Source organism: Rhamphochromis sp. 'chilingali' (genome assembly GCF_963969265.1).
Source record: "Rhamphochromis sp. 'chilingali' genome assembly, chromosome: 7".
Lineage (NCBI taxonomy): Eukaryota > Metazoa > Chordata > Actinopteri > Cichliformes > Cichlidae > Rhamphochromis > Rhamphochromis sp. 'chilingali'.
Genome location: NC_137934.1, coordinates 7544396 through 7602949, shown reverse-complemented (window position 1 = coordinate 7602949; position 58554 = coordinate 7544396). Strand labels below are relative to the sequence as shown.

Below are 58554 nucleotides of genomic sequence, written 5' to 3'. Positions count from 1 at the left end.
GTCTCAGACACTACATATAAGTCAACAGACTCACCTGCAACCCAAATAAATCATGGTAGTTTTACCTACCGTGTGTGGATAGAAATTCATGGTAGTATTGTTCATGTATAGCTTATGCATGCATGGAACTAAATACACTGTTCTTTGTATATGACATGCATCCATATGAAATCTGCTTGGGGGTTGTTTTTGCTATTTTTCTAGTCACTTAAATCTTTAGTCGTACATTTTACACATAAAAACACTAAAGTTGACCTATTATTAACTATCAACTTGCCTCTGTCAGTGCGCCCCAGGGTGGCTGTGGCTACAATGTAGCTTGCCATCACCAGTGTGTGAATGTGTGTGTGAATGGGTGGATGACTAGTTGTGTAAAGCGCTTTGGGGTCCTTAGGGACTAGTAAAAGCGCTATAAAAATACAGGCCATTTACCATTTACCACAACTCTACATTTTTATTCTTCCAATCCCTTTAAGCCAGCATTCCTCTGATTGGCTGCTGCTTTTAAACAAAAGGCTTCAATGTCAGGTAGACGGGGCCTCCCCCTGCCTGAGATGACCATATTAGGAATATCCACTTTCACTGACATTATTAACATCAGAGTGTTAGAAAACACACACACACACACACACACGCACGCATGCACGCACACACACACACACACACAAAAGGGAAATTCGAAACAAAGTTTACAAAACAGCCAGAATTATAATAAGTACAGGCCCTAAGCTCTATGTTGAAAGTCTCAGATGTAAGATTAACATCCAGTTAGCAACACGACTCTGAAGGTTTAAGCACAGAAAACTGCAATTTGCCTCCCCTGTGTTTCTTTTTTTTTAATAGCAAAACAATCATCCACTTGAAGTTAAATTGCTTTCTCTCTCAATCTTGAGCTTTCACTAAAAAAACACAAAAGGAGGTCATTTGCTTGTCTCTTGATGTAGGACGAAAAACTTTATATGCTTTTATTTTTTTCCCATTAGAAATCGTTTTTTTGGTTTGTTTGTTTGAAGGCACTGAGCTATGAACTATGAACCTCCTGGGACACCACCTGAAGAAAGGACCCCTTTATTTCTCCCTCATTGCTTCTTGAGTCTAAAATTAGTTGTGAGAAGATTTTACAATTTTGCCCCAAGCTCATTAGAGAAGCGCAAACAGCAAATGTTAGACTCTAGCTAAATCCTCTGCAGCCACTAAGCTGGCTCTTTCTCCACAGTCTTTCCGTGATGTTTTAGCAATAACTCCTAAAAGGGTTTCCTTGCCATGACCCCATCCTCCTGCAACATGAACAGCTTACCCCTCACAGTTTCCTGCACATCAGTTAGCTTAGCAACCACTTAGCACAGACGAAATGCATCTTTAAACAATCAGATTGCTGCTCTGTAATTATGCACACTTTAAACCATGTTGCAGATCTATGCACGCGTGGCACAGTACTGTGGTACGTGACACAGCTTACTGTGACAGACTGCATCCCTGTGACATCAAATAACACATTTGAATAGAAAGCAGATGGGCGAATATAGCCCGACAGACATTTTTCTTCTTTATCTTTTACCACCAGGAGAAACAAACACAATACATGCACTTGTTTCTGAAAGACCAGGTCACATCAGATTTCTCAACTCCTGTACTGTCTGATTTTGTTTTTCATTCAGTGACACATTACATTGGCTTTGAATATGTAAGGCCTTGTTTTATCAAGTATTTTATTCCCTAAGAGGACATGCAAAAGCAATTTATCTGGCATGGGGCCATTCAGGATTTCTGAAAAAAAAAATCAGCTGGAAATTATAATTTTTGTTGTCTTTTACTTATGTTTATTCTAATACAATGTAACATTTCACTGTTTCCACACATCATTGATGTATTAGTGCACAATTCTTTAACTTTTATTTTGAAGATCACTGTGACCAGCTAGCGCAAGTTGCTATTATGGTGGACCTTGATATCATTTATCTTCCTCCCACAGTGGAGCTCGTACCACTGCCGAAGGGATTCCAATTCCATCATCTTGGACGGCAGCAGTCTGATGGTAGTCCTTCTGCTTTGGAGATCCCCTGCGAAAAGAAGGACCGCTCTAAGCAGAGCCTGCAAGGCTGGGGAGTAGAGCAAGGTCAGCCTTCACCAGCTGCAGTCCAAGATGGTGGAGTTGGCATTCAGGATGAGAGACTCCGCTCACTATTGCTCAGTTTTTTACTTGTTACAGAGGGTTTGGGATTAATATAGATTAATGCCAAGTACTGTACAAGTTCCTTAATATGACCTTTTATATACATTTTGAACACTCAATAGCAGTGACAGCCAGAGATGCACATAAATATATTCTCTATGCAATATGTACAGTACCTTACCTGTTGTCTATAGCAACTTTGACTGTGAGTGGGCTTAATTTCATTTCATCCAGGCTGCTAGCTGAGGTTGAAGTCTCGAATATGAAAACTGTCAACCTCTCAAATTATGCATTAACAACGTGATTACAATTTCTTTTTTAAATTGCATTATGGATCATAAGAAAATGTTGCCACTCTCAGACAGCAGGAGCTTTCTGATGGGATCAAAGCAGGCCCATGACTACAATGTCTGGGGAAATTACTCAAATGTGTATAAATGATCCTCATCATGTTTCTTTCAGGTCTGCTTTTTCTTTGCTTTCCATTTTTTGTGCACTGAAAATTTCAGTTTTTTTGAAAACCCGGAAAGTAAATGAAACAAAATCTTCCTTTGTCATCTTTGAACTGTCACAACGCCACAGCTATGTAGAAATCAAGCTCAGTTTCATTTCCTCTCCTTTATTGGCTTTCCCTCTTGGCAGTTAACTGAGCCATCTCGGTGGCTGTAAAGCAGCATCGCAGCCTCACTGCATCTCCTGGGTCAAGAGCTCTCCCTGGCTAAATTAGATCAGAAATTCTGATCGCTCAGTCCAATTTATTTTAATTAACACTGGGTCACACCAGTGTTCGCAATGAGCAAAAAGACTATGTGACATTCATTTGAGGAACTAGGAGCACAGCGACAGCTGAGGAACACTCAGCTTGAAAGGTGGAATTGGTCAGGATTTTGGCTGTTGCGGCATTGGTGGATTATTTATACACACAAATGTAAGCATGATTGCATGACAAAGTGCTAAAATATTGTTATACAGATGAGTTTTTAAATGGTTCTCTTCTTTTCTTTTATCGTCTAAATTTAGTCACGGGTTGTAGTGAACATAGGGGCTTTTAGGAGGCTCTAGTGAGGGTATGGACTGTTATTTTTTATTGAAAGCTGCTTTTCTGTTCTGTGTTGTGTGCATACATGCTTTCAAACTGACATTTGTCGTTGCATGCAGCTTTTACTGAGTTCCCAAATGCTAAACAAAACAGCCAAAAATGTGCGTGTGGATCTCTGGATGCTTGTCACCCCTTGGGTGTGCAATTCATTTTCCCATAGTAAAACTGGTTTCCAAAGAGAGCACATGATTAAATGGCACTGTTAGGGAGGGTCCCACTAATAAGTGACTGCAGACAAACAGTTATTAGATATACTATAGCTTGGTATTTCTGTGCATCAAGTTGCTGTCTTAAATGTAGAAGTTTTCACCAGTTTTCCCTGTTTTTAATGGGGACCATAATTTGCAAAATGAACTTTATATTTTATTCAATTAGATTTAAAACCAAAGACCAATGATTGAGATCATAAATCTATCAGGGAACCATCAGGAAAGTGTTTTTCTGAAGTGCTAGATTAATAGATTTGTGGGGCTCAAACCTTTAACTTTTCATTTTGTTTCCATTGCAGATTTGGTTTCTACTGGATGCACGTGGGCTGAGTTGCATTGTACAGGTGGTTTCCAAGGGGCCACGTGATAAAGTGGGACTGTTGTTGAGGGCCCCATTAAAAGGTTTATATAGAGATAAAACTAGTATTAAGCAGAACTGAGTTAGGTTTATTGATGTGGCCCTCCACAACAGTCCCAGTTTCTCTTCTGACTCCTCAGGAAAATGGATTGCCCACTCGTGTTATAGCAGAAGAAGGTGACAACAGACAATTACTAGGTGTACCCTACTTTGGCATTTATGTGTGTCAAATTGCTATCTTAATTGTACAAGAAAGATGAGAGGTTCGATTAGATAGAGACATTTTCAAAATGTGGCTGCTAGTATGACATGACAATCATGGTCAAATGCTACAGTCAGCAGGTTATGTTTAGGTTTTTTATCGCCATTTTTCCACTCTATTGGGGACCATAGTTTGCAAAATTAACTTTATATTGTATTTAATTAGATATGAAATGAGTGATTAAGGACGTAAACCCATCAGGAAAGCATTTACTGAAGTGTGTACAGCAAGGGAACCAAAGGCCATTTTCCCAGATGTCTTTTTGATACCAGATGAGCAGCATCGGCTTCACTTTTTTGTCTCAGAGCCAAAGTTCATCTTCTAAATGCAGTCTACACTACAACAGCTGTACCCGACACATACCAAGTTGTGTTTGTTATTGAGGAAGTACAGCTACTTGACTCTTTCCATCTGTGTTAACGACAGCAAGCGGAGGAAACAATTTGGGATGGCAAGTTAAAATTTGACAAAGACAGAAGACACTGAAACTCTAAAATACTGTAGTGATAATATAATCAGCTCCATCAGCAGCTTGCTCGGCAGCTGAGGGCTAAGGCGTGTCACTGATCTGATTACATACTCATACAGAGCTCTGATCTCATTGTTCTCTGACATGGAGGATAATACATGCATAATGTTGCAGTGTCCTGCTGATAAAGCTTTGTTGGCTGCAGTGGAAAGATGTTGCATCTGAGATCATTTTTAAATGACCAAAAAGCTTTGAAATATTGGCCAAGTAGACACTGTCCTCAAAAGATGATGTTAATAAAACAGTTTATAACGAAACTGTTGCTAGTTTAAATCCCAAATTGCAATTCCCTGGCTTGACATGAAAGAGGTTTATTTAATCCCTTGACAGCTAAACGTTTCCTGAGTTACCACATAATGACTTGCTGTCCACCAGGGGCCCTGTTTTTAAGATAACAGTTCCAGAAAGAGGAAGTGCTGGTCTTGGCTTTTGTTGTTGCTAGGCAACAATTGAAATTCCATTTGATTGTATTGATTGCATTCTTTGCCAAAATTTGAAATATTTTTTTATCTTCAAAGGCAGCACGCACTGTTGGGAACACACAACAGCATGTCCCTTCCATCACAAACATCAAATAAAGGGGTCTGTGTGGTAACAACGGCGTCCTCATTTATGTGCAACCTTATTGTCGCAGCAGTGTTGCAAGGTGCCTAATAGGAAATGACTACAGCTCAACTGGGAAGCTTCCAGATATGAGTATGCATTAGCATGGCCCTATGGCACTGCTGAAATTAAGCAGATCGCCCTCAATGGTCCTTGTGTAACCCTTGTTGATCTAACAGGCTTAATTTGGCAAATCTTGTCCATTATTCCAGAAAATGAGATATGAATGCACAGATTGACTATGACCTAAATCTCTACTTTGAATCCCTGCTTTGGTAACTTTGAATCTATTGGCTAAAAAGGAGTCCACAAGTTAAAAAAAAAAAAAGAACACCCTGCTTGTCTTACTCAGAGGTAAAAGACACAACAACATTGACAGGCTGTTCACAGCTAAATTACTTTACTTTGCTATTGTCACTGAAGTGAAACCTTTTCTGGGAAAAATAACAAAAAATAACATTAAATGAGTGCTGTCGAGTAGTGAGCCATTAATAGATTTGTGGGGGAGTAACTTTTAACTGTCCATTTTCTTTCCATCATCATGTGCAGATTTGGTTTCTGCTGGATCCATATTGGCTGTGATGCATAGTAAAGCTGGTTTCCAGTGGTGTTTGTAAGACTTATCTAGTGATTAAGAGTATGAAAGTGAGCTTATTTGCTTCCGATTGATATCTGTCTGGAAACACTGGAGTGGTTTAATGAGGCATCAGTTCTGTCAGTAGTTCACATGCTTTCTGATTCTAACAGCCTGTCCTTACTCGAACCCATGGAGCAAACACTGAAAATAAAGCCTCATGCATAATTGAGTCATCCGGACCAAAATAACACTACCAATTCTCCAAAACATTCTCCAAGGTACTGTGAATAATGCAATCACGGAGCATGAACAAAGGGAGATGTCATGTTGGCTCAAGAAGTGATAACACTGGCTTCCCGAACACGGTGTGGAGCAGAACTAAATTATGTTTGTGGCAGTTTGGTCACGGGACAGAGTAATCAAAGAAAAGGAGAGCGGTGTTTAAAGTGAATGTGTGATTCCTAAAAGTCTCTGGGAGGGCTTTATTAGAAGGGCAGGGTTGATCCTCAAACAGGCAGCGGCTGATAGTGCACATTGCCATATTGGGACACATTGGTTTTGAAAATGATTCTGTCAGGCTGAGGTAGTGTGCTGATCACTGGAAGCATTTCTGAGTAGTCTCATCTGGTTTCTCTCATCATCTGTCTTTTTCTCTGTCACCCTGCTCAAGCCCACCACTCCTAAGACAGACATATTCACATCTGTAGTCTCACCGCATTGTACTGTGCAATCTATAAGCTGTGGCAGGCTGAGCAGCCTGACTTTTTTTTTTTGACTCGATCTTTCTTAATTCTTGTTTGGTGCTCTAGCGCCATAGGCTCGGAGCCCTACACAGAAAGACGATGGGTGATTTGGGATGGGAAGGCTAGTGTTAGAATTTTACTGATGAAAACTGATGCTGATCATCAAAGCTTACAGGTTATGGCTGTTTCTTTCTCCTCTGGTGATCATGGTAAGATTTTGGAATGAGCAGTCAATAAAGCTGGCGGGTCACTACTGGGTAATTAGATGCACAGTAAAGGCACAACTTGAGATTTCAAATGCACTGAAACTTATGAAAACAACAGCAAAAAAAGGCACACAAAACAATGGATGATTCATGTAATACTCTAGATACATGTTGGCCATTAGCTGTTTATTGTTAGCCTCTCACTTCGGCAGCTGTTCTGTCACTTTCATTTCTCCCCAGAATCACTTCCAGCGTGTTTTGTGAGGTTTTTAATTTGATAAAAAATTATGAGCTTTTGCTGCATTTTTTTTCTATTTCTGATGTGTTTTATTGAACTTGCATTGTGTTTTGTGTGCTTTTGCACAAGTTTTCAATTTGTATTTTTTGCAGCATGTTTGACCTCTCAGGGACTCGATATTAATAAGACTTACTCAAAGTTCCCAGGCCTTTAGCTTTTCTTTCTTTTTCTTTTTAAAAACATCAGATTGGTTGTTAATATTAATGAGGCTCTACTTTTTCTTTTAAATAAGAGCTTCAAAATAACTCCACAAATAAGTGCTCTAAAGCATTGCCAAGTTGGCTGACAAGTGTAAAGACATGCTTTTAGAATGACTTTCCCTGAATCTACTCAAAACAACTAAAAGATCAATCTTTTCACATTAAACTTAGCAAACCTCTTAGCAATACGAGTCATGTTCTGCACTTTCAGATGCACTGGAGAGCACAAAATATAATCACACATACTCAAAATTGGCACTGGCAGTTGTGTCATTATTAAAAGTCTGTTATGGGTTTAACAACATGTGTTTTATTAGATAATAACATGACATGAATATTGGAAGTAGCACCCATTGCCCAAACACAAATCAGTCAGTACTTGTTTCTGAAATGAGGAACAATTTAAGCCTGTTTCTCTCCTGGGTGATTTGTGCAATTTTAGCTTGTTGTGTTTTACTTTATGGTTTAGTAGTCACGTGTAAGTGGAAATATCTAAGCAGTTCTTTATTTGTTTGTCATTTGGTTGGTTTAATTTTTTTAAACCCACCACTCTTCTTTTTATATATACTTTGAAACATTGGGTATTTTTACATAAGCATACACAGTTATTTAAGTATTAACAACTTACTTCATTCTGCTTACAGTTAAACTGGTATCCGTATCTGTGATGCCATTAAAACCCTGGCGAGAGTGTGTTGTGGTAGACTATACCACCACAAAACCCTTCTTGTGGCCTTTCCAAACCAGCTCTGCCTTTAAGAGAGACTTGTAAGTTTGCCTTCAGAGCTGTGTGATCCTAATCCAATCCATTGAGTGCAAAGAGGAAGCTGTTAGACTGTGGAGCTGGCTCCATCCATTCCCACCCTGACCGCAGACACACAGGTTACAGCGTCCCTGTCTGCCTTATCTCCAGGAGCACTGGCTCGGCTTCAGACCTACGGCTCAGGCCCAGCCCCTGCTCGAGATAAAACCCGAAATAGACCGCACTCACTGACAGCAAGGCAGCACTAGATAAGACTGTTGTGTCCACAGCTTTGAGCTGGTGGCGAGGAGGAGCAAGAGAGAGAGACCGTAAGGAAAATACAGATATGGTGAAAGCAAGGTGTTAATACCGATTGTGCCTAGTGATAGCCCTTTGGCCCTCTTATTCAGCCACAGGTAAGAGAAGTCATAGTTATAGAGATGCACACATATCCCCACGCCCCTCACTTTTCTCATTGCTGAGCCCATTGATTGTGCCTGTTGACCCATGCAGCTGCAACCCCAGCCAATTTGGTTGTCATGGCTTACAGCGATAAGAAAATTACCTTGGACTCCAACAGCTTCTACTCATACGTGTGCATGTCTATGAAGGTTTACGCACGGCCTCCTTTAGCAATGTTATGCACCCTCTGCCTGATGGCAAACTGCAAAAGTGCATCTAAGAAGGTTTTTCTCTCTTGGCATGCAGAAGCCAATCAATACCGGCGTGTCTTAGTAAATTAGATCATGTAGACAAGAGGCAGTAGTCAGCAGAGTCACCCCAAAGTAACCCCTCGCCTGGTTAGTTCATTCTCCATTAGACAATGGCCTGGAGTAATTGAATTGGCCTGTACAAGCTCAGGGCTTGGCCTTGGCTTTTTCGCCTTTGACAGCACATATTCAGGTCTGATAACTTTATTCGCCAGCCAAAAACCAATTTAGAAGTATTTTTTATGTGTCTGGAGTTTGCAGTATTTAATATCCTTACATGTGGAACTGCATCACATCCACGTTGGTCTGCACACAAACAATTACCAGAGACAGTTACTAGAGACATCTTTAGTACTTCATGTAATCTAGTGTAAGCCCTTTATTCATATATGTACCACTATTGTGTTAAATTATTAAAGACATAAATAAAAGCCCTCAATCTCTCCGGGCTGTTGAACTTAATAAGACATTTCTGTTTCGTCTTGTTATTTCAGGGTAAATAAGTCATTGTGGCAATGATGAGATGTAAGCTAATTATGTGCTCCAAGCCAATCAATGACAAAGCCGAGCGTCATTATGGGGAGAGCTTTTTAGATGGAGTAAAAAAAAGGGTAAGAAAGGGAAGGAAACTCTCTCTCTCCTATAAAAAAAAAAGTGCACATCAAGAATTTTTTTAAGGACTGCTGATGAAGAGTTTTGGGTATTCTCGGTTCATATAGTTATACACTAATATGAAACATTCAACGCATAAGGCTAATTAGGACACTATTAATATACCCCTGTCTGCTACCCCCTTCCAGCCTCATTATTCTATTAATTTCAGTTTCTTTTGCTGGCAGGCCAAAAATGCCATTTATCTTCTTCTTTTTTTTTTTAATCCATTACTGTGGTTACTCTACTGAAGTACTTACATTTACATAATTACAGATATACATTACCAGCACAAGCTTGAAAACCACAAGCTTGTCCCAAAATCAAATGCTACTAGTGTTGTTTTGTGTTGTAGTATATTTGCATGGGAAGATTGTGGTTTGATTATGCTAGATTATGTCTTTATTACACTGTCAAATAGATTTAAAACTGACAACGCCTTCGCTGTATTATGAGGAGCCCCGTTAAAGAAATTTATCTTGGGAGTTTTGGGAAGAAGTGTTTGAAGACAGATTTTTTCTATAAAACACATTTCTTTGAGAAAAAAACAGAGAGCAAGGGGCCTCAGCTCAGACTCAAAACTATTCTTTTTATTCTTTTTACCAACTTTCTCCAACCTTCCACAGATTCTACAAAGTGCCAACCTGCCAATTAAGGTAGCTTGATGTGGTTGTAGTGTTATTTCAAATCGAAAATAAGAGAATTTTTCATACAGTGCAGTATTTAAGCTTTTTTTTTTTTTTAAAGACAACAACAAAAAACGTTTACAGTCATTGCAACTTTATCTTTCTATGTCTAGGTCTAAAGCTAATTCTTTCTATGGAAGAACACCAGCGGTACATTAATTCTAGCAGTTACAGTATTTAGCTGTTTTACTTACTCAAGCACTCCTTTGCATTATTTATTGCAGTACTAGAGTCTGTTGAACCCACAACACATGGATTTTGTGCTCTATTTCTTGCTGTTATAATCATGTCTCGCAATGTAATTGTTCATGGGTAATCCATAATCAAGCTCTATGACAAAAAAAAAATGCAGACGAAACATTCAAATCTGTTAAAGTACGAGTATTTTTCTTCAGCCACTCCAAGTGTCTTTCTGCGCCAAAAACATCCAGTGGTGAATGTGTCCATAATCCCATGCGACGTGAGCAGTCAAGAGGAAGGGATTGGAGGGCTCGGAGAAAAAGACAGAGGATGAACGACTATAAGAGAGGCAGAGAGAGAGAGAAAGGGAGAGAGAAGACTTCCCCTGCTCCTGCCGTGCAGAAAGAAAGTGTTGGATTCAAGCCAGCGTGCCCATTTATATCATACTTTAAAAAGTCCCTGAAAAAATGGGCAGGTGACCCTGTGCGACCAAGTCAAGTGGGGATATGACGCTCCTAGGTCTGGTAGCTACTTTTCAAAATCCAGGTAACTTATTCCCTTTGCTTGATCCACTTTGCTCAGCAGAAGTTTTAGAGACAGTTGGCCAAACACAGAGTAAAATGGAGCATCGCAAGGGAACAGATAATACGAGAGCTTCTCCCTGTCAGTGCAGCTGTGTGGGAGTTTGCTTTATCATGTCTGGGAAAGTGGTTCACTGTGTTCAATGAGCAAAGAGCAATGATGAAACCACAGCAGCTTGTGGTCAGGATAAGCATACAAAGAATTGTTTCTAATGATTTTCAGTACTGTAATACGGTGCACAAGATGTACAGTGACAATGTGGTTAAACTGTTCAGTGTGTTATTTATAATTCATGATTCTTTGTATTTCTTGTCAGTAAAAATATAAATGTGTACACTTTTGACAAAAAGAAAGAAAAACATAACGTCTTATCTTAAACAAAAAGGGATTTTGAGCTTGTTGTATTTCTTTTCCATTCTCCACTATAATTCCAATTTTCCCCTTATTTCCAGCATCTATTAATTTATGATTACATCACTCTCATTCCATAGATTGTCCTCCTTGCATTATTCATAGCACCTCCAAGAACAATAAAAAGTCAATTTCCATCTCTTACAGGAACAGTCTACCAAAATGCACCCCTTTGGGATAATCTCTATGAGGGTTTGAACTTTGAGATTGTTCAAACAAGAGAGAAAAGTGTGAAAACGTTCATGCCTGTCTGACAAAAGTGTATAAAGTGTGTAGTGAGGGGTTTTACAGCCTTAAAACACCTATAATAATTGTAAAAAAAAATAAAGCTGGCTACTTTGAAGATTTCACCTATCGCTGGCTATTTTTAGAACGTAACTCCCACGATAAACGATGCAATGATATGCTAAAACATGCAGAAATACATGGAAATACAGTATAAAGGCAAAGACAGAGTTTGTACAATTTTAACAGGGCTGAAAGCCAGTATTTGGGATTTGACCACCTTTACTCTTCAACACAGTCTGAACTCTCTTTAAATTGGATTCTCTTCTTATAATTTCTTTAAGTAGTCCTCAGGAAGAGTTCTCCAGACTTCTTGAGGGACATTCAAAGCTCTTCTTTGGATATTTGCTGCATTCTGTTCTATACTCTGACAAGATGATCCCACACTGCTTTAGCTTTGAGTTGGGTCCCCTTTTCATCCTGGAAAAATTCATAGGTCAGCGATAAGTAGTGTAACAAACAACATTTTTATTCTCTGAAAATGGTCAGGTACAAGAACTGAACTAACATTGAGTGAAAAAGCAGCAAATGTCCAAAGAAAAACTTTGAAAGACCTCAAGAAAGCCTGGAGAAATATTGCCCAAGGCTCCTTATAAAAAATTACAGTCTGGCTTATTAATAGCAAACTATAACTGGCCTGTGCTGGTGCAGATGACAGCCTGGATAGCCTTCAGCAACCTTAGTACTCCCTGTGCCCGGTAGGTTTAGAAATGCTATAGAAAGCTTTTGTGTCACCAACACTTTAACGGTATGATGGTATCTTCAGCTTTACCATGAAAGGAACAATAAGATATTTTTTTATTTTCTGAGAGGATAAAGCTTTCTGCCCTCCATCCCACGGTTTCTCCTGCTGTTATCACTTATACCCAAGCCGCGCTTTTGTTTATCCCTCCATCTCTCCCTCTTCCTCTCTTCCACCATTTCTCTTTGATAATGGCGGCCTCAGCAAGGGAATCTGCCACCATCCATTCCACGCAGCAGGTAATGGATTGAGCTGGGACCTGATCTGGCTATGGATGAGCCAGTCCGTAGGTGTCTGAGTGGGCGTTCAAATGGATTTGGAGGAGCTTGCCTGGAATAACACTCTTTGTCACTAGCAGATTTGTTTTTCTAGGTCTTCTGTGTTCACAATTGGCATCATACGCCCCCCATCACGCACGCGCACACACACACACACACACACACACACACACACACACACACACACACACACACACACACACACACACACACACACACACACACACACACAATATACACATACCACCAGCCGTCCTCATTACTCAAACTACTGAAAAATTTCTGACATATAATTTTAAGTGCCCTTAGATGACTTATTTTTTGAATTGTCACTATGCAAAAAATTGAATTGAATTAAATTCAAAGTGTAAGAAAATGTGTAAAACATTATGGTAGCATGCCATTTTCATATTGTCAGGATGCTTCTCCTCAGAACTCCATAATCCCGGCAATGTGGCAAAAGCGCACAGCTCCACATTTCACTTTGATCTCTGTTTTCCACAAAAGGACAAACAGATCAAGAGGATTGTAGAAACGCCCCCGATGTCACGCTACTGATGCTGAAAATCATAAATTGCTCAAACAAGTCAGTTCTTGATGGTGAGTCTGGCAGCTTATATATAATATGCTCCAAGCCAGTTGTGCGCCATCACTGAGAAACAGAGTAAATGGCTCAAAAAACAAAAAAACACAAGGATGTTGCGGTCTCCACAGAATCCTTGCAGATACCTGGAAACTAATATAAAACAACATCTGGTAATGAATAATGGATGGAGATGGAGATGTACTCGGCCTGTCTCTTATTTACAGTCTCATAAAAATATGCTTGACAGCATGTCTGGTTGAACTTGCTACATGACATGTGGTATTGTATGCTATGACACACTTTTATATATTAGTCTGAAGCCAAAAGAGACATAAATTCAGACTGCATGCTCTGGGGGATTATTCCCAGTCAAATCTTAGCATAATTCTAGCTGAATATATAACTTTCTTTGACTATAACTGCGTACACTTATTTCCCATGCAACAGGAGCTCAGGTAATTAAAATGTGTTTATCTGTTGGAATGACCTTTGTTGCCAGAAAAATCTGGCCCAGTGCCAAATGGATAAATATATTGTTTTGTAGATATGTCATGCATGCGTGCACTGCATATGTGCGCACCGTGAGCGTGCACGCTGGCAGTCATCTCAATTTGGGTGCAAATGCATGTGCTGGAACATGTGTTTGTGCTCGTGTGAGAGAGATGACGGAAGTGCTGTGACTCTGCCTGCAGGCAGCGGCCGCCACATTGTGCGAGGAGGGGGTGCACATGAGGCCAGACACCTGTTTTGCCCAAAATGAATTATGAATTGAAGCCAAGCTCGTGTTATTTTCTACACAACTGACAATGGAGGCCAAAGACCTGAGGAGAGACAGAATGGGGCTGGCATCACTGAGAGCGCTAAACAATAAGCCATCCAGCCTAAGAAAGCATGAAGGTTATGAGTCCTTGTTAACTTTAATAGACTCTCTCATAACGTGGAATTGAATTCTAATAGATTTTCCTATTGCATGCTTTGCTTTGAGTCTGATGCAACTCAATTAAAACGGAGGCGAGAGAGCCATTTAAATCTTATGAAATATTCACTCTTGTGGCGCTATATTTTCCATATAGAATGAGTCATATAGGCGTTGCACTACTTTAGCTGCTTTAGCAACCTTCAACATGAATACACGTACTGCAAGCAAAACAAATTAACGAGCGTCGTTGGTGATGTTTCTTTTGTTTAAAAAAGCAAATTCATTCTAAAAACATGAATGTCTGTAAATAATCTTCAACTGACTGCCTGCCGCTATTTTCTCACTTTTACATGAGAGGCAAATACATTTATTTGGCTTTATTTATTCACACCTGCACCCTTTTCTATTTATGCCCCTGTTCAGATCTAATATATGAATTACTGCCTTCTTTAACATGTAGCCTGAGGCCGTTTCAACTTGTCAGGTTGCAGCTCCTTATGTAAAAATGTATCACCGCTCTTAAAACAAGCAGGGAAGAAAGAGAGTGCGAGAGAAAGACCATTTGGCTTTTACACACACATTTGTGTGGGGAGACGTCGACTGCACCTTTGCACTAGCCTGTGCCCACTCATGTCACACATGCCACCCAAACATTGTCTCAGACTCCAGGATGTTAGCTACAAAGTAGCTCTGAAAATGCTATTTAAATTTGTTGTCCAGTGTCAGGACTCTGCATAATCTATAAACCAAGGCTTGATGGTGGTAAAATTTGAGTAAAAACTTGTTTATGGATGATATGGTGTGCCGTTTCTAGTATTTTTTTATCATCAAAAATGAATGCAGCTATCTATCCTTCAGATAATTTCATACTTGTATCCACTGACAGCCTTGGTGGAGATGCCAGGTTCCTTTTCCAGCAGAACTTGGCACCATCCCTCAGTGCCAAAACCACTACCAAAGCATTTGCTGTATGCAGTATATTTATTACAGTGATTAATTTTCCAGCCAACTCGCCTGACCTAAACCCCACAAAGAATCAGTGGGGTATTGCCAAGAGGAAGCTGAGAAACAACCATCCAAAAAATCCAGACAGGCTGAAGGCGGCTATCAAAGAAACTTGGGCTTCAAAAATACCTCAATAGTGCCACAAACTGATGCCACACAGCAATGATGCAGTAATTTTGTTGTAAAGAAGCCCAAATCAAGTATCGAGTGTACAAATGTACATAGATTTCAGAAGTTGGACATTTATTTCATGAAAAGTCTATTAAGTCACCGGATTCCTGATTTTCATGAGCTATAAGCCACAATCATCCAAATTTAACCAAAGCTTTTTCACTTTATGCTTAATGAATATAGTATATACGAAAGTTTACTTTTGAAGTCATTTTAAGAAAAAGATAACCTTTTTAGTCTTTTATTTAGTCAGTAAAAAAAATCAATTGGCTGGAATATAAAGTTGTGTAATAAAATATATGTAATCATAAGGTCATCTAGTTGAAACAAAAGCTATATTACAATTTAATGTGCATTGTATTATTTGATAAGTTTTTAGTAATATAAAGTAAAAGAGCTCTACTTTGTCACGTTTCTCTTTCTTAAGGTCTATATGTGAATAATGTTTCTCCAAAACTCAAAATCTAAACACAGCTGTCATGTCATATCATGTCATGTCCACATTAACAGTCTCAGCAGCCTTCGGTTCTGGCACTGTAGAAGCACTTTGCACTTGAAAAAAACCGAGCATGCACGACCGAATCACAATCAGAATGCTTATAAAAAAGTACAGACAACTCAATATAAGTAAGTAAACTTGAACATTTAGCATAAATTCAGAGCATTATTTTTTGCATGTACTGTGTGCGGTCCAAGAAATACCATTTGCTCAAAAAAGGGGGAGAAAGTGACCAAAAAAGGCCAATAAGTTAACCAAACTCAGGAAACATGACAAAGGGCAGTTTTGCTCATTTGTATACTATATCTAATTATTATTACAGTACAGTGTTGTTTGACAAAAAGAAAATAAAAGTTGTACATTTAAACACAACACCCTTTGAATGCTTACTATAGAAATAAAAACCTCTACTTCTAAAATATACTGAAAGCATCTCTATCCATAGTCTGGAGTCAATGTTCTGCAGTATGGAATATGAAATGAAGAAAATGAGAGAAAAACTAAAGCTGAAGTGCTTTTTCACCTTTATGTTGTTATTGCAATGTAGTGTGTCACAGAAAGAGGTTTCCAAACATTATGATGAGCATCTTATCATGAATCCCAGAGGATGTGAGGGTGTAATTACGTTCGGGCTTTGATGTATGGAAAGGGTTAGCGAGTTTGTTAAGCTGCATTGTCAGGAGAATACCCGTCGGTTATATATATTCAGATCAGGAGTGGCTGTGGTAACAGTATGAGATCTATATCCCTGACTTAAATCGCCTGTGCTGAATGTTTTTAAGAAGAGAGACACTTGTCAAGAGTAATGAACTACTCCAGCGACCCAAGTGAAGGTGAAATTTATCTGTGATCAGAATTATATCATCTTAAAAATGAATTCCCTTGGTCAGTTTATGCCAAGGAAGTCTAATAGTGCTGGAGTGCCACAAGTTCAAGAAAAGCTTCCAGCAAATTCTTCTCTATCCAGGTTATAAACATATTATTCTCTGAGGGGAGACTGTCCTTCTAAATATCATTCTTCACACATGGAGGTCACAGGTTCTGCACTGTCTACTCCAAGCATGTCAAAAGGAGCGACGGCAGCTCAAAAATACCATTAGTATTTCATCATCAGGTCTATTATATACACAGAAATGTCAATTTGCATAACGTGTCATACCCAGCCGGAGGGTGGCAGGGCTGTCTGTCTGTCTTTCTGCGTATTTGTCTAAAGACAGGAAGTGGTTGACATACTCGGGAGGTGTGAATTCCCTACTTGTGATTAATTTAGCCCTTCCTGCGGTGGCAGCCTGCTACAAACATTTACCGGGCTCAATTTAACTCTGATCAACACGTTCGCAGTGAACGCCATCTGGTGATTCGATTCTGACAAATTACCTCCGTGTTGTGTTTGATAATACCTTGAAACTGGCGTGTTTATTTTCCTTTGGCGGTTTATCATTACGAAAGTGGGGCGAAAATATTGACTTGACTCTCAGCCCGGGCTGATGGTAAAGTGAAACTAGACAAGGGTGGCAAATAAGTTTTCCTTCACCTTCTGGAGGGATTTGGGTTTTGGCTTTGTTTTGCTGATGGTGCCAAAACTACAGCTGACTTCATCGCAGGATTTCCGACACCGCACATGTGAGGTTGGAATGAAAAATGTGTAATGAGGAGAGATGGAAACACGTGTGGGCGTGGCTTTGATGGGCTCATATAAGCCTGCAAAATGCATGCACAGAGATGCAGCTGGCCATTGTTTGCTTTCCACGCAAGCTTGGAAATATGTTATGCACAGTTGTCTCCAGACTGTAGCAACCTCATTGAAGATAATCACCAATGGAGAAAGCAGACACTGTGAGCATCTCTCACACATACCCGTGGGGCTTAAATTGCAATATATTCTACTGTTAGTGATGATTTTTTTTTTCAAAGCAAAGCTGTGTGTTTATGCATGAGTGTTGCTATTGTGCTAATTTTTCCACTGGACCACACTAGTCAGGCTGTGCACAGCTGGCTTCCTGCCAGCTTCCAAGCTCAAACCTATGTTTAATTTCCATTCTCCTGCCGCATTGGCTGCCATGTAAATTATTAATGTCCATCAGCGGCGGCGGTAGTTCATTTTCGAAGCGCTGTATTTGTGTCGGATGGGGAATAAAATAAAGAAACAAACTGAGATAAGAATAATATAAAAAGAGACCGAGAGAGTGGAAGAGGAATGAAATGTGAAGTAATAAAATGAAAAAGAGGTGTTGTGCTGTTTGTCATGCAAGATAAACTAACATGCTTCTGGTCATCTTGGCCTGATACAAGGGTGCAAGCAGGACGGGGGACGGTGTGACAAAGCAAGGATGAAAGGTGCAAAGGTGCGATGGATGGAAACCCAAGAGGAGCTCAAAAACAGGAGAGCAGAACCTGACCTACGTGTTATTAATGCCACACTCGGCTTCTGGTGGATTCTTGCAGGTCGAGGGTCATTGCACAGTGAGAGAACACTCCCCAAGCATGTACTCTTTTTTTTTTCATTCTCCTTCTCTCCCATGGCCTCTCTGAAGGCTCGCTCACTCTGAAGGGGAAACGTTCTTTTTAGCTGAGGCCGGTATTTTGTTTGTTCACTGGAAGCAACACTGCCCTTACATTTAACTACTGATTTTATCTACTGTTCTGATTTTATCTGTTTTGATTTTATATACTGTTGTTTGTTTGTTTGTTTGTTAATTAGTTAGTTAGTTTATTTGCTTGTTTTAATCAATTTTAAATCATGCTTTTTATTTGTTCTTGTTTCTAATGTCTCTGTAAAGCACTTTGAATCACCTTGTTGTTGAATTGTGCTATACAAATAAACTTGCCTTGCCTTGCCTTGGAAAGCAGCCAGAAGAACACTGCAGCACAGTCCCCTCTGCCTCCCTCTCTCTCTTTTGCTGTCCCTCCATGCCCCCCTACTCTTCATCCCTCCACTCTGTCACCCCAGCCCCCTCCTCATCATCATCTCTGTCTACTTTTTCTGTTGTTGAGCACATCGCACAGCACGGCACAAACAAGTCCAGCGCCACAGCCAGAGTAGCCTGCAAAACAACCTCCTCCTGCAGCACGCAGCAGGGTTGAGGGCTGAGATTTATAGTGTCACTACTTCGAAATGTTGCCAAAAACTACAATTCATGTCATATCTCATTCCCCAAAGCACTTAGAGATGGAGAAGAAGAAAGGTGAAACTAGAAGGTTGTTTATTTGATTTCATTTTACAACATTATGTCTTTCTTGCACTTTCCACCACAAATGCGATCAAAAGTCATTTCTTTCCTTTTTTATCTATTGAGATGAAAATGATTCACTAGTGGTTTTCCCCCCTCCTTTAAAAAAAAATCAATCTTTTTTTCAGATTCATCACCTTGGCAACAAAGTGATCATGATGGGAGAGTGGGAGTCATAATTTGGAGCACTTGGTTAAAAAGCTCAACATTATCAAAGACTGTAAATTTGTTACTGACCTATATTCACAGCCCGCATATAGAAACCCATCCTATGAACCAGATCTCTCCTGTATCAGCCCATCCATCTGCTGTAGGTCCTTCTCCCCAGAGCCCGGTGGGAGGTAATGCTTCGCTGTTCCTGCGCTGTGACAGGTGGAGCCAGATTGTAATGTTATTCACGGATAAATTGTCACAAAGTAATTCTTTGTCCCCGCCCACATCTCCCTCAGGTATCGTATATATGTGTTTGTTTGTGCCACTGCGTGAGTCTTTGTGAGTCTCGTGTGTCTGACACATAAATCATCAACATAATTATATCCAGAACAATGCTTCCGAACATTGTCAGTCCCATTTACCATAACTGCTGTGATTCACCATAAGATCCAGTTAAAAAGCACACTGCAAACAGGTAAGAAAACTTCAAAGTAGGTCAGGAGTAACTTTAAATTTTCAGCTGCATAACCTCAAAGATTCTTTACAAGACCTTAAGGCAGTGGTTTGTTTTCCCCAAAAAAATATCACTCTTTCTTGAAGTAGGATCCTACAAACCAGCAGAGGCAAACACGAAGAAGTACTGAAGTGCGAACTATGAGAATAACTGAACCGGCTGTGCCATTTGAACTCCAACTGAGGGGTTCAAATGCAAGTCTAGGTCCTGGGGGCCTTAATATAATTCATTTTAAGCACCTTTGAACATTTTAGGGGATGCATCCAAGACTTGATCATCAGTTTCAGTTTGTAACATAAAATGGATAAAATACAAAACAATGTGTCCATAAGATCGATTTTTAATGTCTCCGTGGAAACAAATTGTGATGATTTGTGTTCATTTTACTTAATTCATTCAGCCTTATATTATGTTCATGCTAGCTAATTTACTGTTTGGAAGGGGGCTAATATGTTTTGCCCAAAGCATTCAGCAGTGAGTGATGCATTTGTCCTGCCACATCCATTTTCATTTGACACATAAGCTGCATTAGTAGCTCTGGAACACCAGACTATATGGCTATAGCAATGTTCTTAACAACTGTGCCAATGTTGCCCACACTTGTTGCCATTTATTGTTTCTTTTTGTAATATATTTACATAGCTTGCCAGCTAGATTTGTGCAACAGTGACATCCCTATTGACAGTCTTCTTTGCTAATATCATCACCAGGACTATGAATGCCAAAAAACAGACTTATGCAGGCAATAGATCCAATGTTAAAGCGCTGACAAAACCAAAGCCTAAATTTCAAATTGATGGAACTTGTAGATATACACTGTTTAATTCAGATTCACAAAACCTCCATAATACTATCTAAAAGTCCTGAGCAATAGTTCTCCAGGTTTTCTTAATGTCTTTTTAAAGTTTTTTATTTTCTTTTTCTTTTTACTAATTTTCAATACTTTCCTTGTAACTTTACATATTTTCGCACCAACAAAGTGAGAGCAATTAACCTAAACTTTGGCATATCGCAGCATGGTGTGCGGTGTGTCCTCTTAAAAAAAGTGCAAGTCTACAGCAGATGAAAAGTATTTAAAAGTCATGGAAAAAGTAAAAAGACCTGACACAGTAGAGATACATCGGGCTCTTTAGTTAATTCTTGAAATGGCCTCATTGGAAGGGTGGCTGTTAAGACGGCATTCCTAAGGAAGGACAACGAGGAGAAAAGGCTGAGGTGTGTGAAATTACATAAGAATTGGACTAAATAGCAACAGTTCATATCAAGTGATTAATCCATATTTTTAGTTCAAATGTCAGTGTGCACAGTAATGAACAGGAAAGAGGTACAACAGTGAGTGTCTACAACCACTGGTAAAACACAGTGGTCATGGTTTGGTGCTGCATTACAGCAAATGGTGTTTGGGATCATGTAAAAACTGATGAATATAGAATAAACAAAAAAACTAAAGAAAACTAAAAAAAAAAAACAAATTACCAAAAAACATCCTAAAAACGGATAATGAAGTAAAATTATACCTTTTTAGAAAAAACATACATTGGAGTACTATCAGTCATGGACTGGATTCCACATAGCTCAACCTCAACATTACTGAAGCAGTGTGGGATCACCTTGACAGAGAACAGAACAAAAGGAAGCCAGCATCTAGGGCTGGGCCATATCATACCGTTCACGGTAATACCGGTATAATGTTTGGCAACGATAGAAAAATGAAATATCGCGATAGAATATGGGTAAAATGCGCATACGCAGTGCCTTTGTTTTCATACGCACATGGCGGAAAAAGCATGGCGGCGAAAGCAGATCGTCGAATGAAACAGATAAACCAGAATTGGTTTGTAAAAATGCTGCAACTTCAGTGATGTGGAACTGGTTTAGCTCTCGTCCGTCAGATACACAACAAAGCGCTATTTTTGGTAGAGCATGTTAGCGGTCTGTCGTTATTACCGTGTTTTTTGGAAAACATTGCACACTTAAAATCAATCCTTTGATTTTTCTGAAAATCGACAGTGTGCCTATAATCCCGTGTGCCTTATGTATGAATTCTGGTTGTGTTTACTGACCTCGAAACAGTTTTATGTGGTACATGGCGCTCGAAAATCTGTCAAATGTTTTAGTACGACTTTGTTAAGCCACGAACCCGCACAGCTTGATGGATTGTCGGAGCATTACGGCTATCGTAGGCAGGAGCCTTGCGGAGTGATACGTACTGTGCTACAACATAATATTACCGTATTGTGTGTGTATAACCTCTTTTTAAGTTTTGTGGATGTTATACTTGGTTATACTGAGAATATGTCGGCCAATTTCCACTGGAAATGCCTTTTGGTTAAACTGTCAGCAAGGATTTGCATTTGCACTGTTACATTTTTATATAACTTTGATGCACATAAAAAAAGCTGCTTGTTTAAGTGAAAATACATTGATGTTTTTTTTTTGCACTAATAAAGTTGCAGAGTTGTAAAGTATTTTGTCATTTATATCGTCAGTTATATCGTTATCGCAAATTTTCAAATGTATATCGTGATAAATATTTTTGGTCATATCGGCCTGCTCTACCAGCATCTAAAGGAGAGCTTTGAATGTCCTTCAAAAAGCTTACCTAAGAGAGTTCAATCAAATATTGACTTTCAAATATTTTAGAATTCTACAAACTCTGTGCCTTATATGTACGTATGTTTGCACGTCTTTCAATTAATCGCTGCACTTATGTTTCCTGACAAAATATAAAGAAACAAAGGGTGGATCAAACTTTCCATAGCACAGTACATTTTTGCAGTACAACTTCATTTGTATTCAATGCTACTCATGAATAGAAAACAGACTGTCCTCAGGCTCATCTGATCAATCTACCACCGCTGTTCCCTAATGAGAATGATTCACAATGGGGAATGAAGTTCACAACAGCAAGATATATCGCTTGCAGACAAAAATGACATGACATTAAAGGACCTGCACATGTCTACACATACAAATACAAAAGAATAGCATCAGACGAATTCTCTATGGTGCAAGAATTATTTTGTGAGTTGGCCTCTGCTTAGGGAACAAATCAAACAGGTGGCAGGCGACTGTAAATGAAATGAACATATTTTATTGCTACCATCAGATCAAGCAATTTACTTTGCACGTGCACAATGAGCTTGTTTATATTATCAAAGTAGATTTTTAGAAATGGGCACACCCACATATTAGACATAGAATGAAAGAGAAGAATGCTTAAAAAAACAAAAGAAAAACATGCTGTATGCTATTATTACTGATACAAAACATCCTCAGAACATTTGGTAATTGAGTTTGGTGGGCTCATGGCTTCCAGTGCTTTCTCAAAAGATGCTGTCCAAACCCATTATTCAGATCTTCTAGCAATGAACCATCTATGAACTGCATTGCCAAGGGATAGGGAAAAAAATGGATTCAAAGCTTTTAAGGAAATTCTTCCCTCCCTCTCTTTCCTCTCTTCCTCATTTGGTTTCTTTTCAGAAAAAAACGGGCTGGCTTCAACCTGCGAGCTGCAAGCTTTGTAGTTAGGTGGTGGTGTAATGCTGCAGAGCCAACAGAATTTCACCGTGTCACTTTAACCCAAATGGTTTTTGTTCTGCTGAACTCTGCCTGAGTTATTTCCTCTCCCTCAACCCCAGGGCAGCGGCCGGCACTAAAGCAAATAGAAAATCTAAAACCAGAAGTGAGTGAGATGGCATAGCACTGCAGGCACGGACAAAGAATACTACACACACAGATTCAAAGGAGAACTTCAACACTTGGTGAGATCAGTTTTCTTGCTAAAAATGAAAACCCTGCCATTACTCTTAAATATATTATATAAGCCTAGAGAAGGCAGCAGGTTAGCCAAGATTACCATGAAGTCAGAAACAAAACTATTCAATTTGCTAAATGAAGAATGTTAAATACCTCCCAATGATTAAGCACATATATGCACTTCAATAAGGAGAGATCAATTTGAAGAACTGAATATGATTTATTGAGACACAGAATTAATTTAAGCTGTTTGGCGAAGAAGATGAAGGCTTGGATGATGCTTCGAGTGACCAGAGTGAGACAGAGATGGGGAGGAGGCAGGGTGCACGAATGAGAGTCTGAAAGGCAGAATGACGCACAAGCTTCATTGCATTTCAAAAAAAGAGGTGGCTGTGGTTTAGGTGGTGGAGCAGTATCATGTACCAATCAGAAGGTCACTGGCTCGATCCCTGAGTTCTCAAGTGTGCTTGCCAAAGGATCTTTGGGCAAGATACTGAACCCTGAGTTGCCCCAATGTATCCATTGGAGTGTGAGTGTGTGAATGTTAGAAAGCACTTAGACACAGATAAAAGAATTGTATAAATGTGTGTGTGATTGGGTGAATGAGACTTATTGTCAAAAGCACTTTACGTGCTCAGCTTGAGTAAAAAAGCTATATAAGCATCAGTCCATCACATGTCTAGACTAATCTTCAGCATCTTTTATTCAAATGTAAAACAACACAACATGTAACGGCGAAGGAAAACAGCTGTGTTCTTTATATCAAGGCTCAATTCCACTGCCTCTGAGGTCTTCCACCTAAACATGCTTATCGCATTCAACAGACAGAAAAGACTGTGACACATGCTTTTGTCTCAGCCCACGTCCACCACTCCTACTACTCTCTCTCTTTCCATTCCCCCCCTCTACTTTTGAGCACACTGCTATTGTCAGGGACGTTTCCAGAACAAACAAACTGGTATCCACCAATTAGTGCTGTCAGCCTGTGCCCTCTGTGAACTTTTCTGTTTGCTAGAAAATATATGAGCTTCAACAATGTGACAAGAAAGGCCAGGAATACTGGAGCTCTGCTCACTACAAATGCTCAGAATGTCGGCATGATACTGTAGCCTGGGAAAACTTCCAGCGATACCCGTGTTGCTCCCAGAGCTAAACACCCTACACTCGGAAAAATTATGGTTCTTAAATGGTTCTTCAGATGGCTTCATGGTTCTTTAAAGAACCATCATACGTCAAAGAACCTTTTTATTTTGTGGATGGTTCTTCAGCTATTACAAATGGTTCTTTAAAGAACAAAAGGTTCTTCATCCTTAGCAATCTAAGTTTGATGGTGTAAATGGCATAAATATTTATTCACTATAATGAGGCTGTGAATTATACTGTGTGTTTTCTTTGTGTGCATGTGTGTGCGAAGGGGGAGGGCAGGTTACCTGGCAATTACCCTTTAAGAGAAGATGGTAGGAAACTGAATATTCAAATAAAAGTTAGAAATATTTGCTTAAAAATATACTGGTGGCAGGGTGGGGGCCAAAGCCTAAAGACCCTAACCCCCCCCCCCCCCCCCCCCCCACACACACACACACACCCCTAACCCCACAAACACATTATGAATATGGTGAGTTAACAAACAGTAGACACAATGCACACATTCAAATACTGTACTTTAGTTTTAAATTTTAATAAAGCATTACCATTTTCTACTCCAAGGTATTACTTTTGAGATTATTATATATTTTTGAAAATACAGCATAATGATAATACTAATTATTGTAAACTTTACAAACCACCCAGCAGTATGTAAAGTCAAATTATAAGATACAAGTAAATAACAATTGCAGAACAGAATGTCAGTGTAATAAACACACACTTCGTTTTGACAAATCACAACTTAGGTAAATGATCTGAGTAGTTGTTCATCACTGAGCAATTTGTTAATATGTGTTTCGAGCCAAATAAATGACAGGGAGAGAGAGTGACGTCAGAACACGTCATACTATAACCTCCCGGGAGCGGACTTAGGGGGTCAGTCGTTGGGATGCGCATGCGCAGACAGAGTGTGCGAGCGGCGGGCCTTGACCTTTCGGGAAAAAAAACTCACGGACGGTGACAGCGAGGCGGATAACAGTCTTCAGTACCTGCTGGACTTTGAAGCTGTGGATTCTGGGACTGTTAGAAAAGGTAAAACATTTCCATTAAAACCTTATTACTGTTTTGTTTTTGTTACTCGTCATTGTAGCTTGCTGTTAATGTTGTGCTAACAGTAGCGATTAGCTAGATACGTTAGCCGTTGAGGTCAGCGCAATTTAGTATCCGGTATACAGAAACAGTTTTCCTAACAAAACCACTGTTATAATTAAGTGAAGCTGCTCCCAGCTAATTTGAACCTTTGGCTTCTAAAATATGTGGTTCAATTGCGTGCTGCGTACATAACCTAATGTCAGCTAGACCGAAATTAAAATTTAATATATTGTTAAAGTCACTAAAATGGCGCCTGAAGCCTGTTATGACGTGAGCTCTGTGTCTGCTCTAGAAACTCTGAAAGTCTGTAGATCTGAGCCGTACATTAAATACTCACATGAACCTGTACTTTGAATTCTGTATGAGCTGTATAAAATACAGCTATGCATAAGAGTTTTGAATGAATAATTAGATTAGATAACTCTTTATTGTCTAATAGAATTATATAGAAATGAATAGAAAGTGGTTCTTTAGACTGATGCCATAGAAGAACCTTTTTTGGTGCCACAAAGAACCTTTCAAACAATGGTTTCAAACATGAGAAGGTGTGTCTTTGACTGTTCCTGCATAACTTAGTTTCGGACTAGTTGACAAGTTATGCTCCGGTCATTTGATGTTTCCAAGATAGATGTTCTTTTGTAATATAGTTAAATTTTTTTGTATATTTCATTTATCCACCATCATACATCATACATACAAGCTAAGAAGAGGTCGTTATACTAACAAGAGGTATCAACGCTGGGCCAAAGTTCAGCACATGGTTAAAGTTTGTAATCCAGCCAGGGTGTAAATATCACTCAGCAGCCAGAGCTGAAGCAGGTAGCATCAACACATAAATCTACTCTACCCGGCTTAAATCACAAGAGCACCTCTGACCAAAAAGCTGTAGATTTTTCTTGTTTGCACAAATTAATCCAGATTCACATTAACTGTGTTCACAGCTCCAACAAAATGAGGAAGAGGAGGGGCAGAAACACAATTAGATTGAATTACAATTGGATGGAAGGCGAGGACAAGAAGAAGGAAGCTTAGGATGAGGAGGAAGAGAAGCAGCAGGAGCATCTTTAGGGATCCCTATGATGTCATTGAGGTTTGTTTCATTAATATGGTCCTCTCACAAAGACCGATGACATGTTTTAGTTCACGTACTTCCTGTATTAAATAGTGATATGCAAAATGTTGTGAAAAACCATGGAGCAGGTACGTATAGTGCATCTGCAGGTAAATGAAAATCAAATCTCTAAGACAGACTGAAATCTGTATATTTATCACCCTTATGATAAAACCCATGTCAGCCATTGGTTTATGGACTTTGTATTTTGAAGCCTCAGCATTTGCATTATTGCTGTTGCTATGTTGGGACCATATTAGGATGAGGGATCAGAATCTGGAGTCATGCACACTATTATTTCATTTAGTGTGTATCCATAAGATTCGTACAGCAGATCCAAGTTGTGCCTTGAAAACAGGAAAGTCGTCTGCATAGAGGAGAACTGTAATAGCAGGCTTGTACAAAGTGAGGCTTTGTGCACTCGTTTTACTTCTGTCACCCTGTTTTGATGCAGATTTCACTTGAAATCAGGCAAGAACTGGACTTATTTTTTACAATGTGTTCTTGTGAATTGATTGTGTATCGCATATGTTTGATTGATTTGACTTTCTGCAAGACAACAGTCGTCCACTGGCCAAAACAATTTTCCAAATACCTCCACGTGATCAAGCCTGGATTTAGAAAAGAATAGCAAAAAAAATCTGCACCTCCTGCTTCAGATGCAATTTGTGTTTGTGTGTTCAGAGGCAGCGGCGAGAGGGGAGACCTCGGGTCATCCAGCTGGAGAGCCTGACCAGGAGGAGTCGAACATTAACTCAGCTCTTCCAGGGCACCCTGCAGACTCTGCTGCTGGCATCGGCGAGGGATGACGTGAACGCCAAACTGGAGTCCATCACAGGTCAACTGCAGGTATGCGAGTCAGACCTTCTGAGGAGGGTTTCACTTTACTCTCTTCTTTATAATTGACTCTTTTCTCTCTCTTTCAGCTCCTTGTCTCAGAGTGGGAGGGATTTGAAGCACAAAGGGAGGAACTTGTCGTTTGGTTGGCTGATATGGATGTCCGCCTGAGTGAGGTTGACCAGCTGACAGGAAACACCAGTGAAAAACTGAAACAACTGCAGGTGTGGGCTTGTTTTGATATGACATATATTTGATATGAAACATACGTCAGAGACATTGTCCTAAACTGGACTAACAAAGGGCCATGAGTACAACATGAAAAGTACATTACAGAGCGTAAGGCTGAAGTTCATTGATCATTTTAATCATAAACTTGTTGTTGAAATGTTTTTACTGAACATGCAAACATCTGCTGATGAAAATGTGTTGATTTATTGGTCTGTTATGAAGCTATTTCTAATGTGTTTTATCACTTTCTGATGTTTTATTAATTAAACAATACATGTATTATTTGTTGTGTTATCTGTAGATATAGTATTATATATATATATATATATATATATATATATATATATATATATATATATATATATATATTAGTATAGCCAATATATTTAATTATTACTGTTTAAAACACTAATATGTGACATGTATTAGTAGTGATGTTGTGCTGAGGGTTAAAATGCCTTTTTGTCTTTTGGTAACTACAAAATGACAATAAACCATTAATATATGTCTATGCTGTGCTCGTATTTATTTTACCCTGCTCAAATTCAATTTATGATGCATTTTATTTTGAAAGATTTAAAATGGTTTTTTAAAGAACCACTCAAAAAAGGTTCTTTAAAATGGTTCTTTTAAAGAACCATTTGAAGAACCTTTTTAAAAATGGTTCTTTGAAAAACCATTAAAGGTGCCCCAAAGAACCATTTCTTGATGGTTCTTTGGGGCACCTTTAATGGTTCTTCAATGAACCACTGAAAGAAATGGTTCTTCAAAGAACCATATGTTTGAAAGGTTCTTTGTGGCACCAAAAAAGGTTCTTCTATGGCATCAGTCTAAAGAACCACTTTTGGTTCCAGTTGGCACCTTTATTTTTCTGAGTGTAGGTATGATGGTAGTATTTTGGGCTTTCAGAGTTAAGTTGTGGTTTGCACATTCAGAGAGAATTTGTTAGCTTGCCTACTACAGTCTGGTTTAGCAAAGTACTTGCCCCAAGCTCAACTTAATGCAGCCTTCTGCAGTGTGTGGCACGTAGCAGAACCTCACAGGCATCATTTCCTCCCTCTTGCCTTTTTCAGCTCATTGCACACATGCAGCGTTTAGGGTAATAAAGGCAACTTAATGTAAATCAGCCACAAAGTGAGTTGTGTAAATCTAAGAATTAGGGGATGTAAAATGTGACAAGGATTTTTCCAACTTTTGCTGAGTATACATAAAGAAACAGTAATGCAGAGCAGCGGGAGCCTACAGTCAAACTTTTTTTTTTTTTTCTTTTCTAAATGACATCAGAAACAGCAGTATGCGACATTACGTGATGGCAGAGCTTCAGTTCATCCTTTGTCATTTTTTTTTTTTTTTTTTTTTTTTAAATAAATAGGACAGGGGGAATGAATGAGAGAAAGAGGGGGAGAGAAAGAAAGAAAACCAAAGGGGAGAAGAGACGGTGAGAAGGGGGGGGGAAGAGAGAGAAAAAAAAAAAAAGAACTCCTGGGTCACCTGTATGGAGAAAAAAAAAAAAACAAACAAAAAAAAACAAACAGAGGAGACAGCAAACAACAAAGAGCAACATAATAATAGAGAAAACAAAGCACCATCACAATAAACTAGCTAGTCATAGATATCAATATTTACTAAATAATAAACGATATTGTGCAGCACGCAAGATAGACAGCGCACAGTGTGCTTTGAGGCAGCAGCCAAGAAAGCTTTAGTCCGTGTCTGTGAATACCCATGTGTGCATACCTGTGTGGATCAGCACGCTTGCATTCCAAAGGTTTCTCCATGTAATGATCTGCTAGGGAGTGTGGGGGGGCCACAGCCCCGTCCTCCAGGGTGTGAAGCGGGTATGGAGGAGATCAAAACTCCAGACATCCAGAGGCCCCCAGAACACAAGAGACCATGGAAGACCAACAGAGGGGCAGCCGCGCCACTGTTCCAGTAAGAGCTGAGGAGAGTCCCAGATGAGGGCTCGCCCAGCAGCCGCGGAGCAGAAGTCAGGGGGAGTTGCAGTGACGCGCCCGTGAGCTCCGCCGGCCCCCAGCTGTGCCTGAGTGACCGAGCCCCAGGCCGAGAGGCCGGGGGCACCCCACCTCCAAAGGGGCCCGAGCGAGCCCCAGGCCCCAGGCCCCGACAAGCGGCCGCCAAGGAGTGAGCCGGTGTGTACCCGGACGCCCACCCCCAGACACAAAGAACCACCAACACACCGACACCTGAGGGAGTCCGCCACCGGCAGGGGAAGTGGTGGTGGGTGGAGATAGGCCTCCAAACCTTGGAGGGCCTGAGGTGTCCCCAGAGAGGTGGCGTCTGATACCCAACCTGACATATAGACACAGACATACAGGCACACACAGACACAAACATCCATTCCCACCCTCATACTCTCATATGCACTCACTCCACACTCAACCAACGTGGAGACAGACATAAAGAGACGCTGTACACACGATCACACTCCCCAAGCGTACTCTACAAACCGGGTCTAGGTACCCTTGCCCCTGGAGGGGGGAATTGCACCCAGGCCTACAGTCAAACTTAAAGCTCTCCATCTACTGTCATTATTAACAAAGGCTGGTGAGCTATGCAAATGAAGAAGTCAAACTGTTCATAACCTATGTGAATGAACACATGTTGAAAACCCTCTTCTCTGTTTTTCCTGTGACATACTAATCAGCTGAGCCACTTTGGTGCTTCTAGTGATTCAGTATAAGGAAAACTGCTCTTTAAGCAGGAAATGTATAAAACACTATCTGTGTCAGGCCTGGGCAGTCATGGACTGGTGATATTATATGTATTTTTGGTGTTGCTGCTGCTCTTTTCCATGCTTGTAGATGTGAGTGTGTGTGTGTATGGGTGCAGGTGTGTATGTACACTGGTTTACAGGCGCATTCAGGCCTGGTGGGTGTGGCCCTGCTAGGGGACTGGCCACACCCGAAGCTACACACCTGCCGCTGATCAGGGCTCGTTGGGGGAGCTACTTAGGAGAGTCTTGGAGCTCCCACCAACGCTGGATCATTCCATGAGACTCCACGTTAGTCTTCTGCTTAGTTAAGTCTGTGAGTGTATGCCTACTGGAATTAAGTGTCTTGACGGCTGCCTCTGTTATTTTCCCCTCAGGAGAAGCATGGAACATCGGAGGGCTGCAGGCACTGGGTGTGTGTGGACACACGAGAGTGGAGAACACGGAGCACGGACTTTTTGGGAAGACACGACACGGGAGAGCACGGGGATTTACTGTTATTGTTTTATTCAATGTAAATAAACGCACTGTTTATACACAGAGCACCGCGCCTGGGTCCTCCTTCCCCACATCCCCACGGTCTGCCATGCCAAACCGTGACAATCTGACTTTTTTGTGCCTTACATCGAGACTTTAGTAAACCAAAGTGCTCCTCTTCCGAGTAATCAATAATTTACAGTACTGTGTAAAAATCTCAAGCCACTGTTATTTGTGTTTTGGAAAGTAAGTGCAGGGATTTTTTTGAAAAATGTGCAAACATACTTGGAAATACTGTATATAAGACAAAAAAAAAAAGAGCTTGAAGATCAATATTTGGTAGGACCACCTTTTTTTTTTTTTCAACACAGCCAGAACCCTCTTAGACAAGCTTCCTTCTCATTTCTGAATAGTTGTCCAGGCTTCTTAAAAAACATTAAAAATTCTTCTTTGGATTTTGGCTGCCTTTTATTCCATTCTGTCAAAGATGATCCCACACGGCTTCAATAACGTTGAGGTCCTGGTTTTGGGGAGGCCAATCTATGACTGAAAGTGTTTCATTCTGTTTCTCTATCCAGGTATGTGCTTTCTGCATTGGCAGTGTGCTTGGGATCACTGCCATGCTTAAAAATGAAGCTGTTGTCAATCAGATTTCCCAGATGACATTGCATTGTGTTGTGGCTCAAAATAAGATGCTGATGAGTTCATAATTCTGTCAATTTTGACAAGATCCCCAACCCTACAGGCTGAAATGCAGCCCCAAACAATGACAGAGTTTTAGGTCTGTCAAACTGTGTTATTGTCAGAATAGATTAATTTCTATGCAGGGGCGGATCTAGAAGGGTGGCATGGGGTGGCAAGTGCCACCCTAAAATGATCCCTTGCCACCCTAGTTTTGCATATGACAGTGTTGTTTATTAAAATAAGATAGCATTAACACTTTGAGCGTAGTTACAGTCAACAGTGAATATAAATGCTAAAACTGAAAATATTGCAAAGTTTTTAAATTTGAATTACAGGCCAGTAGATCCAGAGTTATGATAATATATATAAGCCATGCTTTTTTTCTAAATACTGTGTCATGTTTTGTGTGTGTGTGTGTGTTTTTTAAGCATTTTCTAAGGAAAGCGTGAAAACAGTAAAGAAAGAAAAAAAAGTCACCGCTTTCCTATCGATGGAAAAATGTACCATGTCGACCAATTTAAAAAAAAGTCAACATGTGGGATTTGGTTTTTTGGGAAGAGGGGAAAGTTTTGAGAGTGATGGTAATGCCAGCTAGACAGAGCGAGCGAGTGTGAAAGAGGCAGAGAGAGTTTTTAGATATAGGAGATTTGTCTCTCCAGGATCCTCCTTTGGAAAGGTAAGTGACGGACAAGGTAAGCGACCCATGTTGTAGGTGACGTCAGACGCCGGAGATTTTGGCGGAAAAAAAGCAAATGGTAGCATAGAGTTTAACAAATGTTTTTCAAGCTTCAGTATTACCAAATATACTAATCAATTGTCATAACTAACAACATCTGTTTTATCATCTCTAACACCCTGGAGGACAACGGGGAGAGTTTAGACGCTCTCCAAGATTACATCGACCGCTGTTTTCAAGATTTAGTAATGAAGAAGGCCCAGAGTGCATCTTCCCCAGCCAAAATTGAGACGCCGTCATCAAAGAGATGTCGCCCGGCAGACTCCCCCGGTACAACATCGCCTGCCGGCAAAGACATCGCAGACATCCTGGAGTCAATCGACAAGCGATTGTCCAGTTTCGATGCGAGGCTGTCCCTGGTGGAGATTTTACACCGGGAATTTAAATCTCTGAGAGAATCCCTGGAATTCAGCCAGCAGCAGGTGGAATCGCTTGCCGCTGAAAATGCCACGCTACGGGAGTCGGTCAAATCTCTCACCGACCCAGCTAAACATTGAAAATAAAAAAATAAAAGAGTCCGTTATCGATCTACAAGCCCGTAGCATGAGAGATAATCTTGTGTTTTCTGGTATTCCAGAAACTGCCGGAGAGGACGCAGAGGCAACGGTGAAAAGCTTCATCAAAATCCACCTGAAGCTGCCGGAGGACACCGTAAAGAACATCAACTTCGATAGAGTACATCGCTTGGGGGGCGCGCGGTCGCGGACCGGGAGACCACGGCCTATTGTGGCCAAATTCGGTCAATTCAAACAGAAGGAACAGGTGAAGAGTCGCGGCAGAGAGCTGAAAGGAACGGACTTCAGCGTGAACGACCAGTTCCCCAAAGAGATCCTGGAACGACGCAAGGTCCTGTTCCCAGTTCGACGTAGCTTCATCCAGAAAGGCTCCCGTGCTGTCATCGCCGTGGACCGGCTCTACGTGGACGGACAGCTTTACCGCGACCTCGGCACCACACCGTGGTTATATTAACTGCACTCCAGATAAGAACCCGCTACACTCTTTTCTTATTCATTCACACTTTCCCCTTTAACATGGGTTTAACCTAGTAATATCAATATGATGTCATAGCAGATATAACACCGTCACCCTCCGTCATTGCTTTAATTGGAATGTTTCCGTTTCGTTTCTTTTTTGTTGTTGTTGCTCACAGTTCAGGTGGTTTCTTTCTTTCTCTTGTCTTTCACTGCTGTGGTCACCTACTTCCCCACTCACCTACAAACAACACCCTCTATTTCTCCATATTTTCACACCACGATCACGCAAACACATCAGCTCAAGGGCAGCACATTTACAACAGCCTAACAGCACGCACAGACTTGCAGGACACATAAGCAAGCCACGCTTGTTCATATTAGTGAATATTCACACACATAGTCAGACTTATGGAGCCTCTCACCACACTTCTTTTTCTCTTTCTATTTACAAACAAGGGATGTTTCCACATTCTCTCCACCTGTCTAAACGAAACACCCAGCGTACATCATTAGACATACACACACAATTATGGGCATGCTGAGGTTTGTCACATGGAATGTAAATGGAGCTGGCACCAGAAGAAAGAGGTTAAAGATATTTAACCAGCTTAAAAAACTACAGGCAGATGTTGTTTTATTACAAGAAACTCACAAACCTGTCACAGGTTTAAATGAACTTAAAACACCTGAGTTTCCTAACGTGTTTGCAGCCTGTTATAATTCTAGACAACGGGGAGTAGCAATTTTAATACATAAAAATGTTAATTTTACAGTACTCGATACAGTTATAGATCCAGAGGGTAGATTTCTAATTATTAAACTATCAATATTGAACAAAAAACTATGTATTGTAAGTATATACGGTCCAAATGTTGATGAACCCTCATTCTTCCACGGATTTTTTAGTGCACTCTCTAAACACCTTGATTGCACACTCATTCTTGGCGGTGACCTCAACCTTGGACTAAATGAAGACATGGATAGGCTCAACACAACAGGAACTCAGCGCAATTGGCAATCCACAAATATAATCAAACAGTATATGAGCGACTTTGGTCTTTGCGATGCATGGCGCTCTCTTCACCCCACCAGTAAGGAATATACTTTTTTCTCGCATGTTCATCACTCCTACTCTCGTCTGGATTATTTTTTGGTCAGCAGCTCACTGCTGTGTGACATTTCAGACACTGAGATTCATCCTATAGCTGTCAGCGATCATGCTCCTGTATCTTTAACACTAATGCACAAGAATAACACTACGCCAAGAAAAAACTGGAGATTTAATATATCACTACTTAAAGATGAAGACTTTATTAAATATTTTAAAAAGGAATGGACTTCATATTTAGACTTTAATGACACTCCCGGAATATCTGCTTCTGTTCTATGGGAAGCAGGGAAAGCTGTGATGAGAGGTAAAATAATTTCTTTCTCATCACACAAAAAGAAAGAAGAAAACAAAAATATTCAGGAATTAGAAAAAAACATCAAATCACTAGAAGAAGCCTACGCGTGCAACCAAGATCAGGAAACATTGAACAAAATATGCAAAACAAAACTAGAATTAAATGAAATTATTAATAAAAAAACACAATTCCTTATACAAAGACTACGCTTGCAGAATTTTGAACACAGTAACAAATCAGGTCGATTTCTAGCTAACCAGCTAAAAATAAATAAAGAAAAAACAACTATATGTGCTGCTAAAGATTTATCGGGGAACACAACATATGATCCTGGAAGAATAAACAACATTTTTAGGGATTTCTATGAAACTTTATACTCACCACAAATAAACCCATCTAAAAATGAAATTGATCTGTTTCTTGACAACGTAACTCTTCCAAAATTACTAGACAGTCAAGCAATGGAACTGGATTCGCCACTGACGCCAAGTGAACTCCAGGAAGCCCTGATAAGTATGCCCAATAATAAGGCTCCAGGTCTAGACGGCTTCCCTGCAGAATTCTACAAAGAATTCTGGACAATTTTGGCACCAGTATTCCACGGCATGTTGCAGGAAATCGAGGAAAATGGCAGACTACCACCAAATATGAATTCTGCCAACATTAGTCTCCTGCTAAAACCAGGCAAAGACCCTTTATTTCCCTCAAGCTATCGTCCAATTTCTCTTTTAAATGTAGACCTTAAAATAATCTGCAAAGCTCTTTCAAAGAGATTAGAGAAAATGACCCCCCTCTTAATTCATCCTGACCAAACTGGTTTCATAAAAGGTCGGCACTCCTCAACAAACACTCGTAGATTACTTAATTTAATAGACTACTCATACGATAAAAACATCGAAACCATAATATTATCTCTAGATGCAGAAAAAGCATTTGACAGAGTTAACTGGAAATTTTTATTCGCAACTTTACACAAATTTGGTTTTGGAAACTCTTTCATAAACTGGATAAGAATATTATACAATTCCCCAACAGCTCGTATCAGAACAAATGACCAGACATCCTCCAGCTTCTGTCTCCTGAGGGGCACCAGACAGGGATGCCCACTCTCCCCTTCACTTTTTGCAATTTTTATCGAACCTCTAGCAGCAGCATTTAGACAGGCTACAACAATTAAGGGCATAAAATGTAAGAACATAGAACATAAAATCAGTCTCTATGCGGATGATGTGTTGCTTTTTCTGCAAAACACACAAACCAACCTCTCTGAGGTAACTACTTTAATAAACTGGTTTTCAAGAGTTTCAGATTATTCAATTAGCTGGCCAAAATCTACAGTTCTCCCCATTAACTGCTCCTTCCATAATTCTTCCTCTGCCCCACTGCAATCTGGAAATATTAAATATTTAGGTATTAATGTCTCTCCTAAGCTTTCAGACTTAACTAAATTAAACCACATCCCACTTCTAAAGAAAGTAGAAGGCGATCTGACTAGATGGAAATCTTTACCCATATCACTCATGGGAAGGGTCGCCACTATAAAAATGATGATCTTGCCAAAAATAAATTACTTATTTTCGATGATCCCTAACAAACCATCACAAGATTGGTTCAGATCTCTGGATTCATATATTTCCAAATTCCTTTGGAAAGATAAACCCCCGCGTATCAGCTTAAAAACGCTACAAAGAACCAAGGATAGAGGAGGATTAGATCTGCCTAATTTTCACCAATACTTCTTAGCCAACAGGCTTCAGTTCATCTCAGAATGGTTAAAACATACCTTCTTAGTTGAGCCCTGGCTAGATGTTGAACAGGCACTATGCAAGGATCTAGAGATTTCAGACCTACCATTTATTAGCTCAAACATCAAAAGACATGAATGCTTTAAAAGTATCAACATCAGCTTTTCTCTGACAGCATGGTGGGAGTTTCTAAAAATAACGGAGTCTTCATTAATCCCATGCAAATGTACACCTATCTGGAATAACCCTGACATATTACAAAACAATAATATGATTAATTTCCCAGAATGGAGTTGTAAAGGAATTAAATACTTAGAACATATATTAGAGGGAACAGAATTTATTCCATTTGACAGACTAGTTGCACAATATGGGATCAACAAGACAAGATTTTTAGAATATCAACAAATTAAATCCATAGTAAAAAAAAAAATTTAACCTCAGTCAAGTTGAATTACAAACACCACCAAGCGCGGCACATTTTCTTACTCTTAAATCCCCCAAATTATTATCTAAAATATACAGAACACTTTCTAAATTAGATGAATCAATATCCCTTCCTATTGCAAAGTGGGAAGCAGATTTATCAGTCAGCTTAGACCAAAACTTCTGGTCTCAGATTTGCTTAAAAACCTTTAAATTAATTAAAAAACCCAGTCTGCAATTAATACAATACAAAATACTACATAGAGTGCACTATACAGGTCATCGGATGTTCAAGATGGGCTTTACATCTTCCAACAACTGCTCAGACTGTCAAGGCAATACACCAGACAATTACATCCACGCTCTTTGGTTCTGTCCACCAGTGCAAAAGTTTTGGCGCGAGATATGTGAAGACTTATCAAAGTGTCTGAAATGTAACACTCCAACTTCCCCCTTAGTGTGTTTACTGGGCAGCTTAGATAATGTCACTTCAGAAAAGAATATCGCCCATATGGTTTTCACTGCCCTATGCATAGCCAAGAAAACAGTCCTCATGAACTGGAAAAATAAAAATAATCTTAATTCTAACCAATATAGAAATTATCTATTAGATTACATTAGTCTTGATACAGCCTCTGCCACCACATCAGATCAATTGCTCTGGGCTCCTTTGATCAGCTCCATCACCTAGTGGGGGTGGGGGGTCATAGTTTGGTCCCGCCTTCACTGTTGTGATTGGTGTGGGGGTAGGGACAGGCTTAGGGCGTCGGGGGGTTCACCGGAGGCATCTTCCTTGGGGGGCTCAACCCGGGGTAGTGGTCATGTCCGGTTGGGGGCTCTGTTGGCTCTCAGGTGACTGTTTCCTCGCGGCTGCGTGCAGCGGGGCTAGGGGAGGGTCTGTGCTGACGGACGTGGGTTACTGACCTGGTAGCCTGGCTGGCCCTGGGTGGGTCCGGGATGGGCGTGGGGTTCTGGGGGTGCTCCGTCTCTGGGCTGGGGCCCTGGCCGGGCCTTGGGGGCTTGGGTCTTGGTTGGTGTGTTGCCGGGGTTGTGGGCGGGTGGGTGCATGGGGGCCCAGCCCTGGAGCAGGGTGCCGCCGGTGCGTCGAGCCGCCTGGGGGGCTCTTCAACTGGTGGGGGAGATGGTCACATCTTGCAGGAGCTTTCCTCTCTTCAGGAACTCTCTCTGCAGGAGGGGGAGATACAGGAGAGGTGGAGGAAGATCTCAGCCTGGGCGTTTGATGTCTTATGTAGTCTGGAAGATGAGTGGATGGTGGGGTGGGTGCAGTTTTCTCTGTGGTGGGGTTGGGTGGACTGTCCCGGGCTCTGTGGGGCCGGGGGGCGCTGCTGCACTGGGCCCCGGTCTGGATGGGCCTGGGCCCCCTTTCCCTGGCGGGTCGCGGAGTATGGGAGTGCCTACTGGGGTCAGCGGGGGAGCTGGCCCCAGGGAGGGGTTACCTGCCCCTCCCTTCCTTCCCTCCCCATCTCCAGCTGCCTCCCTCTTCCCGCTCCACCACAACCACCCACACATGCAGGGCCTTGGAGTAGGGGTATGTCACCAGGGTGCAGAGGAGGCTACCCCCCCCCCCCCCCCCGTCCCCTTCTAGCTGCCTCTGCCTCAATTTTATCCCACAACTTAGACATTCACATTATTCACACTCTCATTACACATACATATAGGATCTTGGGGGTGGGCACAATCACGGAGTCCAAATTACCATCAGGGTGTACACCTCACCCCTGGCGTCGTTGCCCACCTCTCAATTTTAAATACACTTAGACATTGAGGGCTAGCAGGAGGGACTATGCGCTTACCTGCTGCTCCTTGGCAGGTAGCTCCATGCCCTCCTGGGTTTTAATTGCACCTTAGAACACACATGCATCAACACTACAATGAGCGGGTGGAGTGAGGTTTGGAGTCTTCTCCCACCCCCATTCTCTGCGGCCTGCTGGAGCGGGAGGGCTAGGAGGAGTTGGCCGTCCGACTGCGGTCTGGGGTGTGGGGCCTCCCTGCTGCTACGGAGTCGGGGTGGTCTGCCTCTCCCCACCGCAGGGAAAAGGGTAACACCACCTGGGTCTGGGTGCAGTTCCCCCCTCCAGGGGCAAGGGTACCTAGACCCGGTTTGTAGAGTACGCTTGGGGAGTGTGATCGTGTGTACAGCGTCTCTTTATGTCTGTCTCCACGTTGGTTGAGTGTGGAGTGAGTGCATATGAGAGCATGGGGGGGGGGGGGGGATGGATGTTTGTGTCTGTGTGTGCCTGTATGTCTGTGTCTATATGTCAGGTTGGGTATCAGACGCCACCTCTCTGGGGACACCTCAGGCCCTCCAAGGTTTGGAGGCCTATCTCCGCCCACCACCACTTCCCCTGCCAGTGGCGGACTCCCTCAGGTGTTGGTGCGTTGGTGGTTCTTTGTGTCTGGGGGTGGGCGTCCAGGTACACACCGGCTCACTCCTTGGCGGCTGCTTATCGGGGCCTGGAGCCTAGGGCTCGCTTGGGCCCCTTCGGAGGTGGGGTGCCCCCGGCCTCTCGGCCTGGGGCTCGGTCACTCAGGCACAGCTGGGGGCCGGCGGAGCTCATGGGCGCGTCACTGCAACTCCCCCTGGCTTCTGCTCCGCGGCTGCTGAGTGAGCCCTCATCTGGGACTCTCCTCAGCTCTTACTGGAACAGTGGCGCGGCTGCCCCTCTGTTGGTCTTCCATGGTCTCTTGTGTTCTGGGGGCCTCTGGATGTCTGGAGTTTTGATCTCCTCCATACCCGCTTCACACCCCGGAGGACGGGGCTGTGGCCCCCCCACACACTCCCTAGCAGATCATTACATGGAGAAACCTTTGGAATGCAAGCGCGCTGATCCACACAGGTATGCACACGGGTGTTCACTGCTCGTAGACCCAAATTACACCTTTCTTGGCTGCTACTTCGAAGCACATCTGTCCTGCGTGCTGCACAACAACATTGAATATTTAGTATTTACTGCTGTTTACACTTAGCTAGATTAATGCGATGGTGTTGTGTTTAGTATGTTGCTTTGTTTTTTTTTTTCTGCTTGTTTTCTATTCTTCTCTCAACAGGTGATCCAGGAGATTTTTATTTTTTTTCTCCCCCCCTTTCTCACTGTCCCTCTCCCCTTCTGTTTTTCCTTTCCTTCCTCTTTCTTTCTCCCTTTCCTATCCCTCACTCATGTCTGTCCCGTCTGTAACATCTGAAAATAAAATATAATAAATAATAAAAACAAAGATCGACCAAATGGACCAATACGGCAATGCCACGATGATCCATTTGGCAAAGTAAATCCATTGGGTATCCTTGTTGGTCTTCAGACAACAATTCTGATGGCTAAAGAACCAAATGGGACAGGCAAAAAAAATAAATAAAAAAATAGATATAGGAGATTTGTGACGTTTAGTGTGGCGTGTATAGTTAGTGTGTTGTATTGTCTTGTGTAGTTGTTCTGTTGTGTAGTCGTTGTTTTGTTTTGTGTGTCAGTGAGAGCACTAATGAATGTCACAAAGGCACATTTGTAATGTAAACACTGTCACTAAGTAGAAAACCAGCGGAGAGATACACCTCCTGTTGTCAGGCCTGCAGGTTTATCCCTGTGCTGTTCTCCTCTGTCTTTTGGTGGAAAAACTTAAAACTTAAACTGGCACACATAATTTGTGGGGCATCTTATTGCAACACCTGATTGTTCTCTCATTTTAGTCTTAGTAATATTTTTTAATGATTGTATAAAATGAAAAAAAAAAAAAAACGGCAGGTGTATTGGCTGCATTTTTAGATAACTAGTTGTATATGTTTACAAAATGTGCAATTTATATTTGCATTTCAAGTTATAAAAATTTACTCAACATGTCTGTGGCTTTTTTACAGTAAAAAAAATATTACTAGGATTTTAAGTTCTTTTTGTGATTTCAGATCAGTAATACTAATGTAGTATGTCAGCAAAAACAAACAAACAACTAAATTCAGTTGTGCTGAAAAGAATGATACCAAACAAGGAAAGGGGAAAAAAATAAAATGAAACAATTTGAGGGTGAAATACAAACGTAAACTCAAAAGGAGTGAAAAATGGCCGGTTGTATTTTGGACCTCAGAGGGTAAATCCAACAAATCATGAAAAATTTGGTTTAAATTTTTGTTCATGACAGTGCAGATTTCTGACATTTTGTGTAATTTAAGCATGTAACAATGTGATTGTTTTCTAACAAAAAACAGTGTGAAACTTAAGTTTGACTTGTGTTTGTAAATGAACGCCCGTTGTTGTGTAATTTTCTGGATTCTATACTTGTTGGGCTACATATTTATTTATTATACAGGCTATACAGTACATAAAATCAAAACTCACGTGTTTTATGTAACTAAAGTGTTTAATTATGTGGGCTACAGACAATAATTAAGTTATCGACTATATTTATATGAAAAACGTGTATACTTACTGCATTTGAATCATTATAACCATATGTAACCACCTGCATATGTGTTTGGGAAAAAAAGGGCTTTGATTTTGCCACAGCATTTGATTTCTTTGCCACCCTCATGCCACCCCAAGAAAATTTCTCTAGATCCGCCCCTGTTTCTATGTGTTCTTTGTGACAACCTGCTGGTAACAAAGTGCCTATAGTTCCTATTCTTGAACGTTATATGGTCATAGGTCAGTGTAAAGAAGCTTCATAAAAGAAATCCTCTGAAAATGGTCAAGTACAAGGACTGGACAGAAAATGGGTAAAGAAGCATAAAAATAGAAAAACCTTCAGAATGAACTATTGATTGAGGCCACTTTAAGATAATTACAAGGAAGTCTGGATCCTTGGAAGAAAAATATATAGAAATGAATGGTGACTCAAGACTTTTGCACAGTACTATAGGTTAATTTGGCATTACTGATTTCTAAAACAAGTGTAAGGTGGTCATTTAATTTACACATGCTGGGACTTTACTATCTTACATACAGCAGTATAGCGCTGTGGGTTGTTTGTTACCGCCAGCTGGTCTCTCTGCTTCGGGGTAACTATTTATCACAGTTTGCATACACACAGAACATATAGGACGTGGTTAATCATAACAAACGAGACTATATAAGCTAAGTCTGCATACTTATTAAAGAAAAACATGCTATATATAAATCTTGAATGCGGTGGCAACAGCAGCAGCCTGGCACTGTGATAGCTTGATGGCTTGGGGGGGTCCAGGGGATAGCATAAATTTTTTGCTATATTTTGCTAAACTCCCGTAGTGTGAGCCCAACCACAGGCAAGTAAACATTGTGAGGCATTTCGAGGTAATTATAATACTATTAGTACCATAAGAGTCTGGTGTGAATCTATGCAGCAGCTACACCACAAGTGGCGGAGAGCAGACGACCATTAGCATTTGTCTGCTCGGCATATGCAGAAGACATATCATGTGGCTTCCTGTCCTCATCTTCGTCTTGCTATCGGGTACATTAATAATGTTCACTGGTAAAGTTAAATGTGTATCCATGTTCTTAAAAATAGACCCATGCTAATAGTAAAATATCAATATTGAATGGTTATTGCAATTTAGAAAGTCAAACACAGAGACCATACAAAGGAAAAAAGACATAAATGATCATATTCCCACAACATATGGAAGGCTTTCTGTTATAATTAATGCCAATTCAGAGCAGCATGATTTCTTTGCACAACATTTAATCCTATCAGAAGCTCCAAATTTGAAATGATGAGCGATAGTTTCCAGGAACTAGGCACCAGGCTCCACAGAGTTAGAATCTTGCTATCACGGCACAAGAAAGCACACAGTTTGACAGCCTTGGATAGTTTCTTACGGGTAACTGGAGCACCGCGGGGGAGAAAAAGTGTATTTTTCCGAGCTGTCTGTGGGTGAGTCATGACTGGAGTGTATGACGGATTGATATGTTATTAGCAAACACCGGACTTCTGACTGTGAAAAAGAAGAGTATGGACAGATGGGTTTTCCTGGGAGGGGAAGTACAAACAATGAAGGATGATAGAGCAGATCAGGACAGAGGGAAAGAAACAACACAAAAGGGAAATAAAAATAGATCGTGCTAATACTATTTCCAAAGACTTCTGGATGATGTGCAAAGTGTAAGTAAAACAGTAACAATAAGTTCGTTTTGTGAAAAATATATGCTTACTTATTGTGATGCCACAAACACATTTCAAAAAAGATGCACTAAGGATAGTTTCCGCATCTGTTTCATTGCTACCTTTTTTAACAACACTCTATGAACATTTAGGAAGGCAGGAGATCAACTACTGTAGTTGAATAAATACAATTTTAAAATACTTTTTGTCCTATTTTTTCTTTCATAACTTGCCATTTGTTGTGACCGAGTTACAGCTCTAGACTACAGGCCAGTTTAACACTTACACTTCTTGACTCCAAGGAGCTGTATGTTTTGTGATTTTTTTTTAGGTTGTTTTGAGGTCTTTGAAAGAGTCATCTCAGGACATTGGCTGCTTTTTTTGACCATTTTCACCAACAAGGTGATTCCCAAAGAAAACTTGGCATGTTCTCAGCATGCTCTGCAATGTGTTGCTTTGAAAAAACTGCACTGGACAAGTGGAGAACAAAAGTGGAAGTGGTAGTCCTGAAACACTATCTAGTGCAGATGAGTAGGTTCTGAAAATCATGTCCTTAAGAAGTTAGAAAAAAAAAAACACTCTTATGTAAGGAGAAAAGGGAAAGGTTAGAGGTACTGTACATCAACCTAAACAAGAACTAGACTGAAAATAAGTGGTCTAATATGAACTTTTTCGCTCAAACAATTCTCAATATCTATAGAGAAAGTCATCAGAGATTGTCTGCAGCCATATCTAAAACACGGTGAAGGTTTTGTCATGGATTTGGGTTTCAGGAAGTAGTATTGGCAGCCTTTACAAAATCAATGGAATTATCATTGCAGATCAGGGTGCGATCAGAATTTTATCTACCATGCAGTACCATCTGTAAAGCATATGACAGTGGTTTCACTTTTCAGCATGACAATGATCCCAAACCCATTACCAATGCAGGAAAAATGTATCTGGATAGAAGAACATATAAAGGAACACTATTGGTCATGGATTGGCCATAGGTCAACCTCAACATTATTGAAGCAGTGTGAGATCACCTTGACAAAAGAACAAAAGGCAGCCAACATCCAAAAAAGAGCTTTAAATGTCCTTCAAGGAGCCTGGAGAACTATTCCCGAAGGCTACTTAAAGAAGTCACATGAAAGCTTGTTTAACAGATTACGGATGATTTTTTTTTCTTATACACTCTATTTCCATGTATATTTGTTTCAATAAATAGCTGCAGCTATTTTCCAATTTCCTACAAAATTCTGAAGAAATCGGGTACAGTCAAGAGTTTTGCAACATACTGTATTAATTCTAACATTTACATTGAGAAATTTCTTAAATGGTTGAACAATAAGATGGATCAGTCTATCCTTCTGATAATTCTGATAACTGCATTAGTCGTAATTTGGGAAATAGTTCCATAATTCAGTAAATTTTCAGCCCAAAACACAGTTAAACCTGGTCTTGATTGATAAAATGTTGGGTCAGCAAAGGAAGTCACTGAATTTGAGTTCCATAAACAATGTTTTAATTCAGCAGCAATATATAAACGAGAGATATGATTTATCTCATGATCATCTCGACTTCTATTTTCTGTTTTTTTCAAATTTGCTGGGACAACTGTCTAAAATGTTACTAACAACCAAATGCAATGATTTGCAAACCGTCCCCTTACCATCAGAGATGCAGACTTTAAACCTGAGCACTGATAAGCTGAGCAGATGGCCCCGCTCCTCTTCAGTCTGGAGGAGACAGCATCCATGTTTTTCAAAAAGAATTTCAAATTTCACTTTAACTTTTAACATTTACTTTAACCTGCATTTGTGGATGACACACCGAACTGAGTTCACAGACAGTGATTTCTGGAAGTGTTCCTGAGCTTGTGCAGGAATTTCCATGACAGACTCATGACTGTTTCTAAGCAGTGCTGCCTGAGGCCCAGGCAGGGGCATCCGGTACTGATTGAATTCTCCAAAGAGAAAAGAGATTTCTCCAAACTCTCAGAATTTTTTTGATGAGATATTCAAAAATTTTTACAACTTCACACTAATGAATATTATTCTGAACTTGTTTCACAATTTGCAGATGTTTTAATTTTTTTGAACCAAATGCTTCATCATGTTACTGACCTGTTGACAGGTAACCTAGCTAGTTGCAAAATGTTGCAAAAATGTAACTAGTTTTTAGGATATCTGAATAAGGAAAAAATGTTACAGACAAAAAGTCATTAAAAAAAGTACATTGAACTCATTGTCATATTTAAGACACCAGTATGAGATGATTTGATCATTCTGACATGGTGAAGATGGGAATACTGTGGTCATAAGGGAATAAACATGGTCAAGGGCAATACTCAGATAGGCTGTGGCATTTAATTGATGCTCGCTTGATACAGAGGAGCCCAAAATATGCCACATAATATTCTCCAAGCCATTACATGAACAGTAGGTTGAGCTGTTGATACAAGGGATGAAGGATCTGTACTTTCATGTTGTTTTTACCAATTTCTGACCCAACTACACAATTATGGCCAAACAATTATTTTTTAACAACATTGTGATCGTGATCATTTGTCATGATTATACATTGAATTTAGTGACAAAGACAGTGACATTTGTCATTTCATTAATTTCATTGCATCTTTGTGAGGTGGATGGATAAACAGACACGCTGCACATGTTCACTTTCACGGACATCTGAGTTGATGGTGGACAATTCAGGTTAGCAAACATTACATTGTTTTTCTTGGCCTTCATGCATTAATTATGCTGCAGTTAGTGGTGTGTTTTCAGATGAATGAAGAAGTCAGTTGTGGTCCTTTGTGGTGCAGACAGAGCTCTACAGCAGTCACTGCGTAGGATTTGTTCTTGATGATGATGGTTTTAATACAGCGATAGTCCAGGAAACTTCAAGCTGTGTAATGCAGGGAACATCTGTGATTGGCACACGCAGGCATTCAGTCAGACAGCGATTTAGGGAGCGCTTGATTTGCTTTTGCTTTGTGCTCTGTTGTCAGAGCATTCATTTATCACTTGAACATGTTCATTTAATTGTGTGAAGTCAAAATCTGATTTAGATTAATTGTGCAGGTCTAGACTCTGACATTCAAATGTCACAGCAGAAATTGAGACCCATCAAACCAGGCAATGCTTCTCCAATCTTTTATTATCCAAATTTAGTGAGCCTGTGCAAATTATAGCCTCAGATTCCTATTCCTAGCTTACAAAAGAGGCATCTGGTGTGATCGTGTACTGCTGTAGGCCACCTGCTTGAAGACTGTATGTGTTGTGCATTCACAGATGCTCTTCTGCATGGTTATTCGAGTTACTGTTGCCTCCAGCTCAAATCAGTATAGGCATTCTCCTCTGACCTCTGACATCAACAAGGCATTTTCCCCCAGAGGACTGCCACTCACTAGATTTTTTTTTTTCTTTTTTGAACCATTGTCTGTAAACCCTAGAGATGGTTACATGGCAAAATCCCAATAGATCTGCCTTGTTGTCTCTTAAATCACCTTTCTTCCCCATTCTGAAGTTCAGTTTGGCCTTGAGCAGATCGTCTTAACTGTGTCAACATGCCTAAATGCACCAAGTTGCTGTCACGCGATTGGCTGATGAGAAATTTGCATCAACAAGTGATTGAACAGGTGCTGCTAATGAAGTGGCCAACAAGCATGTCTTCCATTTCTAGTAGTTGTGGCAGGCCGGTGGGAGGCTGCAAGCTTTTGTATTCTTATTCTTGTGCTTCTTATGGCTGGTTCATTACACTGAATGGTACCTCTCCATAAAATCTGAGAACCCGGCAGCAGGTGAATCATTTCAGTAACACCTCTGCTGAAACAGCAAGTCAAAGATAAAGAAGGAAATAAAAGCAGAGAGAGACGATGCTGGGTAATGGTGAGACTTGATTTAACTGTTTCACCATCTAACCTTTGTAGAAAAGACTTTTCATAATGGGCTGTTAACACCATCTCTCTCTCGCTCACACACACTCTCTTAAAGCCTCCACAGCAGTTTTTATGCAGACACATATTTGCTTTGTGCCTTTTCCTGAATGCTCTGACTCAGCAATACAGTAGAATGTAATATTCAAAGTACTTTGAGTATATGAGGTAATACAACAAGGATTCTATTTTAACTGCAGTTTCTTATTTGCTCACCAAGGTTGGACTCTGTAATAAATCCTCATATGGCTGCAGGGCTTGTCATATATTTTTCTTTCATTTCTTTGCTTTATGTTTTATTTTAGACGCCCCCGTCTCTCTCACTCTCTCTCTCTCACTCTATCGCCCTCTGGCAAAATCTGGGTTTTCTTTCCACTGTTCTCTGTAATCTAGTCTGAGAGACGTGATCTCTAAGTTGACACGCACACGCACAAAATGTTTCTTCTTCTCTCAGTCTCCAGTCTTTGTCCTCCCTTGATCATCATCCGCCTCCTCCTCCTCCATTTTTTTTTATTCCCTCCACCTCTTGTTATTAGGCTGAGAGATCAGCATGACTAAAACACATGCTTAATCACACAAGATCACAGCAGCTGTTCCAGTAAGGTTTTCTCGAGAGAAGGTTGCTGTGGCGACAGCTCGGCATGCCTGTCTTTCTCTCTGGTGTCTCTCTTTCTCCTTGGTGATTGGCATCCCTTTTCTAATGCCACTCAACGCATCAAAAAGAGAATGACTCAGGACTATTTTGTGTGTCACTTTAAATGGCCCTGACAGCACATCTAAGCGTTTTATGATGCACTGGTGACTCAGGGAAGTTTCGGAGAGGGAAGTTGTGCAAAGGTCGAAATGTAGGCCCGCCGTCTTTCAAATGTGCAATTAGTGTCTGCAAGAATGTACAGAGCTCATAGATACGACCTAAATGAAAACTGATGATGGCAGTGACACTGGCAGCTTAATTAAAGCAAGAGTGCAATTTTAATACACAGAGCACTGGGGCGATGTGAGGCAGTGAAAAAGTGTTTGTTTGCACACTAGTGATGTCTTTTTCCAAATGACGGCATATGAGACTCATCATGTTTTAATTTGGCTATTTTAAAACATCCTGTCATAAAATGATTACACTCTGTATAGCCCTTTGCCAAGCCTAATTACCTTATTTAGCATACCCTCTGAATTATCATGATGTAAGAGCAGCCTACATAGAGCAGTAAGCATTTCAGTGTTGATGTTTCAAATGAGTTTCCATAAAAAGGGGAAAATTATGCAGTATATGCATGTGCTGGGATATTTAGAATCAGCAAAGAGGACTAAACTCCCTTGATATAAGTCAACTCACATTAATCTTGTTTTTAAAAGTAAGTGCTTTCTGGCATGTCAGCTGCAAGGTTGAAGCAAAGCATATGAAATTCTGAGTCCTTTAAAAGCTAATTATCTGCAATACTTCAACATCAGAGGAATTCTGATGGAAAAGCTGATGGGACATAGCAGCTGTTGAGTGAGAACCGATGATTTGCCATATTTTTTAACTATTATCTTGTCATCCTTTTTATTTATTCATGTATTTTTTAAATCCCAAAATCCAGAAGTGATTGGACTCAGAGGTTTAGTAATTTAGTAATTATACATTTTTATACCATCTTCAGATGACACCTGTTCACGTCACCTGTTCACTGCTTTCAGTAGCTGTTCCTCAATGTGAGGTCCATAGAGATGTTGAGGCAAGTGAAGGTGACGTGGCCCTAAAAATCAAACTAAACCTAAAATGCAAAAGAGATCACAAAACCAAAAAAGAAAACCACTAGGAGGGGCCGAATGAACAATCTTTTGTTCTTAAAAAGAAAGAATGCAGTACACCTCATCAAAAGGCATGAAAACCCACAGCGGATGATGACAGAATTATTTCCATGGTTAAGAAAACCAACTAGATGACATCTAACTAAGTTGAGAACACTCGACTTGAAATGACTTTGGACAGATGAAACCCTGATCAACTCTTACCAAAATGGTGACAAGAGAAAAGTATGGAAATGGAAACCAAAAGCACACCTTAATATCTGTCAAATACTGTGGAAGTAATGTTACGTCATGTGCATGAATACCTCCAAGTGGGACATGGTCACTAGTGTTTATTGATGACTGCAGATAGAAGTGACAGGATGAATTGTGACTTGTACAAGCCTATACCCTCTGTTCAGATTCAGTCAAATGCTGCAGAACTGATCAGACAGCGCTTCACAGAGCAAATGGATAGTAATCCAAATCATATTGCAAAATCAACCCAAGAATTTCTCAAGGCAAAGAAATGCCAAATGAGTCACCTGAACTTAATCCAATCACGCATGCTGTTCAGTTATTGAATACAAAACTGAATGTAGACTCCAAAAAAATGGATGGTGAAGGCTGTAAATACCTGGCAGAGCATCTGAAGTGAGGAAACACAGCATTTGGTGTCCATACGTTCTGGACTTCACGCACTCACTGACGGCAAAAGATTCAATTGAAGTATTAAAAGCAATCTTTATATTCAAAATTGCTCGCTTATCCAATTATTTGATTACTGTTACTTACTGTTTAACCCCTTAAATGAAACCTGAAAGGCTGCATGTCCACCATATCTTGATCATCTGACTGTATATGTTGTATACACATATATATTTACATGTAAACTGCATTAAGGAATAAAGGTGTAAAAAACCTAACCTTACACACTAAGCAGTGTAGCCGTGTGACAACAACAAAAAGAGCATTTCAGATAGATGACACAAACTGGCACGGTGCCGCTGGTCTCATATACTTTCTTCTATTTACATCATAGAGCTTTAAAATAGTGCTTCCAGTGTTTAAAATAACTTCAAACATAAATCGGCGCATGTTATCCTTCGCTTCGATTGCGCTTGACTTCTATTTTGACATGTACAGAATAAACGTCGCTGGGGCTCTAGTTAAAAGACATGTTTAGTTTTTGCACATGTCCAAACAGACACCTCCACTCACATATATGCTATTTCTCATCATCTCAAAGTGGATTACTTGCTTACACATGAATTATTTACACATATGAGGTTTTTTTGGAGTCATTTTCACACCAATCAGCCATCTATTTCTTTGTGTGTGTGCTGTTGTAGCTGCTCTAATGATGCATAGAAGTGATTAACTCCCTCACCCTGACATTGCACGTATTAGTGAGCAGCATTAAAGACAAAGAGAGAGAGAAAGAGAGCGAGCAAATTATTTGAAACGCATGATGAAAGTAGGAGGACACAGAAACAGCACAAGTGGTACGATGAAGGTGAGAGAATGATATAAAAACGCAGAGGGACACTTGTGTACGGCAAGTATCTTCTGTAAAGCTGCACTGTGAGAAGTGAATCATCAGCAAGTGCACAGAAGGTGCTCTAGCTCTAATGATCTCACTATATGGGTGACAATTTTACTGCAACATGTTAAAGATCAGCAATGTGTATCTCGGTCTTGGGCGTTAAATATCCTTTTTTTGTAATATGTTGACATATTATGTGTTTCAGTGGTCTGCAGAGGCTACAGCAATGATGTTGATCAACAGTCGTGAAACCACCCTCTTCACACCATGATAAATCATCATGTGTTTTCTGTCTCTGGACTCATTACTCGGTTATTCACACTTCAGATGATGAGGATGAACAGCATTTTCTGTGATGGTTTGTGTAACACTGGAGGGTGAAACTGCAAGGACTCGATAGAGCTAAACTACTGCAATGGTTGACCCTCCATTATAACATATTTCTTTTCAGTAATACCTGAGCAAGAGTTTGGGAGAGACACGCACATCATTGAGCTAAATGCCGCTGTCAAATTCTTATATTTTAGTTTGACTTTTTGCTGTTTTTAAATGTTCTTAATGCTAGTGAGTTTAAACAATTAGTCATAAATGAACAAAAAATGCTGAAACTGAAAATGACATGAAATATATTTAATAAGTCATTATATTCAATTTTCCTTTGTTTTTTCCTTTTTTCTGTGTCTTTATTTTCAGTTGCCTCTTGTTTTATTTTTAAGTTGCTTAAAACTTTGATTTAGCTACAATGGCACCATGCGCATTTTCATGAGCTAACAGTAAAACTGCAAACTAAATCTTCTTCCATTTGCTTTTCCTGTCTTTTTGATTTTCAATCTCAGTATCATATGTTTTACCTGCAAATCTGTCTTAACGTAGTCAATGTGTCTATCCAGTGTGTGTCTATCCACAGGTTTCTTGGTTAATATTGTCATGTCTCCCCAGCTGGCCCAGTTTGGCTAATGTGTGTTTTTGTTTTCATTTCTCTCTCCCTCTCGCTCACTACACGTTGCCTGGGCGGAGCTCATTGCGGGCTCCCGCCCCTAGCCCGCGCACCTGTAATTCACCACGCACCTGTGGTTCATTACCTCGCCAGCGTCCACTACTTAAGGCAGTGGCTGGGAACATCTCACCGCTCGACTATTGAGTAGATCCCTCGGTCGCATGTTTCTAGTTTTCTCTTTGTGTTTCATTGGATTAACCTCTCATTCCTGTACATAGGTTTGGAGCCCTGGTCGAGCAGAGTGACTTGTATGTAGCGTTTGTTTTCTATGAGTGGAGCTGTGTGAAGAATCACCTGTGTGTGAAGAGCCCCTGTTTCTGGATCTCCCCTGTGCACCCCTCCGGATTCCCCTCTCTCACCTGCACCCAGTGTTTTAATAAAACTGAATTGTGCTTTTCAGTCTGCGCTTGAGTCCATCCTGCCTCGTTTTCCCTAATATCAACATATTTGGACAATAAGGTAACGCTAACGCTAGTACTGGCGAGATACCATCATAACTCACAAATCAACAAACAATCCACAGTTTTCAGTCACGTCCCCTGCCCGGCAAAACAGTGCTCCACTGTGACCACAAATAGTGGACTGTCAGCAGTACTTCAGGACAAAGCACCTCTCTCAAGCCAAGACAATGTGGATCATCTTTCCATTGAGGAAAAATAAAGAAATGGGCACTTTCAAAGTGCAGACAGCTAACATGTATTTTACATCTGCATGGGTAAATAATGTCGCCATGTTAGAGGTAAAGACCAAGAAATTGTTCATTGTTAAAGCAAAGGTAAGTGTTACATAGCTACTTTTAAATTAACTACCACACTTAAATCTTACGTTTTGTTTACTTGGACTTTTACAGTGCAAGGCCAGAAAATTTCCAGTAGCATTAATTTGTGGTATTATTCTCGTGTCATAACAATAATGTTAAACAAATATTTTTTGCTGTCAGTAAATCATTCCTTAGATTTCTTCTGGTCATAATACAATGAGTGATATAGAGGCCTAAGCCTGTTTTACTCTCTGCAACCTACATTTTGGCATCATGATGATGCCTCTCCGTTTCCTGACTCTCAGCCCCCTCTTTCCCTCTCTGTTTTCTAGGTTGGAGTCAGTGGGTGTTTGGCTGGCAGAGTGGCCAACAGATGCTGATTTGTTAAACCTGAGAAAGCACAGCAAGACTCCTGAACGCTGCCCCATTCCCTGACACATTTCCCTCCACAAACCCACTTCACGCTGTAACAGAGTGGAGGGAAACAAAGTGACCAAATTTTGCTGTCTCTGATGCATCTGTCGCGGGGGATGGTGAGCACAACTGGACTGTGTTTGCACCTGGAAAAGCGCTGACTAATCCAGGCCAATTACAAGACAGGCACATTAAAGCTCGGCAACAGAGATAGAAGTCAAATCCCTCATTTGTGAAACCATGTGTGTTTAATGAACATCGCCATTACCATCAGAGCAGCCGATCGCAGAATGGAAATCCATTCTGTGAAGGTGCACAGTCGGCTTTAAGAGAGCGTACAGCGTTTCTCACAACGGCCCAAACAGATTCATTATTTGAATCGTAATTCCCCCCCTCTTGGCACAATTAATGAATCAGACTTTTCATCGTCACAGCTCAGTGGGACCGAACAGGTCGGGTTATTAAAAAGTCATTGCCGCTTCACTTGGTGATCTCAGGCAAAGGGCTAAATTAGATTGGTAATGTATGATTGCCCTCAACTGGTAGTTATAGTCACAGTTTATGTTCATGAAGAAGCAGTCTCTGTATTTCCAGATAAAGGCTAATATCACACAGAGAAACGTCAATAGAGAGCTGCTGCTTCTTCTTTATTCTCTTTTTCTTTCATAACAAACATTCTCTTGTGAAATCTCTTATTATAGAAACATTTTCACATTTGAAAGTGTGTTCCGCCTGAACAGTTTCCTCATCTACTGCAACTATAACTGTGGAATGAAGGACGTCTTCTCTGTGTGCCTCATCTTCAGCGCTGGCCTCGTGTCTGCGATGCTGACAGGGGATAAAGCAGCGTAATAGCTGTTTGAATTGATCCCAGCCAAATGACAAGTCTTGACAGATAAGGTATTGTCCTTGTCCCGTGAAGATGGTTTGCCTTTTTGAGCAGGAAGCGACTGCGAATGGAGAATTTCACTTCCTTCCAGCATTAATCAGCTGAAGGGGATTTATTTTTTACATCCTTTGTTCGTCTAGTCCTGTGGGCACCTTCTGTCTTACCTCAGTTAAAAAAAAAAAAAAAGCCACATTATTGCTAAAGGGAAAGGACAATTACTGTAATAACCTAAGATTTTACCAGCATGGTCCCCTTTTTGTTACTTTCTCTTCATAATACTTCATTATATAGTATGTCTTTATTTTTTTGGTCAGCTTAAAATGACTTTTCCATCTCCGGAAGAAACGAACCTGAACAAGCCTCTGACCTTACCTGCTGATGCATATTTCTCTATTCTCCCCGTCTCTCCCTCATCAACCTCTCTAACCATTCCTTTCCCCCCCTCACTGAACTCACTGGCCTTTTTTTTTCCGAAATTCATTTCAGCCTTGATAGATGTACTAAGCACCAACGGCTTTTGATTTAGGCTTCTGATGCAGTCTGCCTCTCCTAACATCCACTTTGGGTGCAACGCTCCATCACATTGATTTCTGTGAAGATGAAACTCTGATTGAAAAGACTTCTCCTGGCAGCCGGAGGGGGCCGTGCGTGCGTCTTGCACCGTTACCGCATATGAAGCAGGACCCTTCAATCACATAACTGCCCACTGAAGTGATGCCAGTGCCTATTTTAACTTATTTATGTAAAAATCAGTTCTACCTCACTTCCTCTAACATTTATTCTGAACTGTCAAGATAAAGGACACAAAGAGGCAATCTGTAATTAAATGCTCACATCTCGGGCATTTGCACAGCAGTGCTTACAGAGCGTGATGGGAAAGGTAGAAATAGTTTTTTATTTTATTTCCTTCTCAAGTCTTTTAATGCTTTTCACATCACAGCTACTGTTTTTATCCAGCAGTCTTTGTACTTGGATGATGATTCTGCAGCATGCTGTTTCTTTTTCAATGCCAGTGTTCAGCAGAAAGCAGTGTGCCAAGGTTGAAATCTTCATGCCAGAGTTGAGAATTCACATCCCATCTCAGAACAAGTGGTAATGTTCTTTATTTTATTTTTTTTCAAGTTGCTTGGCATATGGCAGGAGGAGCAAAGAGCTTCTGGATCCTGACTTGTCATTACCATTGTAAATTAATATTTATATGGCTCAGGCTGGCTTTGGTGTCTATGTGTGGGTCGCTGCATGACTGTGGCTGGTGCAGGTGGAAGTGTGTCTGACATAAGAATGAAGGTAGCCTTTGCATAATTCAGAAGAACCTGTCTCCTTTAGTGTCCTATATCCCTTTCTACCCTCTCTCCTCTGCCTTTCTCTCAGTTCCACGTCTCCACCTACATTTAACCTTCCCCATTTTAAATATAACCTTCTCTACCGCCCCGACTGTCTGCATGTGTATCTGTTTTTTGTTTTTCTTTTAATATTTTGCAGCGCTTTAACCCCAGAGAGGTGATAACATAGGTGCACTATTCATGAGCAAGTGCTTTTCAGATCCGCCTTTCCTTTTAGAAGGGGATCATTATACCCGGCCGGCACACCCATGACAGTTTGGGGAAATGATTTGATCATCAGATTATTTAAATATGAATGAATGCAAGGCTCTGAATTAAATAAATATGGCGATTCCTTCATTTTATTACCTATCTTGTTCTTCACACGGAAATAAATGGCTTCTGGTTGAATTAGCAGGGGCACTAATGACCTCTTGGTCGTCATCAACAGAAGACTTCTTTGGGTAGCTGGCTTATCTTTGCGAGGAATGAAGAACAACTCAGAGAACGTGTACATAACTTTAGTTTTTACAACTAATAGTGCAAGTTCCAATCTTTGATGTGCTTTCACCAGACTAGCAGGTTGTTACAACCTTTGTGCCAGAGAGATACTACATTTCCAGGTTATCAAAAGCCAGGGCACCACATTGTTGTAAAAAGCACTGGCATCAGTCAGCTTCTTTTGTTCCCTTTCACAGCAATGCAAGTAAACAGAAAAGCCTCTGTCAACCCTTTGTAATGTTGTCCAGGAGGTTCATAACTAGAACAAAGACACTCTGCTGTGAATAATGTAATTTGAACTCCATCCACAGTAAGAGAATTTATACATAAGTGGAAAACATTAGAGACAGCTGTCAATCTTCCATGGAGTGGACATCCCAAAGGTCAAACTGCGCAATGCTCGGAAAAAGTACAAAAAAAATCCAAGAGTGACATCTGAGATTCTGCAGACCTCATTTAGCATGTTACATGTCAAAGTTTATAAAAGTACAATTAGAAACAAACCAACCAAGCATAGATCATTTGTAAAGATTGCCGGGAGAAAAACCTCTCTTTAAAACTGGGTTACTATAGTTGTTTTTAATTCAGTTTAGTTTTCATTGGTTTCCGGAGTGGATTTGCTCATTTCAGTTTGCGTGAAAATGTTTAGTTTTAGTTTAATTATTATAGTAGGGATGGGCAAGATCTGAGGCAAGATTTAGGAAAATCTTGCCACAGTCTTGTAGATATTCAAAGTCCCAATAAACATGTTCATCAAAGCCTCATCAGGTAAGCTGAAAAACCAAATTTTGCCAAAGTAGCTAATACTAAAACTAATATTTCCTCTCCATTTTTTTTAAATTTTCTTTTAGTTTAGTGGTCAGTTAGTTCTACTTAATTTTTTGACATTCAATTTTCTATTTTTATTTTAGCAAACAATTTTTTTTTGTTTCATATCTAGTTTTTGTTTTTAGTTTAGTTTTAGTTAACTGTAAAGAACATGACTGCATGACTTAGGTAATCAAAGTTACATCTGTGATGTCCGTGAACTTCTCCATATATCGGTGAATTCGAACCTCAATAACGTGAAGCAAGGGAGAGCTGCACTGTAAAGGAGAGCTGGCCTAAATTCCTTCACAGTGATATGTGAATGTGATGAAGGAATACAGAAAACGATTACTGGAAGTTATTGCTGCTAAAGGTTTTTCTACAAGCAAGGATCATGGAGTGTTTTTAATTTTTCCACACACTGCTTCTGGATTTGACTTAGTATATGTGAAGTAAATAATTACATGTTTTATGTCATGTTTTGTAGATCATCTGAGACTATATTTACCTAATTTTAGAATTTGCTCAGGATCAGGTTGATTTGATCATGTGCTGATATGTAAAACCTCAGAGCTGACATAGGATTGTCAATTTAACAATGATTACAGATTCTTCATTTTAGGATGATGATAATTTTGAGTTCACTAGTTTTCAGGTCAAAGAAATTTCAAATTAAAGAAAATAACGAACATTAAATCACTATTTAAAGGTTGTTATCAGCCATATACATTATATCATACTAGGGCTGTGTGCATAAGTCAAGTGGGCTAAATCACTGTGTGTTCCCAGTTGTGCCTTCTGTAAACATCTGATCAAAGCAGCACTTTCTCTCACATGCATCAACCATGCATCATCACTGCCATCTTGTCGCAAATGTACCTGTATAATATTTGCATCAGAAAACAGACCGAGAAAAAATATAACAAACATGATATAACGAACATGGTGCCAGCTACTGTACAGTACAATAAAGCCCCGCTAAATGGGCATATAGTATATGCGTATGTGTAATTAGTATTGACATGCACATGTTACACAACACTTAGAACATGTGTTTGTATTTGTTTTCAACTTAAGGACGCTGCCACAACTATCAGTGACCTTATGTGACCTTGTTCTTTCGTACATATTTGAAAAGTAGGCTAACGAAGATTTTATTTGTTTAATTTTAGTTCCGTTTAGTTTTGTCTGTTTACTAATTTAATGCATAAGCTCAGAGCGACCTTAAAAAATGCCTCGCCACAATTAATTCTGTGGGAAAAGCGAAGGTACGTTCATTTCGACACTTGCGAGGTGCCGTAGTACAGAACCCGGAAGTACGGATGATTTCACCCAAACAATCAACATGTAAGCAATATTTGACGATAAAGACATTACATACCGTTTTACATTTGAAGGCTCGTGGTTGTGTTGGCAGTTTTAGCCACTGCACTAAATCGTGCACTAGCAAACTAGCTTACTGTTTACAAAGAGGGAGCAGGCAGGGCTAAGTTAAAACTTCCCGTCTGCTATAGTGCCACATCGTCACTCACTGACAGCAAGGCTATAGTTAGTTTGTTAGTTAGTCAGTTAGTTAGTTAAAGGGTTTGTTTGGGTAGAAAACGGATACGAATTGATTAGTTTACCTCGACTGTGTAATCAACCGCTGTCAAAATGTTGTCATTTTAAAGAGTGTTAGCATAGAAAATTGTGATCCCGATGGAAGGAGAACTACACTCACATTAGCTGTGACTAAAGAGTATTTCCTCATTCTTCTGTCCAAAACCAATACAGACTCCGTTTATTTGATATTAACGCTGTTGTTCCTTGATGTTACTGAAGATGTTTATGTATGACTTCAAAGGATTTATAAGAGAGACACATGGAAGTCAAAGAATCCAGAATCTGTGAGAGAATTTCACAACAGCAAAGATCGAAGGTAGTGATCGAAATATAATACGAGTAAACAGTATTAATGGGATTTTATCAATGATTGTATACAGAATGTTTCTGCAGTCATTGTGACCATTGAAATTGAAGTTAAGTTCCATAGGTCTTCTAGATTTAATTCTGGACAGCTATGGATCAGACCACAGATCAGTAATAGTTTGATAATTCTTGCTGCCTGCCTGTCTCCCTGATAGTCCTGATTAATGATTAAGATTTGTATACATTTAAAGTGCAGTGTTTCCCACAGACTCTGTTTGGGGCAGGTGAAGGGACCGCTGTCATGTACTGTAGCTGGTGACATTAGTTCTAGTCCTACTTTGCATCCCTTACAAGTCTTCCACATTGCTGCAGGTTCTGGTTAGAGCGGCTCTCCGGATCACAGGGGAAAAGCAGAGGAAGGACTGATTTCACCAGAGTGTGGGACAAGCAAGCCGTTGGGGAATGTAGGGGCCTGGGTTAGCTGGTTAGCAGTGATTGTCAACTGGGAATTGTGAATGGCGTTAAAGTCACTGATGTAAAAAAAAAAAAAAAGTAATTAAAAATTTGCAAAAATTAGTCGCTAAAATATTTCTTGCGCAACTAATATGCCAGGGCGCGCCGCCCAGATAGTCTCTGCATGGGGAAACACTAAAGTGCCTGCCTTTTGTACATAAG

The 58554-nt window shown here is 40.3% G+C and overlaps 2 protein-coding genes across 3 annotated transcripts in view; both read left to right on the top strand.

Moving 5' to 3' along the window:
• The first annotated feature begins 25398 nt into the window (after positions 1-25398).
• On the top strand, positions 25399-27994 carry LOC308400124 (uncharacterized protein). Its single transcript, XM_080887624.1, has 4 exons — positions 25399-25538; positions 26540-26688; positions 27394-27558; positions 27636-27994. Exons 2-4 carry the CDS (start codon positions 26632-26634, stop codon positions 27801-27803), a joined length of 390 nt encoding a protein of 129 aa, XP_080743750.1. The 5' UTR covers positions 25399-25538; positions 26540-26631; the 3' UTR covers positions 27804-27994.
• A 29266-nt stretch (positions 27995-57260) lies between these two features.
• Positions 57261-58554, top strand: part of tmem168a (transmembrane protein 168a) — a 12426-nt gene continuing 11132 nt past the window's right edge. Inside the window, exon 1 of one of the 2 annotated variants that reach the window (XM_080886245.1) lies at positions 57261-57318. The gene's annotated coding sequence lies outside the window, so the exon portion shown is untranslated. Of the gene's footprint in view, positions 57319-57374; positions 57890-58554 lie in introns of those variants that run through there. The other variant, XM_080886246.1, reaches the window with a different exon arrangement.

Coding starts and splice junctions, on each gene's coding strand:
- LOC308400124 (XM_080887624.1), top strand. CDS start 26,632: ATGAGGAGGAAGAGAAGCAGCAGGAGCATCTTTAGGGATCCCTATGAT. Junction 26,689..27,393: donor ATCCCTATGATGTCATTGAG/GTTTGTTTCATT, acceptor TTGTGTGTTCAG/AGGCAGCGGCGAGAGGGGAG. Junction 27,559..27,635: donor CCATCACAGGTCAACTGCAG/GTATGCGAGTCA, acceptor TCTCTCTTTCAG/CTCCTTGTCTCAGAGTGGGA.